General features: G+C 41.9%; 1 pseudogene; it reads right to left on the reverse strand.

Annotated features, from left to right (window-relative positions):
• Window positions 1-14073: 14073 nt before the first annotated feature.
• Window positions 14074-26722, reverse strand: LOC133779389 (actin-related protein 8-like; annotated as a pseudogene).
• Window positions 26723-72089: the final 45367 nt, after the last annotated feature.

Genomic DNA, 72089 nt, shown 5'->3' on the forward strand with positions numbered 1-72089 from the left:
TATTGATATATTGTTAGAGTGTCAAGAATGACACATTTGGATCTTGTGAAATTATTGCACAAGGCTATTTTGTTTCAAGTGACCCAAATTCTTATGCAGCTAAGCAAATCAACCCACAACAAAGACAAGTGCACAATGGATGATGAATTGAAGGATGGAGCAAGGTTTATGGTTTACTTTTTGTGTATCTTGCTATGTTTTTGTTTTTTATTTTTGAAGTAAAAGATGTTCAAGATTATAAAAACTTTATTATGTATGCTTTCAATCTTAAGTTAGAACTAAGATTTCATGAAGTAGCCACATTCATGGTTTGAATTAGTTATTGTTTAAAGTAATACTTATGGTTTATCAATCTATTTAATATTATATTTTGTGATTAATTTTGATATTTTTTTTATCCAAATACTATAATAAAAACCTTTTCGTTTTAAAAAAACTTATAATTATCCTTACACAACACAATTAAAAACCTATTATCTAGACTAAAATAACAAAATTTTATTACTGGACCTTTAATATGGCATTTATGTCTGTTTTGGATACATATTATAAGTGTAACAAAATGTTATGATTTATATAATATAACAAACTAAAAATGTTATCAAAATAATCAATTATAACAGTTTAAAAGTGTTATGCAAAAAATTTAAGATTAAACTTCAAATTTATAACCAATTACTCTAACTAAATGTTATTATTTTAATAAGATAGCAACAAAAAATGTGTTATTGAATGCTTTAAGATAACATTGAACATAACATTCAAAAATTGTTATAGAAAAGACAAAACTTGCTATGTTAGCGTTTTGAGAAGTGTTATGAATACTTCCGGTTAGTAGTTTTTAAGTGTTATGAATACTTTTTTTTCTTGTTGTGACTTGAAGGATATGTTGACCCTTTGGGTTCTCGTTATCCTTTTATATATTTTTGTGACCGCGTATTATTTTGTATGAGAAGCGTCCTTCTCATCATTATGTGTAGTACTATTTTTTCAAGTGTCTTCTTTGAGATCCTTTTTGCAAGCATCTTCTTTGAGACCCTTTTCAGAAGTGTCTTCTTTGAGACCCTTTTTGGGCTAGGTGACTTTGGTCGACCTAAGATTTTTATGAGGACCCTTTTTGGTCCTTGAGGTGATCTCCCCTTAGGTTCAAACCCTTATAGGGAGATGGTACTTGTGAAGCCTCTCAAGCGCCTATTTTCAAGGCCCTTTTATTGATTGCGAGGGAGTTTTTTCTGCAAAGACCTCCTTTAAGAACCTTTTTCCCTTGGTAAGGCGACTTGGTCGATCTATACTTAGGGATCTCTTTGGGATCCCCTTTTTTCTTCTACGACTTGGTACCTTTGTAGGATGGGTGTGTTTGTTAGGAGGTCACTTTTGAGGGACCTTTTAGCTTTCCTAAACTCTATAAGGGTAGCTAGTCCTTATAGATTCAAATGTTTTCTTATAAGGTTCACCGCTCATACATATATATTATAAGTATTTTTTTATATATCTCATGAGGCCAGTCACCTATTTTGCACTTGGCCAAGAACCTATTGAGGCTCGCGAGGCTAGACACCTATTTTACACATGGGTAGGTGCTTGGTAAGGTTGGGTATTATACCTCCCAAGTTATTGATGGGATCTATCTTTCAAAGAATTTTTTTTCGTTCTCTCCAATACGGTTTGACAATTCCAATTGACAATGGCAGTATGTGCATCATATAAGTTTCCTTGGGGATGAGAGATGTAATATATAAGATAATTGCTTGATATTAGTAATAGTAGACAACGGAAAGGGTAAGCTCAATGTCACTGTCATATTACATCGCGAAGTCAGCTTGGCGACCTCTTTGGATACTATCAAGATAAATTACATCTACAGGAAGCCAACTACGGTGAAACTTTTGATTTGTAACTAGGCACAACTCAAACAAAGAGAAACTACTACTAATACTTTATGGGCACCAATTGAGATGACTTCTTTGGTTCCTAAGAGACTCAAAATAAGGGGGTCTTATCGGAGGCTATCCTTGATTAATCTCACTAGCTTCTTCTTGAAGCCTTCTTGTAGACCTCTTCAAATCTTCAACTTGACCAGTCACTTCTCTATCAAAATGATCTCTTCTACACAGAGATTTCAGACATATTGGTAGAAGGGTGATTGGAGGAAGGTTTTTTTTCCCCAACATGTAAGTTTGTAACCTCCCTCTTGAGCATGTTATCCCATTACTTGCTTCCTGGATGAACTCTAACTGTGATAGCCATCTTGAGCTCCGCTTTAGTTGTACTTCCCATCTTAGTTGAATCCATATTAAATATATGGATATAGCTATTTAGGATTTCACTCTGGCCTTGTTTTGTGTTAGCCAGGTTGGTACTTGGCTTAACATAATCACGATTCGTGTGGTGCTGTTGAAGAAATTTGATAGAGAACTGCTACCATGACCTGATTGTTCCTGGCCTTAACCTCTTGAAGCAATTGTATGCAGCTCCTATGAGTGTAATGTCAAAGCAATGGAACCTTGCACTGCTGTTGACCCCTCTTAACTTCATCAAGTAATTTAAGGTGTCTAAGTGATGCTTTTGGTCCGTAGTTCCCTCGTATGGAGTCATGCAACGCTCTTTAATGTTGGTGGGGAGTTGCTCAACCTAGATCTCCTTTGTGAAGGGTGACTCGTGGTCAAATTCATTATCACCTCTATGTCCCATCGGTGCGGTGACTATCTTGCTTCTATGTCTTTCCTATTCAGTATTTAGTTTCCCCCTCTTTTTGTTTAAAAAGTCTTGTGGGTTCTCAAGTTGAACCCTTGCTTTGGTTGTGTCCCTTGAGGGAGTTGCAGGGGGTGTGGTTTTTACCTCGAACCCTCTCTTGTTAAATTTCTCCCTCAATTCAGGTGAAGTTCTTTTGGAAGTAGTCTTGGGTTCGAAACTCCCATAGGTGGGGTTTGTGCCAGGTTTTGTCGTTGGTGTAGAATCTTCCTTGTGCTCTAGGCGAGGAGTATGACTTCTTGAGAGTTGCATTTTGCCACTGTCCATGGGTATGGTGGTTTCTCCTCGTACATTCTCCTACTCTTTATGTGCAACTCACGTATCTCATTCTCGTAAAAGCGAGTCTGGGGCTGGAGCTCACGGAGTGACCCGTGGACTATTTCCAGACCTGCACAAAGAGGGGTTTGATCCCGGTGGGTGGAGCGCGGTGCAGTCAGTGGTCGAGGAGGAGGGTGCGTACTCAGGCCATCCATAGGGGAAACAGATTGTTTAGGATGAATTCGCAAGGTTGGACAGTCGAGGATGATGCCTCCTTCTCCTCTATAGGAGCTAGATGTTCCTTTGGTATACCTCCATCCTCAAGTGGTTGAAGGTCTCTTTTTAAGGCTCTTAGTTGGTCTTTGCCAAGGTGGGTCTCAACATCTTGAGATTTCCGTAGGTGTCTTGAATTCCTTGGCATTTATTCTTGTCAGAATTGATGGACGAACAGCGACTAGATACTAGTCCTTCCCATAGATGGCACCAAAATGTTGACGGTAAGAACTCATCAACCAAGTCAGATCAAAAAAAATTTGAGCTGAAAAGTAAATGAAGAGCTGTGAAGAAACTTAGAAGAACTTAGGATAGCTATTGGAACTTATAATCAAGTGGCAGAGTGAAAATGGAAAGAATATTTGTATTACTCAAGAATTTCAAGTTACAATGCCTCATTTTTTGACCCCTTTCTTAGTTGAAGGAAGGTCCTATTTATTGGGGAGCTCTAATGACTCTTAGTAAAAATTTGGTCCCAAGGGGACAATGAGGTGACAGGGCACCTCTAAGGTTCATGGAACAGGTGTTAGTGGTGTTAGGCTCCAAGCCTGTCTGGCCTGACATTTGTCAGAGGCGTGGGAGGAGGTGTGCCTCCACTTAGTTCTTTGTACGACTACTATTCTTCTAACTTATGTATGACCACTACTCTTCTGATGGTCTTGTCTAGTTCGTACTCTGTACTACTCAGGCTTTTTTCGTCCATCTTCTTTACCCATGCCTTAATATGTCCTTGAGAGCTTGAGTGCAAGACATTTATTACTCAAGGTCAAGGAGGTACTTTGCATCCTGGCTATAGGGACTCTATGAGCTTATTTCCTTTCAAGCTTAGTGATGGCCTTAAGTTGGCATTCCAAGTTTTTTGAGGCCCTCCAAATCATCTCCTTGGCATCTAGGGAGTCTTACACATGTTTCATGATCCAGGGTGGGGTGGATCCTATGCTTTGGCTTTAGGGGGGGCCCTAGCTCGCCCACTAGGTGAGCTCGCTTGTGCGTCCTAGGGGGTGTGAGCTTGGTCTTCGTGTCTCCTCCATCTCTTCAAAGCAACTTTTGGGCATTGGCGTCTTGTTTGGCGTCTCATGTCATTTATCCATGCTCACATTAGTTGCTTAGTAAACCATAAACTCCATGGAGGTTTGAGCTTGCCCCCTAAGCCCTGGGGAGGCTTAAGTTCACATTAGTTATTAACTATTTTATTCGTTGTATATGATCTCAATTCTCTCGTACTAATACAAAATCATATCCTCATAAATGAATATGGAATTATCTTTATATTCATATAAATTATTCAAATAATAATTATAACATTCAAATATAATAAAATTGTACTTTTATTTAAATCAATAAAATGTCTTTACATGATTCTAGGTCATAAATCCTAACAATCTCACACTTTTCCTCAAAGCAAGTGAAGCATCTCCCTTAATCTCATGTTTCGCACATGACCCATAAACGACTTTGCAAGAAGTGTCTTGCTAAACTGGTCTCTGTTCCAAAGCTATCTTCATAATAGTCACATCACCTCGGTGCACAATTTCTCTATCCAGATGGCATTTCCTTTATATATGCTTTCCTCTCTTGTGGTTTCTAGGTTCGTTAGAGTTAGCTACTACCCCACTGTTGTCAATACAGGAATAGTGGCTTCTCCATATGTGGAATTACTTTCCGATCAGTGTAGAACATTCTAAGCCAAACCGTTTCCTTAGCGGCTTCACAAGCCGCTATATACTCGGCTTCCACGGTAGAATATGCAATACTGGATTGTTTAATACTTCTACAGACTACAACTCCTCCATCAAGAGTGAACACTAACCCAGACGTCGACTTACGACTATCTTTTTCTTATTTGAAATCAGAATCAGTGTATCCAATAAGTTATAGATGACCCCTTCAATATACTAGAATATAATCTCTCGTTCTCCTAATAAACTTGAGAATGTGTTTTATAGCAATCCAGTGTCCCAAACTAGGATTTGATTGATAACAATTTACAATTCCTAATGCATAACATATGTCGGGCCTGGTACACAACATAATATACATTAGACTTTCAACTACTGAAGCATAGGGATACATTCTCAAGTCCTAAACTTCTTGAGGTGTCTTTAAATATTGCTCTTTTGAAAGAGTAATTCCATGTCTTGTCGGTAAATGACCTTTCTTGGAATTCTCCATAAAGAACTTTTCAAGCACCTTATTTATATAATTAGCCTGACAAAGTGCCAAGAGCCTGTTCTTCCTATCCCTTATGATTTGGATACCCAGAACATAGCTCACTTCACCCAAATCTTTCATTTGGAACTTTTAAGGTAACCATTTCTTCACGATTGATAGTGTCTCTACATTGCTACCATGAGGAGAATGTCATCCACGTAAAGAACTAAAAAAACAGCACTTTTCCTTTGACATATTTATACACACAAGATTCGTCGACATTATGTTCGAAGTTGTATGTTGTAATTGTCTTATCAAAGGTGATATTCCAAGATCTAGATGCTTGCTTTAATCCATAAATGGATTTCTTCAACTTACACACCCTATGATCTACCCCATCCTTAATGAAACCTTCTAGTTGTATCATATGGATACTTTCATCAAGATAGCCATTCAGAAAAGTTGTTTTGACATCCATTTTCCATATCTCATAGTCATAGGTTGCATCTATGGATAAGTGGATGTGAATGGATTTTAGCATTTCCGTAGGAGAAAATGTTTCTTCATAATCATCACCTTTTCTCTGAGTGTAACCTTTATCAACTAGCCTTGCCTTGTTAGTCTCTACTTTCCCACTACACCTATTTTTTTCTTGAAGATCCATTTGCACCCAATGGGTCTGACATCTTCAGGTGGTTCTACAAGTTCCCCGATATAATTGGAATACATCAATTCTATTTCTTGGTTCATGGATTCTTCTCATTTTGCCTTTTTAGAATCATCCATTGGATCTTTGAAGGTTAATGGATCTTCCTTGTTTGTATCAGAAACAATGACATGTGCCTCATGTTCGTAGCGAACATGTTGTCTCACAATCCTTCCACTACGATGTTGCACTGGGTTTTCCTTTTCAGGAATAGTGTTTTCCTCGGTTTTTTGGTTATCATTTAATGATGATGACGAAGGTGATGAAATCTTATTAGCTGTGAGTTCCTCCAAAACTACCTTGTTCAGAGGTTTATAGTTATTCATGTAGTCGTGTTCAAGGAAGATCGCATTTGTTGAAACAAATACCTTTTGGCACTTAGGACCATAGAATTAACCTCCTCTTATTTATGGAGCATAGCCAACAAAAATTCATACTCCAGACCTTGAATCAAGTTTCCCTTATTTAGGTCTAAGAACATGAGCAGGACAGCCCCAAATGCGGAAATGGTGCAAACTAGGTTTGTTACCATTCGATAGTTCCAATGGCATTTTGCTTATGGTCTTAGATAGGACTACATTCAAAATGCAAGTTTCCATTTCAAGTGCGTATCCCCAGAATGAGAGAGGAAGTGAAGAGTAGCTTCACATAGACTTGACCATGTCAAACAAGGTCATGTTTCTTCTTTCTGAAACACCATTTTGCTGTGGTGTTCCAGGTGCTTTGATTTGGGATAGAATACCATGCTCTAGCATGAAATCTTTGAATTCCAATTCCAAATATTCACCACGTCGATCTGATTAAAGGTTTTTAAGAGACTTTTCTAATTGCTTCTCAGCCTCAGCTTTGAAGTCTTGAAACTTATCAAAAGTTTCAGATAGGGGTGCTCATCCAATTCGATCCAATCTTTTTGCCTCTAACCAATACAATCCAATTGAAGGTTAGATGTTGGAAATGAGAATCCATTCTAATCCAATATGGCTTTAAAATCCAATCCAATCCAATTATAATTTGATTGTAATTGGATTGATTCAGTGTTTTCAATCAATTTTTTTTTATCTTTTGACTTGAATTTTAATATTAAAAAGATTAACCATTAAAAAAGTATACAAAAAAAAATCATAAAAAAACTAAAAATATTACTAATAATACTACAATAAGACCTTAAAATTACCACACTAAGTCCTTAACAAGATGTATTTACATAATAAGATATACAATATGACAACCAACATAAACTATTATATTTTAATATATTTATATTTAATAAAATATATATAATTTTTTTTTAATAAATGTTTGATTGGATCAGTTCCTAATTGCATTTTCGTAATTGGATTGGTTCGGGGTAATTGGATTGGTTTAGATCCTGAGCACCCCTAGTTTCAGACAGTCTAAGCATTAGGTAAGTATGACCATATCTAGAGTAATCGTCAATAAAGGTGATGAAGTTCTCATATCCACCTCTAGCTTGTACGTTGATTGGACCACAAACAACCGTATTGCACAATAGAATAGTCTTGTATTACCCGATTTTTCCAACCCCTTAACTTGAGGGGTGAAGGTCTATTTATAGTTGGGCTCTAATAGCCCTTGATACATAATGGTCCTTGGGGACAAAGTTGAACGCGGGTACACTATCAAGGTATTGGCCCAGGTCTTGGTGGAGCAGAAGGTTATGGTGTTGGTGTTGGTGTTGGTACACGGTCAGATACATGCAGATCATGCCCCCACGCTTTGTACGAATTCGTATCTCCACAACTTGTCGGGTACAGATGTCAGAATCATGCATTTGTTGTCCTCAGGGTCATACACCCTGTACCCTTATGCATGCCCCGTGCCTATTGGTTCTTCTTACACGTCTAAGATACATATTTCCCCCAAGCCTCCATATATTTTACAATGTGTGGGAAATATTTTATTAGAAGAGGCATTACACCTTTCACATACCTTCAGGTTGGCGAGGTGTGCGGGGTCTCAGCAACCCTTGAGCATGAGACAAGGTGCCTCACACAAGGAGGCTTATGTCCCTATGGCGAGGCAGCGCCCTTGGCTGGGTATGCGGCATCACGACACCTGGGCGACGCATGCGAGACGTACTGAGCGAGGCCCTAGAAACGCTTGGCTGGGTACGCGGAATCATGGCACCTGGGCACTTGAGCGAGGCGAGGCGCGCTGAGCGAGGCCCTTAGGGAACCTGGGCACCTGAGCGAGGTGAGGCATGTTGAGAGAGGCCCTCACGGCACATGGGCACATGAGCAAGGCATGGCGTGCGTCGCTACGCGAGGTAATCACAACACTTGGGCACCTGCGCGAGTCATGGTGTGCCTCGCTATGCGAGGCCCTATACTACAAAAAAAACAGTATTTAGAACACTTAAAAACTGTTAACCGGGACTATTGATAGCACTTCTGAAAATGCTAACGTAGCCCATGTTATTAAAAGTCCAGTCTTTTCTATAACAGTTTTTGAATGTTATGTTCGGTGTTATCTTAAACTATTCAATAACACATTTTTAGGTGCTATAATATTCAAATAATAACATTTAGATAGAGTTTTTAGTTATAAATGATTTTTTACGCTTATAATATGTTTTTAAATCATAACATATAATAATAAAATTTTAAATTTTATTTTGATAAGTATACTTATATGGTTTTTTTTTAATTAAAAGATTTTCATTATTGTATTTTGAAAAAAAAAAATTCAAAATTAATCATAAAATGTAATTCTCAATAGATTGATAAACCATAAGTATTACATTAAACAATAACTAATTCAAACCATGAATGTGTCTACTTCATGAGATCTTAGTTCTAACTTAAGTTTGAAAGCATAACATAATAAAGTTTTATAATCTTGAACAATTTTTACTTCAAAAATGAAAAATAAAAAACATTACAAGATACACAAAAGTAAACCATGCGTGAAAATTGCTCCATCCTTCAATTCATCATCCTTTGTGCACTTGTCTTTGTTGTGAGTCCATTTGTTTAGCTACAACAAAATTTAAATAAGTAATGCTTCAACTTAAAGTTATAGTAAACTAAAAGAGTACATAAAAAAAGTTAATTACCTAATTATAACTTTATCAGCTGGCCATGCAATTATACTACCTACAACATCTTCTATAGTAGACATAATTGTTGAAGGCCTCCACAGAAATGCATCATTCTTTCTCACAAGATCTATCCCCACTTTCATAGCACTAGGCCTAAGAGGAACATGGTGAACCTCATCCTTTGGGTCACTTGAGATAAAATAACCTTCTGCAATAATTTCTCCAGATCCAATCCAATCTAATATTTTGCATTTTGAGTCAAATGTGTGGTTCTTGACACTCTAACAATATATCAATATAACAAATTCAGCAGCAGTAAATGATTTTTATATTGAATATTATATGTTTTAGATTTTATCATTTTCATATAATTAGTATCATAATTACCTGAGTGGAATAAACATGAGAATTTGATTGAACATTGACATTTGATTGCTCCTCACTCTGAGTAGATGTATTCTATTTATAAGTAAGATAGAAAGACATGAATTCAACATCAAAATTAAAAAAAATACAAAAGTGAAGACTAATAAAAAAATTAAACATGAATCTTAGTTATTATTGCAATTCAGCCACATGAAAATATAGTTTCAGCATCAAAATACTTACTTGATTTTTCATTAAAGAAACAATGAGTTGCTCCATGTGTTGCATTTTGTCTTTCAAATATAGTACCATAAGTGGGCCAGTAAACAATTAAAAATGATAAATAGTGTTACAACATATATCACTTTTTGAATTATATGATTTTTTTTCCTAACAAGTACTAATACGTATACAATAGTACAATAACACCTACTTTGTTACTCTGTTTTTAACCTTTAAAACAATTTTTTTTTTGTCAACCAATAAATCGTTAAACAAATTTAGAACGAGTAGAATTTGCCTATTTTGATGCTAATTATTACGAGTCAAATTACACTTATTACTCTTTAGAAATATTTTGTTAAGAAAAGTATTTTATGTGTTTTATGATCAACTATTAAAGAAAATGTGGCAATGTAAATAGTGTTGAAAAAAATATAAAAAATAGTGAGAAAAAAAATAATGAAATCTTCTACGGAAGAGGTTTTCTCCAAACTCATTTATTTAGTCATTAAAAATTGGGAAGAAAATTAAAAAAAGAAAAACTGACAAAGAAAAGTCAAGAAACACTCTGTTTTCCTCTTCTCTTTTCTTCTCTTCTACATCAAAGAGAAGACAGAATTTAGTTTTCACTAGGCCGAGGGATTCATTCGATAGTTAAGGTTGTTTGTAATATTTTTTTGTTTGTTTGTTATGATGCTTTTAACATATTTTTCATCAACTACTGAACTATTTTGTTCCTTCACTCATTAAGTTGATCCTCTAATCTTTTATAGGTGTATACAAAAGGGATACTACTGTTTACAGAGGTTTCAAACTCATTAAAGGAAGTTAAATCCCAATTTGAAGGCCTAACTAAAGGGTTCAAATTTATTGAGATGATTTAATACTTGACAAAATATGTGCTCTAACTAATTATATACATGTGTCTTAATATAATTAATTAAAAGTAAATTTAAATTATTTAAAATTAAAAAAAAAACTAAAATTAAATCATAACAATTGCAATAAATTGAAACTGTGTGATGGTTAGTTATAGATATATAGTTAGTGTTGACATGAACTGTGAATATACATTTGTTTTGGATGGATCCACTAGATATTTTGAATCAAATTTTGAGGTTCAAATGCTGTATATTTATTTATTTTTGATTTTGTAGTAATCATAATTTGTAGGTACGTATGAATAGCATTCAATCATTGAGAAAGAAGAATCAAAGGGTCAAAAATGAAAAAATGAAAAAAGATCCAACCAAAATGATTGAAGCTAGACTGTTATCTTATGTTCTTCTGGACCACTTGAAAACATATTATCAAAGAAATAGGGTCTTTTCTTTTTTTACCTATTAAAATTCATTACTTATTGCTCAAATGGTTTTGATTGTTCTAGTGCTGAGATTTTAATTGTATGTTATAGCAGTTACTTGATTTTCTAGTACCATGATTCTTAGTCCCACTAAAGATTTCTTGGTCTAAATCTATTACTAATTTCTAGTACTTTAGTTTCATTACGCTTTCAAGAGATTCTAGTGTTGTTTTTAATTTAAAAATCAGATTCTAAAATGGTAGCCACTAACTAATTGGGTTTGGATCAAAGACAAGATTTTAGCTTAGGTTGTGGCAATTAAATCTAATCTATACATATGGAAATAATGAAAACAATATGACTAAATGAAAATTTTAATCTATACATATAATGAAAAATCTAATCTTTACATATAAAAGCTTACCTAACCATCTATCAATACCCAGTCAAAAAATTCAAACAACACACAATAAGTTTTCTTCCTTATATCACCGCAGCACACAAACAAATTTTCCAGAACCTACTTCTCTAATACACACAAGTTTTCAACCTTCTGTTATTACCGCAGCACACAATTTTAATCTCAGAACCTACTTCTCTATGGATGAATATTTAGGATATTCAAACTCCTCTAACATTTTATTGATATTAATAATAAGAGTTAAAAGAACACATTCTGTACCTCTTGCAAATTACCTTTGCAATGCTCCTTGCCAATTCGATCCCCAACCTAAAGCATATAATCAATACTGAAAAGATTAATACAAAATTAAAATTTGTCAATAGATATTAAACAAGCATGTATGATAAACTAACAAACTAAACAACATGGCAAGCAAGCTCAAACAACCAAAAATAAAAGTTGAATTATCAAATAAATGTAACAACAGTGGTTTTATCTTATATTATTTCTTTATTAATCCATCTTTTAAAAAAGAAACCTTGTGGTTTTCCATGTTTGTTCATATGTAACTTTGATCATTGTTATGAAAATTAACTAGATGAGTAATTTGTCCATGTTGGGATTGTTTTATTAGTATTCAAGTTTTATCATTGTGGTTTTACCTGCGAGAATCCAAGTTTAATGAGGAAATTAGGCTCTGCAACATTTCATGGGAGTGTTAGTACTGCTACCAATAAGCCTTAGAAAAAACTGATGGGCAGATGTATTAATAACTCGCACACTGTTGAGAATCTCATGTTTTGACCCCTGCATTTTCTTATTATTTGAAATCACCCACTTCGTCAAAGTTGATATTGATATCAAAATCTTAAAATAAACTTTAGCAAAGTAGACTCAACATACATATCAGCATATTTAGTCTCACACAAGCTCGTTTTTACAGATGTGATTTCTCTTTTACTTTGCAAAAGATTTATATCCATTTTTAATTGTTTTTGAGACTATTTTTACAATCATTATCAAAATTATGGAACTTTATAATTAACAATGACAGAGAACTTTTAGTAGAACAACCAAACACTGATATCAGCACAGGAAAAAGAAGAGTTGTATTCTCATTTATACATGGAAATGAAATGAAACATCAATGATATGAGCCATTCATGGTTCAGTGACTTCAGTATGAAATAGTATACTAAATGCAGATGCAGAGGTTTCCTACTGTAAGCAAATGCAGAGGCTATAAACTTATGTTTTTTTTTTTGCCTTTCACAATTTCAGTTGCAATTGGTCTGTTATGGGGCATTTTGTACTATTTTGCTGGCACAAGACAGCAATAGTGTTTATTAAAGACAAGAAGAGCAAATAAAAATTAAGGTTACTTAAGTTGTTTCTTCATTCATATATGGTCTAATAGAATAAGTAAATATGTAGAAATTTTCATGAGATTATTATTTGATTCATATTTACTTGTAAGAGCAACATGAAAATCTGCTTTCTTTTTCAGAAAGACTGATCAGTGATTCAGTGAAGTACTGAACTTAAACAAATTATTGACCCAATAATAATAAGTAAAGAAACAAATATAAAACAAAACTCATTTTCTGAAACATTATTAATAATTAAAATTTCTAACCTTTCTTCTGTGGTATATGGTGCTATTGAGACTAGGTACTATCTGTGGTATATTATGACTAACCTTTTTTCTGTTTCTTCTTAGTGCTATTGATTCATCTAGTTAGTGGTTTTATTTGTTACCTCTGACTTAGTTATAAACATCCTAAATTTATTTGGTTTCAGTCTAACTTAGTTATATACCTATATTCTCTTTTGTGCTGCTGCTTAATTATATATTGGTTTCATTGGCTTGATCCAAGTGTGCTGACTCTAACATTTACTGAATTTTTTTATGCCAATTTATATGGACAAAAACAGTAGACAAAAAATTAAAGTGATGAATTCAATGGTTATATGCTCAGAGTGGCCATGTCATTATGATTTGCTTATATATATACACACACACAAACATAATGGCCAACTATTGAGCTAAACTATTCATTTACTCAAAGTGATGTGTATGTGAGATATTTAAGCACCATGGTGTCCATTAATTCTTTTCTTAGTTTTTATGATATTAATTAAAAAAGTTTTGAGAAAGTACTGCATTTTCTACGTTTTTCGATTATATGTGCTCTGTAATTGCATTATCAACCTGTCATGAAATTAATATAATCCTAATACATATTTAGTTTTAAATAATTAGAATACTATCTTTTTAACATAACTAGGAGGAGCTTTTATATTTATTTGGTACCAAATTATTTCAGAGCTTGTCTGTCTGCTTATTTTACAGTGTAATGTCTTCTTTTAACCACCCATTTTTTTTTTTATGGAAAAAATGAATATATTGAACAAACCAGCAAGATTACAAACTAGCAAGATTACAAACCAAGCTCAAAGAGCCAAACAAAAACAGAAACTACTGAGAAATAGCCCCTAAGAACGCCTCCACACAGGACCTAAAAAAGCAATAAACCAGCAAGAAAACAAACCAAGCTCAAATAGCCAAACTAAAACAGTTACAACTGAGTAATAGCCTCTAAGAACGCCACCTCACTGGTCCTCACTTTCAGCTTAGGCAACCTGGCTAGTCTAGATCTAATACTGAACTTAATCAGCTGAATTACAGGACCAATAGCAAAAGATCTCATCTCAAACACGCACAGATTTCTATTTCTCCAAACCATGTACACAGCAGCTGCCAACACCTGATGCTTCAAACTTTTCATTTTCATTTGTAAAAGTTATGATTAAATGCTTTCAATTTCACCATCCATCATGCCAGTTTCAAATAATGTTTGTTTGAATCAATTTGATAGATATAAGTTGGTGTGTTGTGAACCTTTCCATATACATGCATTGACAGTATTGTCATTTTTATTGGGTTATTTAAAAAATTCTATCATTATTTGATCACTTACCTGATTAAAAAAGACTAGAGTTTTTCTTCTCTATCTTTTTTTTAATGACATAAAAGAGTTTCCCTAACAATAGCCTTGGTAGAACATTAGAGTGTAAGCTCTTTCATTCAAGCTGTTGATATTTAATTTTGTTTATTCGTATTTTGCTGAATATTCTTCTTATTTTAAAATATAATACTTAATATTCTTCAATAGTGTGTTACTTTATTTTAGTACCAGTTTTTTGTTGGTTCCTTGATCTGTAATGGAAGTGAAACAAGCACTTTTGGTAGGAAAGGTCATAAAACAACAGACATGCCTCTTGACAGTGATGTTTTCCAAGTTTTTCTTGGCTACAATGATCCTTAACAGGTATATGCATTTGTCTATATGTATATATATTTTTTTAAATGAGTTTCAATTCTTAGTTATAAATTTTTCTTGTATAGATAGCTATTGGTTTATTCTACATGGTTCCTGAGATCTGAAGTAATCATGATGTTGGGTTTTCTATTTGGTGGAATTAAGTTAAAGAATTTGACTTGAAATTTATGAAATTGTTCAAATGGTTTCATTGTTTGATGTCCTAAAATTAAGGTTCATATTGCACTAGGATACCAACTTGGGAAGACATAAACAGTGTTCATGGGTTACAATGGCCTAACTAGGTTCAAGTAAAGTGTTTTACTGCATGTAAGTTAGCAAGAAACAAAAGGTTGTCGAGAGCAAATTAGTAACTTATAAATTCATCAACTGTACTTCTGGTTTATAAGATAAACATGTGTCAAGTAGACTTCTGTAACTTGTTATATTTTAATTGCCTGGTTATTATTTATGTATACATTTTTTGGCATTATGTGGTCATTAATACATGAGATATACAAATACCACTATCCTTATTCTAGACATAATAGTAACTTACAAAAACTACAATATTATAGAGTTCCAATTCTAGTGAAAAACAAGATTAGCTGTACCAAATTTGCAGAAGAATAATGAAACAACTACCTGATTATATGCATATTATTCATATGTTTTTCACAATTTAAACACTATACTTTCATGAAGTCTCAATTATATTCTCTTAGAAGAACTGTATTCTCGTCACATTTTTAACACCTAGAATCAAGACATAAAGCATTTCTAGACATCTTTTTTGATGAATTATATGGTAGAAGTTTTAATATCCTTGCAGCACACACACACACTCACATGCATCCACACAGTTGGAACTTTCCTGACAGTGCTCGTGAAGCAATAAATATTATAAGTTCCAGAACTTACACTCCTGCCATTCGTGGCTGGAATAAGATTTCTCCTGTTTGAAACCGCTCTTTTGAAAGAGTGAACTAACCTTCTCCTGCTGCATCAGATGATGCTCGTGTATCTTTGAGTAGCTCAGCCTCGTAATCATAGGCAACATAACAGAGATTTTATATAGAAATAAGGTCATAAATAGAACTCATCTTCAGCAAGGTCTCCTTACAAAAATGAGAGAGAAGAGCAATAGAAAACAAAATTGAAACATTCACTACTACAAAATAGAGGTTTTATGACTTTAATTGGGAGACATTGGAAGTCTACAATGTCTCCCACTTAGGGAGACGTTGTCGCTAGGGTCATTGTAGGTATATATCCCACGTCTCCCACTGGGAGAGGTGGAAAGTCAAACGTTGACTTTCCACCTCTCCCATTGGGAGACGTGGGAAGTGACTCACCTCTCCCAATGGGAGACGTGGGAAGTCCCTAGGAGACATCCCACGTCTCCCATTGGAAGACATTGAAAGTCTCCCACATTTAAAAAAAATAAATTAAATAAATTTATAATTAATATTATTTTAATTTGATTTAATAATTAATTAAATTGAAATAATATTAATTTAAATTGAAATTATTTTAATTTAAATTGAAATTATTTTAATCTAAATTTAAATTAATTTAATAATCAATTAAATTGAAAGAAAAAAAAAATTTGTTAGATATATACAAGAAATACAATATTTGTTAGAAATATTCAAAATGAACAAAAATTGCATTGTGTATGAAGAAAGAGTTAAAAAATTAAAAAAAAAACCTATCAACGAGGTCGGTAACTTTGGATTATCGGCAACATATATGTCGCCCATTCTTGTCGCAACTCATCAATTTGTGCCTCTGTATATGATGTGCTTGTTAGCTGCAAGAAATATAAAGTAAAATATATTAATTAATTATTTGATTACATTTATAGTTTCAAAAATAATTTGTAAATTTTAATTAATAATACCGTTCTCAAGTAATGCCCGGGACTCGCATGTTCAATCAAATCCTTCAACATCCTCATTAAGTAGTATCCACATGCCACATTGTCCGGTTGGTGTGGACACTAATTATTTAAGAATATGAGTAATTTATTATTAAATTGAAACTTTTTAAAAAATGCATACATATTATTCTACTTAATTATTATAAATGTTCAAAAAAATTTGCTGAAGTTACTTACCTGAGGTTGCTTAATGCGTAGAGTATCAGGGATCTCGACATCAAGAAGATTCATAGAGAAAAAAAGATTGAAAGCGCTGACAATCACTGATACAGTATCCTCACGGTTATTTAGCTCTGAATTCACCAGATCACAACAATAAACATGATATGCATATGGTGCCAAAATAAGCAACATCCAATGTTCACTGTATAAGAAAAACAAAAAAATTATAGCTCAAATGTTAAACAAAGAAATTATTGATATGGGTCGGAAAAATGACAACTTTTTAAACTTACCCATGGTTCCAAGGGACAAGCATAACTTGTTCTTTTGATTTTACGTCATTGCAACGTCTAAACAAATTCTGAACACGATCGTCGAATGAACTCCCTTGAGTGGCGACGATATTGGGATTGACAAATAAAAACTTATTTTGGCGACCTTGTTGTACCACATATCTGTAAATGAACCTAATACAAAAATATGAAAAATTGTTATATGAATGAATAAATCAAATTAGAAAATTAAATGAACAAACTTATTTGTGAGATATATACCTCATGTAGCTGATGAGTACTGCTTGTCCAATCTTCTCCTTTCGAGCAAACTGAAGTATGTCATCCTTAAATATATAACAGTGAGACATATACTGATCAAAAACTTCAGACTCTATGCCTATATTGACACACTCACCATCATCCCAATGAGATACGATATTCTGTAATCGTTCCAATGGAGTGTGGGAAAATTGTGTTGGAGGAGTTTGTTGTCGTCTTCTTTCTCGAGGTTGTTGTGTTGATGGAGCTCTTGGTCGTTGTGATTTGGTCCTACTTGTAGAGGTAGTTTGTATACAATTATATCAACACTTAAAAAAATTGCAAACAAATATAGAATTGTAAAGATAATTATGTAAAAACATGGCATCACCTCATGAGTTACATCTTCAGATATAATGACAAAATCCTTAAGCCACGCTATTGGCGTCCCAATGGCCTGAGCAACTATGTACATGTCCAAATCAGGATATGCAAAAGGGAGAGGACAGGTTGGTTTAAGAACACTCGTAATCATAACTTGGAAGTTGTTGCCTGCCTCTCTTTCAATGAGTGTACCTGATGCAACAATGTTTGAAACCGGACCAATTGCTAATTGGCATGCTCGGCCCTGCGTAAGAAATATATTATATACAAATAATCATGTTGAAGCAGTAAAGAAATTTATTTGGTTTCAGAATATTCAAGAAAGTTTAATTACCTCTTGGAAAAGCGGTTGTAGTGCAATAATGTGGTGTTCTGCTTGAGGCACTACTGGGTCTGGAGTATAGTAGGACGCCTGCGCTGGTGGCGCTGGTGGCACTGGTGGGTCGGGCACATAGTATGATGATGGCGCTGGTGGGACTCCAACGTTAGATCCTGACCCGCTCTTTTGAGCCAATAATTTTCTCAAGAGCTCATCTTGTTGCTGAAGGCGCTCTTCTAGGCGTTGTGCTTGTTGATGATGCTCTTCTTCTTGTTTTTGAAATCTTTCTTCAAATTCCTTTCTAATGTCGTCATTCGAAGAAGAGGCTTTTGATTTATTTTTCGTTGAGGTAGGTGTTGGAGTATTCAAGTATACTGAGCGGGACACACCGTGTCCTCCAGCCCTAACACGTCCTCGAGGCTCAGGAGTGCCCAACGCCCTCGTCAGCACATCATCAGGGCCATCAGGTGCCCATTTACCCTCAGCTTGGAGTTGCCGGTAATGATCCTATGAAACAATATTCACAGAAAGTTATATATATAAGCTAATAATTTGATATATCAACATTATTAAATATGAGCACTTACAATATTTTTTTGAATCTCAGAGGCCTCTCCAATGAGCTCTCCTTTTGCATTCTGACGACCCATGCTCCATAAGTCTGCCCTATCAAGTTCAGTCAGACTTTTCCCACTTTGTTCCATTAACATCTCTTCAATACGCACATAGCCTCCTCTAGAGAGGTTGTGATTGTATTTATTCAGTGCTCGATAATTTTGCATTTCCTCTCTCTTTCTTTGCCACTCGGGAGTTAATCTTGAGTTCACAAACTTTAACCATTCATCCGGAGTTATGACATTCTCAAATCCAAATGGCAAAGCTGGAGGGAACTCATTTGGGTATTTTTTCAAAGAGTCGTAAATGTGTACCCTTGTAAGATTAGTCTTCCAATTTCGGAAGTACTTTCTCGCATCCTTCAACATCTGTTGCTTTTGTTTGGGGTCCAAATCATAAGTTTTCTGCAAGTTTGAAAGTAATAAGAAGCATATTATCAAAACAATATATATTTTAAAAACATTAAATGAAATATAATTAATAAAAATATACCTTCATTGTGTCCCATATTTTATTTTTATCCACCACACTAACATCTTTCCAACTGTTAATGTTGATGGACACAGTTGCTCGAACAACTTATCCAAGCTGTGATGAAACATTACTTCTAGATTCACCCATTAGTTGACCATACTCATTGTATTCAACAGGAGTAAGATGTCCTTCACTCCTTTTTTTGGTGTTTCTAGACATCCATGTGCGTCCTCTCACAGATTTATTTTCTTGTTCCACTGACTGAGAATGAGGGCGTTGCTCCCCCTCATCAGAACTACCACCAAAAGGATCACCCTCCATCTGTGAAACATAAATATCATTATTATAACAATTTTGGACACTCATAATCAAAAGATGAAACAAATTGATGAAACCAAAAGATGAAACTAAGAATTTCACATATCATAAACATATGAAACCTATTAAATGGTACCTCAAGACCCATTTTCATCAACCCATAATCCTTCACCGTTTTCATGGAAACAAATACAATCATCATCAACTTCGTCATTATCTTCTATTGCGGTGAATGTGACAAGTTCTTCTTCGAGAGGTATATCATGTAAATCACCATCTTTAATGTTCCATTCTCTTGTTTGCGTTGGAAGAACAATTGACCATTGGTTATCAGAAGGATCATTCACATAAAATACTTGTTTCGCTTGTGAAGCTAATATAAATCGATCAGATTTGTGCCCAATTCGATTTAGATTAACTAATGTGAAACCAAAATCTTCATATATTATGCCGCTGTCACTTTTCACCCAATCACAAAAGAAAACAGGTACTCGAGTTGTGATATAATCTAACTCCCAAATTTCATTAACTACTCCATAAAAAGTCATATCACATTGAACTAGATTTTTATCTTTTGCACTAGAGACTTGCACAGTTTTAGCAACAAGGCTAACACCACTGTTTTGTGTGTTTCTGTTGTTATCGTGCTCCCTAGTGTTAAATATAGTACCGTTAATCATGTATGATGAAAACTTGATGACATTAACCGAAGGTCCTCGAGAAATCCACTTAACAATGTCTGAAACATTATTTGATGTGTTTTGTAATTCAGACACAACCTATTAAATCAACATACCAAAAACAACCAAAAATGTCATCTTGTAATTAAGTACTAATTAATGACAACTTTCAATAATCAACACAATTTACCTTTTGTTCAATCCAACTACTAAAAGTTCGATAATGTTCGTCTTGTAACCATTTTGAGTTCCTTGACTTGGATGGAAATTTGGTCTTTATCCAATTAAAATGTTCCTTTCAATTATAAATATGCTATTAAACAATTGAATATATGAAATTACACAACTTAAACTTAATGTATTATATGAATATAACTCACTCGATATAAGGTTGAATTTCATTTATATTCTGCAACACAAGACGATGCGCTTCATCTAGAAGATCTCGACTTACTATGCATACAACGCTACCACGACGACTCTGAATCTCAACATTTTCAACATCATTTAACCCAATTTTCTGTACACCAGTCATGTATTCAGAACAAAATTCAACTGCCTCTTCTGTAATATAGCATTCGACGATGCATCCTTCCGGCTGACTTCTATTCCTAGCATACCCCTTAAGAATCTTCATATATCGCTCAAATGGATACATCCATCTTAAATAAACTGGACACAATATCTTAGTTCTCTAACCAAGTGAACTGTCAAATGGATCATCATATCAAAAAATGCCGGTGGGAAATATTTCTCCAACTCACACAATACCTCAACAATTTCATCTCTTAACTTAGGTAACTTTAGCGGATCAATCACCTTACAACACAGTGACTTGAAAAACAAGCATAACCTTGTGATTACATCTCGAACTCTCCTAGGCAACACAGATCAAATGGCCACTGGTAGCAAATGTTGCATTAGAATATGACAATCGTGAGATTTCATGCCAGTCAGAATACAACTTTTCATGTCTACCAATGACCTTATATTTGAGGAATATCCGTCTAGAACTTTTATATTAAACAAACATCTACAAATTTCCATTCTTTCCTCTTTAGTAAGAGTGTAAGCTGCAGGAGGTAAATATGTTGGTCTCTTATCTAGTTTTGGAGTTAATTCATCCCTTATACCCATTGCAACCAAGTCTTGTCTAGCCTTAATTCCATCCTTAGTTTTCCCAGGAATATTCAACAAAGTGCCAATCAAACTATCACATACATTTTTCTCTATGTGCATAACATCTAAATTATGACGTATAAGTAAGAAAGGCCAATATTCAAGTTCGAAGAAAACAGATTTCTTTTTATAACACCCTTTTGGCTCCTCCACAACCTTGGCCTTGCGACTACGTTTCATCTTTGTAGGTGTACGAACTTTGGGCTTCCCTAACTTGAACACAATTTTAGACATCTTCTCAAGTACTTGGATCCCATTCAATGGCTCAGGAGCCTCTTCAAACTCTTGTTTACCATTGAATGCCTTCTTCCAAGTCCGAAGTTTATGTGTATTAGGCAAGAACTTCCTATGTCCCATATAACATATTTTTCGAGAGTGTTTCAAGTATTCAGAACATGTTTTTTCTTGACAAACGGGGCAAGCTTTATATCCTTTCACACTAAACCCAGATAAATTTCCATAAGCAAGAAAGTCATTAATTGTCCACAATAAGATCGCTCTAAGATTAAATTCTTCCTACCTATACGCATCATAAACCTTAACCCCTTCATCCCACAAAGTTTTCAAGTCATCTATAAGAGGAGCTAGATATACGTCAATATCATTACCAGGTTGTTTAGGTCCTGATATCAACAAGGTCAAAATCGTAAACTTTCTCTTCATACACAACCATGGGGGTAGATTGTAAATAACAAGCATAACAGGCCAACAACTATACTTACTGCTAAGGGATGCATGTGGATTAAACCCGTCAGTCGAAAGACCTAGACGAATATTACGAGATTCATTTCCAAAAGAAGGCCACTTCAAATCAACTCTCTTCCAAGCAAGGGTGTCAGCTGGATGTCTTAATTTACCATCCTTTATTCTTTCATTAGCATGCCACGACAAACTTTTAGCATGTTCGGCATTTCTAAACAATCGGATGAAACGAGGAATTGGCGGAAGGTACCACAAAACTTTGGCAGGTAGTCCTTCCATGACATCGTCACCATTTCTTTTCTTTTGCCATCGTGACTCACCACAAGTAGGACACGATTTTGCGTCTGCAAAACTATTTCGATATAATATGCAATCATTAGGACATGCATGAATTTTTTCGTACTGCATGCCTAATGAGCATAACGTCTTCTTTGCCTCATAAAATGAAATTGGAATTTCGTTATCTTCAGGCAATAACTACTTCAAAAAACCAAATAATTCAGTAATGCTTTTATCACTCCAGCCATGTTTAGCTTTTAGATTGTACAACCTAAGAAGCACAGATAATTTTGTAAATCTTGTACAACCAAGGTAAATTGGTTTCTCGGCATCATTAAGGAGTGTCTCAAACGTATTTGGGTCTACTCCTGATCCATAATGTGCGTCGTCAATCATTTCATCTAATGGATCCCAGTTCTCCTCCACTATATTCCTCCTCACTCCTTTTGGTCTACTTGGTAGAGTTGGAGCAATCAGAACTATCTCCCCATGGCAATACCAAATTGTGTAACTCTTGTCGATCCCATTGAAATATAATTGTTCTTTAATCTTTTTAAGATTCATCTTTTTAACATTTCCACACTTAAGACATGGACAATAAGTAAAATTTGGGTCTTTCACATTTTCCGAACAAAACCTTAAGAACAAATCGACCCCGTTCCTATATTCCGCAGATAACCTATTCGCTGACATCCACTGTTTATCCATATATTCTCCTATGTCTATGGAAAAGAAAAGAAACAACACTAAATAAGCACGTGATAAAGTTGTATGTCTATATAAAACTAATTTTTTATTATCCTAGATAAAATCGGGCAGCATTTCCCCTATAATAGTGACCTAACCATCTGCATGTGAATATCAAAACAAACAATTCAAACAACATACAAGAAGTTTCTTCCTTATAGAATGTCTATATAAAACTAATTGTTTATTATCCTAGATAAAATCGGGCAGCATTTCCCCTATAATAGTGACCTAACCATCTGCATGAGAATAGCAAAACAAACAATTCAAACAACATACAATAAGTTTCTTCCTTATAGCTCCGCAGCACACAGTCAAATTTATCAGAACCTACTTCACTAATACACACAAGTTCTCAACCTTCCGTTATCACTGCAGCACACAATTTTAATCTCAGAACCTACTTCACTATGGATGAATATTTAAGATATTCAAACTCCTCTAACATTTGTTTAATAATATTAAAAGTAGAAGTAAGAGAATATATATGTACCTCTTGCAATCTTTAATCCAAAAGCTAGCAAAGTTACTTCACTTAGTAATCAAATTCGCTATTAAATCCACAAACCAATAAAATAAAATTAATAAATAATAAATAAAACATCACTAAATATCTAGCAATATATAACGTATTATTGTAATTTTAGAAACTTAATTACCTCAAATGTGTGATTGATATTGGAATTTTGATGCAAAATACTCTCTAAAATCTCACCACAAAAATCACAACCTATGAAATTAGATTAATTAATATGTTAAACATTACTAAACAAATATCACTAAATATCTAATAATAGTAAATGATATTGGTAAACAAATAAAAAAAATCCCAATGTGCCACTAATTATAACCTCAACAAAGAATCAATATAAAATTTCATAACCTAAAAACTTAATAATAAACAAAAACATAAAAATTTTCATATATTTATATTTTATAAATTATTTAATAAATTTATTTTAACATAACTATATATATAACAAAATAGTTACAATTTAAAAAAAAATTCAAATATACAAAAATATATCTAAATTTCGAAATAAAAAATTATAAAAATTTTAAAAAATCATGAACATATATACTCTAATGAAATCTATACAATGTGATAGGTTAAATTAAAAAAAAAACTAAAAAATCATAAATCCCTAAAAACATCCATGGAAAAACCACAAAATCCTACAATGTATATAAAACAATGCATAAAAATGTAAAACTAACACAAAATCATGTATATTACTCATCCTAATGCAAAACCTATGATTTATTTGCAAAATAATTAACTAAAAATCAATAAAATAAAATAAAAAAACATACCTTAGAACCCTCAAAAAACGCAGCCCCAATTTCTCTCCTATGGTTTGCATGCTCTCGGGTTGGTGATATGTGAGGAAGACAAAGCTTATTTGGTGATATATGAAGGGAGCACATCCAACGTCTCCCACTGGGAGACGTGCCACGTGTCCCACGTCTCCCAGTTGGAGACGTTGGATGTACCCATAAACACTACCCCAGCCTATTTCCAACATCTTCCACCATTTTTAATGTCTTCCAATTATAGCCATTAATATACACTTTCAATGTCTTACACCATTAGACATTTAAAATCCCTGATAAGTTTTAATGTCTTACACCAATGGTGTAAGACATTGTAGGGAGTCATTGTATATCAAATTTGTTGTAGTGATTCCACTAAAACACAGGATACTAATGGTATTAGTAGTTTAATGTACCATGAGCAAAATATTTTCTTTGAGGGTGCAAAGCTGATAGTATTAAAACAGAATAACTACAGTCAGGAAAAACGAGGATAAATATTCAACAACAATATTCTGCACTCAAGAAACAAGCAAGACTTGTACCTCTTTCAAAGTACGAACGGTGTACAGTGATTCAAAACTAATATTGTTCTGCTGCATCAACTCCTTAAGAAACCCGGTAAGTTTTAGTGCTCCCAGTCCCACAACCTCCACACCCACTTTGCGCATTACTTTACCATGTAAAACTAGAAGCCGAAAAAGAAAAGAAAAGAGTATATTTTAGATCCCCAAACATTGAATGCAACCAAGATATGATATAAAAGAAAGCACTGGAAAATCCATAGAATGAAAATGAAAAAAGAAGAATAAAAGCAGCAAGGCTGCATGGAAAGTTAAAAGATAATCAGTATATATCATAGGTAAATGAAACCTTGTTGATAGTTTAAGGAAGCATAAAGCATATAAAAGATAAAAGAGAAACTATCACTCCTTACTTGGAACAACTGATGTGACTTGAAACCCAATATTTACAACAATTCCTGAAGTTCTTCTAGCAGCATACAAAGCTAAAGTTGCCTACATTTTCAAAAACAGAAAATGGATAAGATCTTACAAATAAAAAACATCTATCAAAGAATCAATCGAACATTTTAAGCCAAAAGCAAAAGGTCCAAATTACTCATTAACAAGCACAAGTACATAAAGCATCTCAGCTTATAGTGTTAATAAGTAGATTTGGTGCCTGTTCAGGATTGTCAACCACTCAAGTCACAGAAGCTTGCTTTACAAAAGGAAAATGAAGAATGAAAATTGGATCAAGGCCTCGAAATCTATATCCGATGGTAAATGTCATTTTTGCATGAAACAAACTAATCTTAATTCTTTACCAAAGAGGGGTAGCTCAAATGATAAGGCATATGGCTTGCTATATCACAAGGTATGAGGTTTAAGTTTCTCTTGGATACCTACATAGCAATTGTTAGCGGAATCCTAGTTTTAAAAAAATAAAAAATTACTCTTATTTCTTTTAGTATTAAATATTTTATAATATTAAACAGCAGCGGCAAGTTAAGGCTTAGCGAAATTTACCTGATTAATTGCACAAACAGCAGGAACATTCATGTTAAATAGTGCTGCATATATAGCTTCCTTGAGTTTCCGTCTTGATGCTTTTGCAGATTCAGTATCTGCAATAAAAAGATAGAAACCACATCATAAGGACAGAAAGTGTCTCAAACAAGAAAAACACACAATTCTCAAGTGTCTCACTAAGGAATTACACGACCAAACTTCAAAAAAATTGAACTATCTAAATTACAGAAAAGGCAATGAATATATAGAAGCTGACCATCATAATGCAATATTGGTATAGACACAACCACTGGCTGTGATGGTGCTCTTACCTGCATCTTGTAAAAGACATATCAAATATACATATGTGAGTAAAGAAGCTCATTTCATGAAAGCCAAAGCAAAGAAAAAGAGAGGAGCTACCTGCTATAAATAGTGGAAAAAAACTGTCTAAGTCTGGTATACATTGGAGACTCAATGTCACCAAATTCCTGCATATGAGAAAGTGACAATTGGGATTACACACAGTTGTGGTTAATGAATGAATGAATGATGAAACTTTGAAGCTGGTAGTTATAAGGTGACCAAGAAAGTAGCAGAGCGCACAGATGGAAAAAATAATAAATCCTATCTCTGGTATTGATTCATGAGCCAAACAGAAACCAATTTCCACATATCTACAAATTTTAACCGGAGTAAATAATAGGACTTTCCAAAATAAAAGTCACACAATTAAATATCATACACAAGTTTTACATCCACTTACTCAAGAATTATGTGGAGGTGACTCTTAGTCTTTAAGGATCCAAGATATTTCACAATATTTTTGTGGTTCAAATTCTGCAAAAGAGAATAAGGTTTATCAGTCTCTGACCATTCACCTTCTTCCAAGGATGCTAGTTGTAGGATTCAACTCAAGTGAAAGAACATAACAATGAAGTGATAGCTATCCATGGTGTTTAACTAAAATGGAAGTCCTCAGTTTATATCTCAAAAGTTTCATTGCTAAGCTGCAGGTTTTGGCATGCATCAACCAATCTTTCTTATTTGTGAGTTCAAAACTACATAATTAATACACGCTACTTGAGTCATACAAGCAAGATAACAGGACTAGTGTATATATGAATATCAATAAGATGATTGAATGTAAAAATTATTGAGAGAGAGAGAGTTGTGGGAGGTTAGTTGGAATGATTTTTCCTTGTGAAAAATGTTCAAGTGATTAGCTAGTATTGATCATCATTATTAATAAGCTTTCTAACTATTTGGAAAAGTAAATAATATATAGTTGTGGATATGGGCCATCGTTGCTGCAACAAGCAGAAAGTCAAGAGAGGCCTTTGGTCACCTGAAGAAGATGACAAGCTCCTTACACATATCACCACTCATGGCCATGGCAGTTGGAGCTCTGTCCCAAAGCTTGCAGGTTCTGTTTCTTTTGCTCTATCTGTAAAAATTAGTGATTTTAAAGTTTACATCATCTTTTCTTATATTCTGAGATGTATAATATTTTAAATATGTATATATATATTTCAATAATTTGTAAATATAAATGAATAGAATGAGTACTAGAGTGCAGGATTACAAAGGTGTGGGAAGAGCTGTAGATTAAGATGGATAAACTATTTGAGACCAAACCTAAAGAAAGGCTCCTTCACACAAGAAGAAGAACAAATCATTATCGATACTAAGGATCCATGGGAAATCAGTACCTTCAGTAAATCTATCTCTTGCTGTAAAGTTATGTGGGCGTGAGGCAGAGAACTCGTGAGATAGAGAAGCTCCACTCTGGAGCGTGACTTCGTGAGGCGGAGAAAGAGTTCGACTCTGGAGCGAGTCTTCGTGAGGCAGAGATGAGTTGAGGGCGGAGAGACTTCGTGAGGGCGGTGAGGCAGAGATGAGTTGAGGGCGGAGAGACTTCGTGAGGGCGGTGAGGCAGAGATGAGTTAAGGGCGGTGAGTCTTCGTGAGGGCGGAGAGGGCGGAGAGGGATTCGTGAGTGAGAGATGGAGGCTGAGAGAAAGGGTAACTTAGAGAAAGGCTGAGAGAAAGGGAATTTGGCAGAAATTCATTTTGCCGCCTGAGATTTTAGTCATATGGCGCCAAAATCAGACCGTGTGTTTTTAATCCCCACTATTCAGTTCCGTGTTTTTTAATCCCCCCACTTAATAATAGCACTTCTAAATATATGCTATTCTTTAATGTAATATATACTCAATATTGTCTGGGGGTCTTCAACATGGGTGAGGTGTGCCTCCCTATGCGAGGCCTTAGTGTCTTGGAGGATGGACTGGGCGACCAATGCATGCCTCGCTATGCGAGGCCCTTGTGACCAGAAAATTGGCAAGTGATTCCTCCTTTTCGAAGAATCTTGACGAGTTGGGAAGCCATTCTTTGGGCGTTGCATAGGAGACCTTCATATATTGAGGTCCATCCATGCGACTTGGTGTGGGGTGTTCATAGGGACAATTTCCTGTATTCACATTTAGTTAGATATTTTCATGGATATTTGAATTTGTTTAACTGTTTTAAGATATTTTAGGGTTGTTATAACTATTAATCTTTTTTTAATGGTTAAAATATTAGCTTATGATTGTAACAACACAAGATATTTTTTGAAAAATAGTTAAGATATTGATTTTAAAGTTTAAAATTGGTTAAATTTTGAAAAATATCATTTTTTTCAACTAATTAATAAAATATTTTTTTAATATATGGGATTTAAATTAACTTTGGTTAATTGTTGATAAATCCTATTTAAATTAAATTGATATTCTTTTTTTTTTTCAAATTATCCTTAACCAAGTTGATTGTTGATAAATGAAATTTAAATTAACTATTGTTAATTGTTTATGAATTTCATTTAAATTGACTTATTTTTGTAAAAAATTTAATTAATTCGAATTTTTGATAAATTCTAGAAAATTAATTGTGATATTTTTGCAAATGAAATAAATTGTTGTATTTTTTTCATAAATTCATAGACTTGCTCTTACAGTAACATGATTAGGCACATCCAATTATAACACGTCTCTTTGCACTATATGTGGTATTATTGCAATTAGGCTTAGATGCATATAGTAGCCCATATGTTTGTTAGATATATGGATTTTTTGACAAATAAAGTATTCATATAATGATAGGCTTTATTTGGGTCCATTAGAAAATGTAAAGTTTAAATTTCTCTCTTGTGGGTGACTCCACTTGTGAAGGCCCATTTGCTTTGCATGACAATTAATAAAATGAAGGTTTAAATTTTTGTCTTTTGGACCTTCTATGGAAGTATGAGGGCCTTAGTAGTGAGAACGACATACTGGACCTAGCCCTCCTCCATAGGTTCATTATTCTAGTTAAACCTAAATATTGATTAGTAACAAATTAATTTGAAATTAATTGAATTTATTTTAATGTGCACTTTAGAATTAATAGGAAATTATAGAACTTTGGTTGTAAAAATTTATTTTTTTCAATATTTTGGAGAACCATATATTATCCAAAAAATATACACAGATGACAGGGCATGAAGGTTGGACACGTGGCATCATAGTGTGGTCACGTGTCATCATATTCTCGACATGTGGCATAGGCATCCAACGGTCAAACAAGCTGGAGAGAGCACACTTGCCAAATGAATAACAATTATTGTGCGGTATGCTCACTAGGAAAGTAGCTGCGCGGTATACACACCAGAAAAGAGGATGCTTGGTATGCTCTTCAGGAAACCCGGTATACCTGGTCGGATGAAGTCAGTTACATCCTCCTCATGCCTAACAACTCACTTGAAAACTCAGTCAAACTCCTAAAGAATAGGATTACAACTACCCACGAAAGGGAAGGGATATTTTGCAACAATGGCGGTGCAGGCACAACTGCCTGGGCGTTGGGAACAGAATAAATACAAGTCTTCCACAAGGGTTAGATTTGTAGCCTACCGACCAGCAACAGAAATATACCAACCAGCCTGTTAGGAACACTTAGCAACGACGTCTGCCATTTTGTATTGTTTTTACAGTTAGAATCATACCTGTTTTCATAGGTCATTTTGTGTAAACCTTAAAGATCAATACAAATTAAAGAGGAAGTAGGTCATTACCGTTTCTTGGGGCCGAACCTCTATAATTTCTGGTGTCTTTTATCATTCATTGCTCATAGTTATTTGGTTCTTGGCTTATGTGTGGTTCATTGATTGTCTAATTGAAAGCTCTCTAATTAATTTTTTGACCACGCGCTAGTTGGCTAAAAAACTAGTCAACATTTTGGTGCTGTCATTGGGAGCCTAAGACAATCACATTAAGATTTTATTGCTACAAGGATGGTAGTCTCAACCAGAAGATTAAGCCAAGAGCCTCTATTATCCAAGGCTGAAGTCTCTCACCAAGTCCAGTCAATAAGCAATTTCAATGGGTAGCGAAGTGATTTTCCGCCTAGGAATCTATCTGGTGTTAGGGGGCAAACCGTTGGGCCCACTGCAGCAGGGCAAGGGGCTACTGCTTCCACTGGATTCACTCAGGCAGGAACATCAGGTGGAACTACTGTGTGGGGTGCCAATCAACAAGGACCCAGAGCTGGAGGTCCAGAACGATATGAGCCCCACGTAGATATTGAAGGACTCGACCCTGAGATTGATCAGATAAGGGACGTCATTGGGCAGATGCAAGATCAACTGGCCTCCATGAATCAAGGGCGGGCCACTGCGCAGGAGGCCCTTAATGAAGACTTCGAAAAACAAAGGAGGGATTTTCAAGAGTGGATGGATCGGCATGCATGGGAGATACAGGCCCGACAAGAGAATATGGAACACCGAACAAGGGAGGTTGCTAAGTTCATTTGCAATTACATGCAACAACAGCAAACCCAAGGTATGGGAACCGTAGCTGGAACTACTGCCCAAAACCTACAACGCCCTCCTGTGTTTGGTTTTGGTGAAGGTGTCATGCATGGGCCAGGGGCTTAGCATCAGAATGGAAACCAAGGTCCAACGAGGAGTCACAGATCTGGTCAGGGCACTCTAGCCAACAACAATAGGCAACATTTACCGGCGGATGAGTAAGTCTTGCCAAGGCGTGGCATGGGACAAGACCAAGCCGGAGATTTTCGGCCAAGACCTTAGGGTAACAACCATGATAGGAATCTTGGTGCTGCAGGATGAGATGGAAACCCCTGAGCTCCAGCACCGAATAGGAGTGGTCAGCCCTAAAACTACCACCAGCAACCTAGTCGGTACAGGCAGCATTAAGAATACCGACCAAGGTTCCGAAGAGATGAGTCGGAGGTTTGTAACGCATACAGACCCCATTATGCTGATGGGTATGACCATGATGAGGCAGCAACCCAAGTTCGCCAGCAGAAAAACTCACCATTTTCACCACGAAAACCAATCCAATTAACCCCAAAATCAACCCAACAACCCAAGCTAACCATCACAGAAGTTATACCATGGACTCAGCAACAAAACCTAGCAAAATTTCCAGCTCAAAACTTCATCAAACTCAAATATGATTCTTCACCCAACACACATGCAACACTCTAAAATTTCAACTGAAAACCAATATAATTCACTTGGTTTAGAGCTTACCTTGAGCTGAGTTAAGTCCCTGGATTAGGTCCCTAAGCTCCAATCCTCTAGCTCCCGAAATCCCAGCTCAAACTTCTTAGTCTTTGATTAGTTTTCACCGAAAATTCTCCAAGCTTCCAAGGGAGAAACTCCAAGAGAGAGAGAGGAAGAAAGAGGGTTGGTTCCTGATTTTCTAAAAGCTTCTTTGATTTTGTTTTATTTAACTTAAGTTTCTAAGGTTACCTCAAGGCTCGGGGTACCAAAAACATCCCCGAGGGAAAAATGGTAAATTTCCCCAATATTCCCTCCTGAACATTCTATCTTCAAATATATCTCAAAATATTTATTTCCATAACCCGATAACCCCGTAAAATGTCTAATACCTGAAATACCCCTCAACTCACCTCGAGTGCGGTTTTTGACCCCGTTGTAACTTTCTAGCTAACCGCTTCCTAAGACCGTCTTGGATCGTGCAACACAGATATATCGCAAGCATATCACAATTATTACAATTATCACATTTATGCCGTCAACGGGCTAAACTTACAAACATGCCCCTAATAACCAAGCGGGGCCCACATGCATATTTAATTCACGTAAACATGCATTTCTAATCACATATTCACACAAATTCACATATTATAACTATAAACCACTTATTGCCCTCCAGGCACGCTAATCAAGGCCCTAAGCCTTATTAGCAAATTTGGGTCATTACAACTATCCCTTCCTTACAGAAATTTCATCCTCGAAATTACTTGAACAACTCGGGATACCGCTCCCACATTTCTGACTCAAGTTCCCACGTCGCCTCCTCAACCTCACTGTTCCTCCACAGCACTTTCACCAAGGCGATGGTCTTGCTCCGCAAGACTTTTCCGGTCATGAATCTGAACCGGCCTCTCCTCATAAGACAAATCCTGGTCCATCTCCAAATTCTCATAACTCAGTATATGCGTCGAATCAGACACATACTTCCGGAGCATGGATACGTGAAAAACATTATGAACCCCTGATAAGGCTGGAGGCATTGCCAACCTATAAGCTACCTCCCTAACCCGTTCCAGAATCTCGAAGGGGCCAACAAACCTAGGGCTTAGCTTGGCCCGAACACCATGTCGTTTCACTCCCATCGAAGGTGAAACTGTAAGGAACACATGGTCACCACCACAAAATTCTACGCTTCTGGGTTTCAGGTGTGAGTGACTCTTCTGGCGACTCTGGGAGGCGAGTATTCGAGCTCTAATCTTCTAAATTGCCTCATTGGTCCTCTGATCCATCACAGAGCCCAAATAACTCCTCTCACCCGTCACATGCCAATGGATAGGTGATCTGCGCTTCCTCCCATATAGCATCTCATACGGAGCCACTCTGATAGTTGCCTGATAACTGTTGTTGTACGAGAAATCAATAAAAGGGAGATACTTACTCCAAGATCCCCCAAAATCTAGCACACAGGCTCGTAACATGTCCTCCAATATCTGAATCATCCTCTCAGTCTGACCATCTGTCTAAGGATGATAAGCGGTACTAAACCGTAACTGTGTGCCTATAGCCTTCTGCAGACTCTCCCAAAACTTGGAGGTGAAGGTGGGGTCCCTCTCGGATACTATCGACCTTGGAGCCCCATGAAGTCAAAAAACTTCCTTCACATATTACTCAGCATACTACTACACAGTATAAGTCATCCTGACTGGTAAAAAGTTGGCGGACTTGGTGTACCTATCCATAATCACCCATATCGAGTCATGCTGTCCCATGATCTTTGGCAAACCAAACACGAAGTCCATGGCGATATCTTCCCACTTCCACTCTGGAATACCTAGAGGTTGCAGCAACCCTGCTGGCCTATGATGTTCAACCTTGACCTGCTGGCAAGTTAAGCACTTGGCCACGTAATCCACCACATCCCTCTTCATGCCCGACCACCAATACAAAGCTCTAAGATCCTGATACATATTTGTCGTACCTGGATGTAGGGAATAGGGAGTGTTATGCATTTCATCTAAGATCTCTCGTCGGATATCAGAATCCATCAGAACACAGATTTGACCCTTGTACTTCAGTAACCCCATCTCCGAGATAAAGAAGTCCTTAGCCACTCCGACTAAGACATTCTCCCTGTGACCCTTCAACTGGGAATCATTCCCTTGTGCCTCCTTGATCCTCTCAAGGATCGTAGACTGAAGAGTGATGTTGACTAGTCAACCAACCACCGACTCTATACAAGTTCTAGTCATCTCCTCCACTAGCTTATCGAATATCTATCTCGAACTGAACAACTTTCCTGGGCCTTCCTGACTCAATGTATCAGCAACCACATTAGCCTTCCCAAGATGGTATAGGATATCACAATTGTAAATGTGGAATTTTTTCCTTGTGAATTCTATTCACAAGTGGAGCTCTATACTACGAGACATCCTGAAAGGGCATTGCATGATGGTGAGGGAGTTGGGGTAAGAGAGTCACCCTCACTAGGCGAGGGACTTCGGCCACTTGCCAAGCTTCACCCTCGGTATGCGAGGGTCCCTAGCTGGCCATCCGCGTGCGCCCCATTCCAGCAGGCATCAAGCCTCGTCTACACTCGGGAGAAGAAGGTCAGCCTCGCTACACGAGGCACCCTCGTTATGCGAGGGTGAAGCTTCGTGGTGGCATCCATGCCCCTAGCCTCGCGACGCTGCACCCGGGGGAAGGAAAGGCAGCCTCGCTATGCGAGGGTGCTGCCTTGTTATGATGCCCGTGTCCTGAGCCATGCCTAGGCCTGGGGAAAAGGGCCAGCCTCGCTACGCGAGGTACCCTCGCTATGCGAATGTGTGGCCTTGCCACGGCGTCCATACTGCGAGTCTCGTGTCCATGTGACCCGCATAAGGCGGCCCTGACCCCTGGCGCCTTGACTTCTCAGGACATGCATAGGTTGAAGCCTCCTTGGCATAGGCACGAGATCACTTGGGAGAACCTTGCTTATATGCCAAACGAACATGGAGCATTGAACGGGAATTGATGAGGACAACCGAGTACGAAACACGTGCGCTGACACGGGGTGTACGGTTGTGGAGAGAACAGAGGCACGACCCTATGATCTGCGTCTGAGAAGTAGTGGCAGTACGGACCTGTACGAAGAGTAGTGGTACCACTTGGACACCCCCGACCATACGCCAGAGCCGACAGTACTTTGCCCTGGGCCACGACTCTGACACCATCAGGGTAGACACCACTACGCCCTGGGCCACTACACTATCAGAATACCTGTGTACGTCCCAGTGGTCTGGGACTTGTTTGTATCCTGGGCCAATAGAGCCCCCCCTATAAATAGGCTCCAACCCCTCAGGCTAAGGGGTTGGAAAACTGAATGTAAAAACGAGACTTATGAAATATATGCTTCTGGTTCTCATGCTTGCCTGAGTTTTCTCCTGTTGTTTAGAGTTCTTTCTATCTAATTCATAGCTTCTTATAGTATTGAGATTGAAGTTTTCTAACCATCAATCGTTGACGAGTTCTTACCGTCAACAGTTTGGCGCCGTCTGTGGGAACGTAAGCACCAAGCTACTGTTCTTCCATTACTTCCAGCAAGGAGAAATGTCAAGACGTTCGTAGCGACTCAGGGAGCCTCGAGAGGTGGAGGTCCACCTTACCAGAGTCCAACTGAAGGCCTCCATGATGGATCCACCTCCACCCCGAGACGCAGAGCCCCTAAGAGACCCTGAGGTTCACGATAATGACAGGGAGGCCTCGTCACCGGCCTCCCCGCCTGGTGGGAATCCTCCTAAACCACTACAGGTACCGAACTCCGGCCGGCAAGACCCGGGTCCCTCAACGGGTAGACATGATAAGCAACCCCGGGTCCATTCCGTGAGCTCGAGTTCTAAATCTCGTTTCTATGAAGAGGAGATTCATGAACTGCACCGTAAAAACCAAAGAATGGAGACTACCCTGGAGAACATGCAGGAGGTGCTAAATGGCCTGGTGCAAGGAAAGTCGAATGTGACCCTGCCTAAGAGGGAAGAGAAGGGTCGGGAAACCACTGTCCCAGTAGGCGACGGGAGGACCAGGCACTCCACCAGTAATACCCCTGGGAGAGAAAGGCCGAAGTCGGAGGATGAGCCAGTGATATCTAAGACGCAAAGAGATGCTCCAGAGACCCGGGGAGAAGTGGGAACTATTTTCGGAGGTCCGGGGTTTGGAGGGGACTCCCGCAGAGGACGAGATCGGTATGCTAGAGAAGCCAGGCGAAGTCCGCCACCCTGTGTCATGAGTTTGGAACAACGACCCCCGAAAAGCTTCAAGGGAGAAAACGATTCGATCACCTTCACTGAGGAGGATGCGCGGGGGGTACACTTTCCCCACAATGATCCGCTGGTGTTGACAGTTCAATTGGCGAACATGCGTGTGCATCGAGTCCTAGTGGACAACGGGAGCTCAGTGGACATCCTATATCGCCCTGCTTTGGAAAAGATGGGACTGGGCATTCGTCATCTGAATCCCTGCCAGTCGTCCCTATACGGATTCACAGGGGACTCAGTACAACCCCTTGGAATGATCGAACTGACACTTACCATGGGGGAGCAACCCCGACAGACTACAGTCATGTCTAACTTTATTGTAGTAGATTGTGCATCAGCTTTCAACGCGGTATTGGGGAGACCCTCCCTGAAAGAGTTGAAAGCCATAACTTCAATATATCACTAGGTTGTCAAGTTCCCAACTCCAGGAGGGGTCGCAAGTATGAAGGGAGAACAGAAGGAGGCGAGGGAGTGTTACAACACCTCACTCCGCACGCCTGTAAAGCCGCGTGAGCCAATGGCCATGGTCGTACATGAGGCGCTATGTATTCCCACAGGGGGTCTACAGCAGCTGGACCCTCGGGTCGTGGATGAGTCAAGAGCAGCACCAGTGGAAGAAGTAGAGGAGGTTACAGTGACGGAAGAACCCTTAAGGAAATTGAAGATAGGGAGGAGCCTGCAAGGTGACGTGAAGGAGGAATTGATGAAATTTTTGAAAGATAATTAAGACGTGTTTGCATGGAGTCATGAGGACATGGTGGGCATAGACCCCAGTGTTATGTGCCACCACCTGAACATATCCCCAGAAGCAAGGCCCGTCAGGAAAAAGAGGCGGGCGCTAGACCCAACGAGATACGCAGCATTAAAGGAAGAGGTCGACAAGTTGAAGGCCAACGGGTTCATCCGTGAGTCTTTCTACCCTGTGTGGGTATCAAACCCAGTACTCGTGCCGAAGCCAAATGGGAAGTGGAGAACTTGCGTCGATTTCACGAACTTGAATAAAGCTTGTCCTAAGGACAGCTTCCCACTTCCCAGGATAGATCAGCTAGTAGACGCGACAACAGGACATGAGTTACTAAGTTTCATGGACGCCTACTCAGGATACAACCAAATCCCAATGAACCCGGCAGATGAAGAGCACACGTCATTCATTACAGACAAAGGGCTCTACTGTTACAAGGTGATGCCCTTCGGGCTCAAAAACGCAGGGGCCACCTATCAGAGGCTGGTGAATAAAATGTTCGCCAATCAGATAGGAAGGAATATGGAGGTGTATGTGGATGACATGTTAGTGAAGACCAAAGAAGAAACGGAGCTCAACAAAGACCTTGGTGAGATGTTTGACACGCTAAGGAAATACCGGATGAAGTTGAACCCAGTGAAGTGCACCTTCGGGGTATCCTCAGGAAAATTCTTAGGCTTCATGGTCAATTCCAGGGGCATCGAAGCCAATCCTGACAAGATAAAGGCCCTAATAGAGATGAGCTCGCCGAAGAATAAAAAGGAGGTGCAGTGCCTAACGGGAAGGGTAGCGGCCCTTAACAGGTTTATCTCCAGGTCCACTGACAAGTGCCTCCCATTCTTTGACATCCTCAAAGGGAGCAAAAAGTTTGCTTGGGATGAAAGATGCGAGGAAGCATTCGTCAAGCTGAAAGAGCACCTGGGGAAGCCACCCCTGTTGGCAAAGCCAGAGAAGGGCGAGAAGCTATACCTGTACTTAGCAGTGTCTGAGCATGCCATCAGCGCAGCTTTGGTTAAGGGAGAGAAGAAGCAACAACAACCTGTATATTATATCAGCAAGCGTTTGGTGGACTCAGAGAGCCGATATCCAGAGATCGAAAAATTGGCCTATGCGCTAGTGGTGGCTTCGAGAAAGTTGAGGCCTTACTTCCATGCACATACAATTGAAGCCCTAACAGATAGTCCGTTGAGACAGGTCTTACATAAGCCTGAGACTTCGGGGAGACTAATGAAATGGTCGATCGAACTAAGTCAATTTGATATTGTATACACTCCAAGGGCCTCCATCAATGGACAGGTGCTGGCAGATTTTATAGTAGAGCTCACCCATCAGCCGAATGAAAGAAGGAGTGAAGGAGGGGAGCTGTCTGTTATGGAGGAAGAACTAGGAGGTGTAGAGGAGTGGAGTTTGCACGTTGATGGGGCGTCAAATGAAGGAGGATCAGGAGCGGGCATCATGATGACTGGGCCCGAGGGACATAGAATGTATTGCGCAATCCGATTTGGGTTTAAGGCCTCCAATAATGAGGCAGAGTACGAGGCACTCTTAGCTGGCCTGCGTTTGGCCCAGGAACTGAGAGTGACGCGCCTTCAAATCTTCAGCGACTCTCAGTTGGTGGTATGCATGGTAAAGGGAGAATACCAGGCAAGGGGACCCAAGATGGCAGCATACTTGGAGAGGGTGAAGGGCTATCTGGGGCGGTTGGTGGCATATACTATAGAGGAAATCCCCAGAGAAAAGAACACCCATGCCGATGCACTCGTAAAGCTGGCATCCACCAAGGATAGTGATGTCTTGGAATCAATACCCGTGGAGTACTTACCAAAACCCAGCATCGAGGGCGCAGACGTGCACATGATTAGCGTCCCAAGGGAATCATGGACCGAGCCAATCAAGAGGTACCTGGAAGAAGGAACCTTGCCTGCGGATAAAAACGAATCCCGGAGATTGGTGTACAAAGCCGCAAGATACACCCTGGTAAATGGGGTCCTTTACAAAAGAGGATTCTCAATGCCACTCCTGCGGTGTGTAGAAGAAGAGGAGGCGTTGAAGGTGTTACAGGAGATACATGAGGGAGAGTGCGGCAACCACGAGAGCGGACCCTCCACGGCTAGGAAGGCCATGAGACAAGGATACTACTGGCCTTCCATGGAGAAAGATGCGCATGACTTTGCCACGAAATGCGACAAATGCCAGAGGCACGCCAATTACCCTCGGAAAACCCCAAGCGAACTGACCAGCATGACCAGCCCCTGGCCCTTCGCTATCTGGGGAATAGACTTAATCGGCGCTCTTCCTACAGGCAGGGGTGGAGCGAAGTACGCAGTGGTGGCAGTGGATTATTTCACTAAGTGGGTAGAAGCGGAACCCCTTGTGAAGATAACCGCCAAGCACATCACCTCTTTCGTCAACAAATTCATTGTGTGTCGATATGGAGTACCCTACAAGATTATTTCCGACAATGGTACCCAGTTCGAGGGAGGAGCTTTCGATGAATATTGTAAGGAAAGAGGCATAAGGAGGAGCTTCTCCGCGGTTGTGCACCCCCAGGCCAATGGGCAAGTGGAGGCCATCAACAGGGTCCTTAAGAAGAACCTAAAGACAAAGCTGGAAAAGATGAAGGGAGCCTGGGCAGATGAGCTACCAAATGTGTTGTGGGACTACAGAACCACCCCACGCACGCTACTGGGGAGTCCCCTTTCTACCTGGCCTATGGGTGCGAGGCCGTGCTCCCAGTCGAGATGCGAGTCGAGTCCCACAGGGTGCAGGCGTATGGAGGAGAAGCCAACCATGTAGCCCTGGCCGAAAGCTTAGACATGCTGGAGGAGAAGAGAGAAAAAGCCCAAATGAGGGTGGCGGTATACCAGCAGCGCGCCGCAAGGTACTACAATTCGAGGGTGCGAGAGAGAACTTTCAGAGTGGGCGACCTGGTGCTAAGGAAAGTACTCCCAAACACACGAGACCCAGGCGCGGGAGTGCTGGGGGCGAATTGGGAGGGGCCCTATCAGGTGGCTCAGTGCATACCCCCGAACACTTACAAGTTGGCGCGCATGGACGACACCATCATACCCCGAGCATGGAACGCGGAATACCTGAGGAAATACTACCAGTAAGACTTCCACTCCCAACACAGGCAGTAGCTGTGTTTAGTTTGTCGCAGGATAGGCTATCTCAGTAGACGAGAATCAAAGAGGTTACCTACATAACCCCCAAGTAAATGTAAGCCCTCTATATGCATGTCGTTGTAATCTGATTACTATAAATGAAAATGTTCACAACTTCACATGTGATTTTTTTTCTTTTTCATGCGAGTATCAACCGAACTGCCTGCTGAATTAAATCTCACCAAGCACTTGGGGGGTAGGACAGGAGGCATGAGCAAAAAAAAAAATCTCTCTTATATTCAAAAGGATTAGCTACCCTTATGAATATCAAAGGAACAGTCTAAAAAGATGACCTCTAACTAAAGGCCGACACCCCAAGAGGTGAGGTCGTAAGGAGGGAATTGCCCAATAAGTCTAGATCGGCCATTAAGCCGGCTAGCCAAAAAGGGTCTTACAAGTGACCCTTGGAAAAAATAGTACTATGTATAAGGACGAGAAGGACGCTTCTCGCAAAAAAATAACAAGCGCGCGCAATGAATATAAAAGGACCCCAACAACCCAACGGGTTAATGTGTCCTTACAAGTATAATCAAGGTGCACCGGAAAGATTATCGCCTTCAGATCAAAGAAAAATATGTGATCCACGAACAACGACGATAAGAGGGACCTACTAGAGCACCATAAGTTTAAAAAAAAAAAAAAAAAAAAAAGAAGAAGATGAAAAAAAAGGGAAAGAGCACCTCAAGAGCTTTGGAGGAGGATAGAACCCTTGAACTCGTGAAAATAAGTTGGAGAGCATGCCACTAGGCTACGCAGATCTTGGTGTGGACAAGTGGCTTCGAAACTTGGGATCTGCGATTGAGGATGATTAGTCCTTGCGCAACCTTAGGAACTTACGTGGATCCCCCAAGTATTAGGTGGCTATTGTGTTTCTTCAAACACTAAGAAGAAACACAACTCCAAGCCACACTTCGGGCTTCTTCGAGCGACGTTGGAAAAATTTCCAAGGCTAAGTCCCCCAAGGCTGGTCGTGCGTGTCAAGCAAGAAAAATAGAGAGAGTCTACAAACACACTTAAAAGTGTACTTATAGACTCGGGGGGAAGTGTAAATGTGGAATTTTTTCCTTGTGAATTCTATTCACAAGTGGAGCTCTATACTACGAGACATCCTGAAAGGGCATCGCATGATGGTGAGGGAGTTGAGGTAAGAGAGTCACCCTCACTAGGCGAGGGACTTCGGCCACTTGCCAAGCTTCACCCTCGCTATGCGAGGGTCCCTAGCTGGCCATCCGTGTGCGCCCCATTCCAGCAGGCATCAAGCCTCGTCTACACTCGGGAGAAGAAGGTCAACCTCGCTACACGAGGCACCCTCGTTATGCGAGGGTGAGGCTTCGTGGTGGCATCCATGCCCCTAGCCTCGCGACGCTGCACCCGGGGGAAGGAAAGGCAGCCTCGCTATGCGAGGGACCCTCGCTATGCGAGGGTGCTGCCTTGTTATGACGCCCGTGTCCTGAGCCATGCCTACGCCTGAGGGAAAAGGGCCAGCCTCGCTACGCGAGGTACCCTAGCTATGCGAAGGTGTGGCCTTGCCACGGCGTCCATACTGCGAGTCTTGTGTCCATGTGACCCACATAAGGCGGCCCTGACCCCTGGCGCCTTGACTTCTCAAGACATGCATAGGTTGAAGCCTCCTTGGCATAGGCACGAGATCACTTGGGAGAACCTTGCTTATATGCCAAACGAACATGGAGCATTGAACGGGAATTGATGAGGACAACCGAGTACGGAACACGTGCGCTGACACGGGGTGTATGGTTGTGGAGAGAACAGAGGCACGACCCTATGATCTGCGTCTGAGAAGTAGTGGCAGTACGGACCTGTACGAAGAGTAGTGGTACCACTTGGACACCCCCGACCATACGCCAGAGCTGACAGTACTTTGTCCTGGGCCACGACTTTGACACCATCAGGGTAGACACCACTACGCCCTGGGCCACTACACTATCAGAATACCTGTGTACGTCCCAGTGGTCTGGGACTTGTTTGTATCCTGGGCCAATAGAGCCCCCCCTATAAATAGGCTCCAACCCCTCAGGCTAAGGGGTTGGAAAACTGAATGTAAAAACGAGACTTATGAAATATATGCTTCTGGTTCTCATGCTTGCCTGAGTTTTCTCCTGTTGTTTAGAGTTCTTTCTATCTAATTCATAGCTTCTTATAGTATTGAGATTGAAGTTTTCTAACCATCAATCGTTGACGAGTTCTTACCGTCAACAACAATCATAATCCTTAACCAACTCCAGCCACCGTCTCTGGTGCATATTCAGATCCTTCTGGGTAAAGAAGTACTTCAAACTCTTATGGTCGGTGTATATCTCGCACTTCTCACTATACAGATAATGTCTCCAAATCTTAAGTGCGAATACCACCACTGCCAACTCCAGATCATGCGTGGGGTATCTTTGCTCATACTCCTTTAACTATCTCGATGCATAGGCTATCAACTTCCCAGCTTGCATTAGCACACACCCTAAACCTTGTCTGGAAGCATCACAATAAACCACGAACTTCTCATTGTCTGTTGGCAAACTCAACACTGGCGCGGTGATCAGTCACCACTTCAACTCTTTGAAACTATTCTCACATCTGTCTGTCCAAATATACTTTGTCTTCTTCTTTGTCAATTCTGTCAATGGCGTAGCTATCCTAGAGAACCCCTCAACAAATTGCCTATAATACCCTGCCAACTTCAGAAAACTCCTCACTTCAGGAACACTCCTCAGTCTAGGCCAGTCTCTCACTGCCTCAATCTTACTTGGGTCAACCAGAATCCCCTTCTCACTAACGATATGGCCCAAAAATGTAACTTGCGGTAACCAGAACTCACACTTGCTGAACTTAACATATAACCTATGCTCCCTTAACCGCTGATATACCAAACGTAGATGCTGCTCATGCTCTGTCTCTGACTGAGAGTACACTAGGATGTCGTCGATGAACATAATCACAAACTTATTCAAATAATCCTGCAAACCCTATTCATCATATCCATAAAAGCTGCTGGGGCATTGGTTAATCCAAAGGACATGACCAGGAATTCATAGTGTCCATACCTCGTTCGGAAAGCGATCTTTGGTATGTCCTCTTCTTTAATCCTTAACTGGTGGTTGTTAGGAAAATATGTATTTGTCTCAATAGAAAGGGTAAGATAATACAACTCTATGCAATAATATTATAAATAAATATATATTGATTAAAAAGAGTGTTACAACTCTATAAATGAAAATACAAATAAAAGGAGAAGGAGATGTAAGATGATAGAAATAGAAAGTACAACTCTATTACAAAAAGATATAAGTAAACTAGAAGTGTTTGAACAAAGGAAATAAAAGGATTACAACTCTTAAACAAAAGTACAAGTAAATAGAATAAGAAGAAAAAACAATAGAAGAAAATAAGAACAAGAACAAAAACAAAACCAATAAACTGTCACTCACACAACCAAAGTGAAGAGTGTTGGGGATCACCAACTTGAACAAGGTTTGAAACCTTTGTCCAAAAGCTTATTTCCCCCTAACTCAAGCACTAAAGGATCTCTCACAGATTTTGGAAATGCTTTCTGGAATAATCAAGCCTCAAGGTGTTTCTAGCCATGTGCTCTAATTGATAGAAATGTTGTGTCTTTCAAGTGAGCTATAGGGTCCAATTTATAGAGTTTAGAGACACCCTTTGAATTTCAAATTTCACCAACTCCCATGGCTGTTACCAATGTTTAATTGGACAAATATGGAATTGAAATTGATATTTTGGAGTTATTTGGGTTTTTGGAACCGTTCAACACATTTGGAAAAAACTGAAAATTTTTGCCTGAAATGCACCTTTGGCCATGGCCAGGGACATCAGTGACCGCGGGCACTGCTCTCTGTCCCCCAGGCCGCGGCCACCATCATTCAGTGGTCGCGGCCACAACCCAGTTTTAGCACTTGAAAATGTGTTGTTTTTCCAAACAGTTCCAAACCCTCCCAAATGATTTTGTAACTCCCAAAACACATTATTGGGGTTAAAATCATATCTCTAACAGCCATTTCACATATGACTTTATGAAATTCATCTCAATATTGTGTAACACCAAATTTACACAATAAAGGGTAATATTTGGAAGTTACAAATTTGTAACACCAAATATGTTACATTATTTGGATATATCTCATATATCTAAATATTGTAACTCTCTATTATATGTTACAATATGTGACACTCTTTGTCACATTTATTTAATCTAAAACATTATATTATAATATAATATAATATTACATTATATTATAAAATAATATAATATTCCCCCACTATATTAAATAGTTATCTATTGTAACACTTATTTAATCAATCATCATATTTTGAAATATAATATTTCCCCCACTTGATTAAATAACTTTCCCTTATAGGAGTCATTGCATTAGTGCATAAAGCAAAGTGTTTTCAACTTGAACTATACTATAGTGTAATTAGCACAAATTTTTTTGAAAATTTGGTTGCACTAGGCATTGAACCATCTTTTCATGATAACAAATCGGTGATAACACACACACCTTTGCAATGTTCACTTGAGACCTCTATGTCTCGCTTTGCACCGTTAATGGCCATGTGAACTTTCCATTCATGGACGTTCTTGAGAATACTCCCAATTCTCATGAGAGGCGGCACCACCCGTAGGTCCATATAGGTAGAATTCTTAAAGTATTTTGTTACCAAAAATACTTGACTTCACAAGATTGAATTCTATTAAAAAACCTTTCGGTTTTAACCCTCAACTTGGTAACACACAAGTACTCAATATCTCAGATGGGACTTGTTTTGAGTACAACTAGTATTCACTTGATTGACTTGTTGTTACCTATTGAACCTAGTTGAATAACTAGTATTAAGTTAGGTTACCATCAATCATGAATCTCTTTAGGGAGTTTAAGTCACATCCCTAGAGATGTTGCAGCCACTAAATCCCTCGTTAGTGGCTTAGTGAAAGGATCCGCCAGATTTTCACTTGTTCTCACATAGGATATTGAGATGACTCCTCTTTGAATCAATTCTCTTACATATCCATGTCTTAGACTAATATGTCTAGACTTCCCATTATACACTCCGCTGTATGCTCTAGCCAATGTCGCTTGGCTATCATAATGTATCGATATATTAGGTACATTATCTTTGATTAGGGGAATCTCTATCAACAGATCCCTTAACCATTCGGCCTCTTTGCCGATTGCAGCTAGAGCTATGAACCCTGCTTCCATAGTGGAATGAGATATACAAGTTTGTTTCTTGGAACCCCAAGAAATTGCACCTCCACCAAGTGTAAATACCCAACCATTTGTGGACAAGTTGTCCCCAAGATTGAATATCCAACTTGCATCTGTATATCCTTCTAAAATTGAAGGAAATTTGGAGTAGTCAAGGCTTAGTCCTTTGGTTTTCTTGAGATAACCTATGACTCTTCCAACTGCCTTCCAGTGATCCACACTTGGATTACTTGTAAACCTACTAAGTTTACTTATCGCAAATGCTATATCAAGTCTAGTACATTGGGCAGCGTACATTAGACTCCCTATAGCAGTAGCGTACTCCAATTGAGCCACCGCTCTTCCTTCATTCTTCTCTAGTTTTACACTATGATCAAATGGAGTATTGACATCTTTAACCTTGACATGGTTAAATTTGTTCAATACTTTCTCAACATAGTGGGCTTGCCCTAACGCAAAACCCCCACTATGTTTCTTTACTTTGATACCAAGTATGGTGTTAACTTCTCCAAGATCTTTCATCTTGAAGGTTGATGATAGAAACCTCTTCATTTCTTCTATCCCTTTCATGCTATTACTTAGAATAAGCATGTCATCCACATATAAGCAAACAATGATCATATATCCCTTACAAGTTTTGGAATACAAACACTTGTCTCCATTGTTATGTCTAAACCCATTAGACATGATGGCTTGATCAAATTTCTCATGCCATTGCTTAGGAGCTTGTTTCAATCCATATAAGGATTTTACAAGTCTACATACTTTATGTTCATATTTTTGTAGGACAAACCCTTTGGGTTGTTCCATATAGAACTCCTCATTGAGGTCACCATTAAGGAATGTCGTTTTGACATCCATTTGATGAACATACAAGTTGTGTATAGAAGCTAAAGCGAACAAAATTCTTATAGAATTTATTCTTACAATAGGCGCATAGGTATCAAAATAAATGATACCCTCTTTTTGCCTAAACCCTTTAGCTACTAATCTAGCTTTAGAGGTTTGAATAGTGCCATCAGTGTGGTATTTTCTCCTAAATACCCACTTACACCCAATTGGCTTAGACCCCAGTGGGATGTCTACCTATTCCCAAGTGTTATTGGAAAGAATGGAATCCATCTCATCATTGATGGCTTCTTTCCAAAATGCACTATCTCTCAATTGCATAGCTTCTCTATAAGTCTTAGGATCATCCTCAACGAGAAGTACAATAGGAATTTTCCTAATAACTTCCTCTCTATTTCGTTCTACCATGTCAAACGAAATTCGTTGAGAATCTATCTCATCCACTACTAGACTTTTATGATTTTTAAGCCTTTGACTTCTTCTAGGTTCAAAGGGTTGCTTTACATCATTTTGAGAATTCTCCTCTTGAGAATCAACTTTGGATGTAAAAGCTTGAGAATTGTTCTCATATAACAAATTCTCCTTTAGAGATGTTGAAGCTTGAGAATTGTTGTCACATAACATATTCTCAAAGAATTCAACTTCCCTAGATTCAATCACAATATTAGACTCTAAGTCTAATAGCCTATATGCTTTACTATTGTTGGCATAACCAAAAAAAGCACACTTTATGGCTCTTGAACCTAACTTTGTTCTATTAGGTTCGTTTTTCTTGAAATATGCAAGACACCCCCACACTTTGAAGTACCCTATGTTGGGTTTTCTTCCTTTCCATAACTCATATGGAGATATCTCATTTTTCTTCATCAGTATTTGATTAAGAATGCGGCAAGCGGTTAAAAGCGCTTCACCCCATAAGTTGAAGTTCAACTTAGAAAACGCCAACATAGAATTTATCATCTCTAGATAAGTCATATTTTTCCTTTCGGCAACACCATTGTGTTGTGGTGTATAAGGTGCAGTGCACTCGTGAATTATACCATTTTCTTCACAAAAATATATTGAATTCATTAGAGAAGTACTCTCCTCTATCACTTCTTAACACCTTAATATTTTTATTTAGTTGACTTTCAACTTCTAATTTATACAATTTAAAAGCATCAAAAGTTTCATCTTCATGCTTTAAAAGAAACACATAGGTATATCTACTAAAATCATCTATAAAAGTAAGAAAATACCTTTTACCACCTCTAGTTAGAACACCATTTAATTCACAAAGATCACTATGGATTAAATCTAGTAAATTAGATGATCTTTCTACACTAGGAAATGGTTTCTTAATCATTTTTGCCTTAACACATGTTTCACATTTACCATAGCTTTTAATATTGCATGCAATCATACCACATTTTACTACTCTTTTCATGGTTGAAAAACCTATATGCTATAGTCTAAAGATGCCACAAAAATAAATAATCATACTTAACAATATAGGCAGAATTAGCATTTTTATTGATAACATTGAAAGTTACATCATTGGTGCATACCCTCACAAGAGTACCCCTTTCCCAAAAATATATTTGATTTGGTAAGTATAAGTTTACTGGACTCAAAAACGGCTTTAATGTCGGGCTTGCTAAGCAAATCACCACTTACAAGTTTCTACTCATTTCGGGAACATAAAGTACATTCACTAATGTAACTTTCTTGCTGGAGGTGAAAAAGACTTCAATAGTACCTTTGTTAAGTACCTTGGATTTTCCTTCATTGCCCATTTGAATCTCATGGTCGCCCTTTGACTCTTCAAAGGTCTTGAACAATGATTTGTCATAGGTGACATGGACGGTGGCACATGTATCATACCACCACCCTTTCACCTTTCCTTGGACCGCATTCACCTCACTAAGGGTAGCAACTATGTTTTCCTCTTGAGTTGCGTTCACCTGAGGTCCTTGTTGGTCTTTTCTATGCCTACACTCTCTAAAATAGTGACCATTTTTTCCACACACAAAGCAAGGACCTTTCTCACCCTTAAACTTGTTTGGGTTGGTTTTTGGACCCAAAGGTTTCTCGTTACCCTTTTTCCCTTTGTTTTTGGGATGTTTTGGTTGTGACACTACATTTGCTTTGGAAGTCTCTCCATTAGTCCCCTCCACAAGTTTATCTCTACTTATCGATTCCTCTTCGATTCGAATGTACTTTTGGATTTCCTCCATTGAATAATTGTCATTTTTATGAAAGATTCTTTTCCTAAAGCTCTTCCAAGTTGGTGGTAATTTAGCCACTATAGCACCAACTTGAAAGGCCTCGGGAAGCTCAATCTTTAAAACTTTCAGTTTGTTAACAATTATTTGCAATTCATGAATTTGAGGAAGAATAGGTTTATCTCCAAAAAATTTGAAATCGAAGTATTGAGATATCAAAAATTTTTTGGTACCTTCCTCTTCCGCCTTGAACTTTTTCTCAAGTGCATCCCATATCTCCTTGGCTGATTTGGTCTCGGTGTAGAGGTCATAGAGCCTATCGGATAGGGCATTGAGGATATGACCCATACAAAGGAGATTATCCTCCTCCCTCTTCCTTCTTTTCTCCACCTCCTCCGGAGTGTCCTTGTCGGATGGTGTTGGGAGAGGTTGTAGAGTGGATTCTAGAATGTAGGTGATTTCGAGAGTGGTCAAAAGGAATCTCACCTTGTCTTGCCACCTCGTGTAATTGGATCCATCAAACCTATCCAACCTCACTAGGACTTGATTCATTATCTTGATGGTCTCACCTTCCATTGAAACAAACAAGGGTATAAGCTTTTGAATGTTAGGAAAATATGTATTTGCCTCAATCGAAATGGTAAGATAATACGTCTCTATGCAATAATATTACAAATAAATATAGATTGATAAAAAAGAGGGTTACAACTCTATAACTAAAAATACAAATAAAAGGAGCAGGAGATGTAAGATGACAGAAATAAAAAGTACAACTCTATTACAAAAAGATACAAGTAAACTAGAAGTGTTTGAACAAAGGAAATAAAAGGATTACAACTCTTAAACAAAAGTACAAGTAAATAGAACAAGAAGAAAAAGGAAGAAAAAGCAATAGAAGAAAATAAGAACAAGAACAAAAACAAAAACAATAAGCTCTCACTCACACAACCAAAGTGAAGAGTGTTGGGGATCACCAACTTGAACAAGGTTTGAAAACCTTTGTCCAAAAGCTTATTTCTCCCTAACTCAAGCACTAAGGGATCTCTCACAGATTTTGGAAATGCTTTCTGGAATAATCATGCCTCAAGGTGTCTCTAGTCAAGTGCTCTAATGGATAGAAATGTTGTCTTTCAAGTGAGCTATAGGCTCCTATTTATAGAGTTTAGAGACAACCTTTGAATTTCAAATTCCACCAACTCCCATGGCTGTTACCAATGTTTAATTGGATTAATATGGAATTAAAATTGAGATTTGGGAGTTATTTGGGTTTTTGGAACCATTCAACACATTTGGAAAAAACTAAAAAATTGTTCTGAAATGTACCTGTGGCCGCGGCCAAGGACATCACTGGCCACGGCCACTGCTCTCTGTCCCCCAGGCCACAGCCACCATCATTCAGTGGCCGCAGCCACAGCCCTGTTTCAGCACTTGAAAATGTGCTATTTTTCCAAACGGTTCCAAACCCTCCCAAATGATTTTGTAACTCCCAAAACACATTATTGGGGTTAAAATCATATCTCTAACAACCATTTCACATATGGCTTTATGAAATTCATCTCAATATTGTGTAACATCAAATTTACACAATAAAGGGTAATATTTGGAAGTTACAAATTTGTAACACCAAATATGTTACATTATTTGGATATATCTCATATATCTAAATATTGCAACTCTCTATTATATGTTACAATATGTGACACTCTTTGTCACATTTATTTAATCTAAAACATTATATTATATTATAATATAATATAATATTACATTATATCATAACATAATATGATAGTGGTAACCTAATCGGAGATCAATCTTGGAAAACATTGTCCTTCCCTGTAGCTGATCAAACAAATCGTCAATCCTAGGCAGTGGATACTTGTTCTTAATAGTCCACTTGTTCAACTCTCTATAGTCAATACACATCCTAAGAGATCCATCCTTCTTCTTGAAAAACAACACTGAAGCACCCCATGGCGAGAAACTCGGTCTGATAAACCCCAAATCCAGTAACTCCTGCAACTGAATCTTCAACTCCTTCAACTCTTCTGGCGCCATTCTATAAAGTGTCCTAGATATTGGCTCCACCCCTGGTACCAACTCTATAACAAAGTCAATCTCCCGCTGCAGCGGCAGCCCTAGCAGATCTATTGGAAATAAATATGGAAACTCACACGCCAACCTAGTCTCCCCTGGTCCAACCGACACAAACATAAAGGTATCCACAACATTCGCTAGAAATCCTATGCAACCTTCCTGCATCAGGTTTCAAGCCTTCAGTGCTTAAATCATAGGTACTTGCGATCCTCTAACCGTCCCCACAAATACAAAGGGTACCTCCCCTTCTGGTTCAAATGTCACCATCCTGCACTTGCAGTCAATAGTCGCCCCATACTTCGATAACCAATCCATTCCTAGGATCATATCGAAGTCATCCATCGCAAGCTCAATCAGATCAACAGACAACTCCCTACCATCTACCTCTACTGGTAAAGCTCTAATCCATCTCCTAGAGACTACCAGTTCCCCAGTTGGCAACAAAGTCTGAAACCCCTAGCATACAAAACACTAGGTCTACACATCTGATCTATCACTCTAGCAGATACAAACAAATGCGTAGCTCCCGAATCATTCAATGCAGTATAAGAAAACCCAGCACTAGGGGCTAGCCTTCACCTCAATCTGAGTCAAGGTAAACACTTTGGCAGGAGCGAGACAGTCACCCTACTTCGACTCCTCTTTCCTGGCTTGTGGGCAGTCCTTCTTCAAATGATTGGCACTCCCACAGACAAAGTAGGCCCTAATCCTGCACTCACCCTGATGTCGTTGTCTGGACCAGGGACACACTAGAAAACTCCTTCAGTTGTCAATTCCGCGCTGACGACCACTAGAAGCACCCCATCCCCTCCTATCCAAACTGGGAGGAACAAAGGAATCTGGGGCCTTCCTCTTCTTCTCAGTGGAGCCACTACCTCGATTGGATCCAATAAAAAGAGGCACCATCCTCCTGGCATCACGCCTAACAACGCTCTCTCTCCAAATCTGATCCTCGACCCCGTCAGCTGTAAGGGCCTTGTCCACAAGCTGAGGGTAGGGAGTAGTCTATGGATCTAAAGTGATCTTTACATCGTGGTCGATCATAACATTCAACTCCCGTACAAATCTGTCTCTTCTTGCCGCATCAATCGGCACCAAATCCGGCGCGAATTTCGCCAACCGGTCAAATTTCAAAGCATTCTCAGTAACTGTCAACTGGTTCTGAGTCAGGTTGATGACCTCGTCAACCTTTGCAGCTCGAACTGCAACACTGTAATATTTCTCGTTGAAGATGTTCTTGAATTCTTCCAAGGTCATAACTGCAACATTCCTCCTCTGAACTACCATATCCCACCAGATGCAGGCATCCTCTCTGAACATGTAGCTGGCACAATCTACCCTCTCTTTACCTTCCACCCTCATAAGATCCAGGATGCAGGAAACCATATTCATCCACTGCTCTGCCCGCAGTGGGTCTGGTCCACCCTCAAAGGGGGAGGATGTTGTTTTCTGAATCTCTCATATAATGGTTCCCACCTATTATCCGCAACCTGCTGAACTGGCAACCCAGTGACCTGTGGAGGGGCCGGCTGCCTCAACTGTCGAAGTTCTTCCACTGTTCGCTGCAATCTTGCTTCCATTTTGGCAAAGATCTGTTGCCAATTCTGTGGGGCAGGTGGAGGGTCCTGACCCTGGATGTCATCCTCGGCCCGACTGCCGCGGAGTCTAGATGATTGACGAGGCATCTCAACAAATATGCCTACAATCAATGACGCCACTCATCAGGCATGATAATAACATCCAAAACCACCTCCCAAATTATACCAGTCAACCATTAACAACAGTCCACAAAACATACAGGCGGCATATAACACACAACCAGCCATGAACTGGCATCATGTATATGTTAAATCATTCATCATGTTCTATATGAAATAAGTAGGCAAACAGGGCATTTAAGCACATATTCAAACATATAATTCAATTATTACCAACCAACCCTGAGTCGAGCTTGTCACTGACAACAAGCGTACATGTTCAGTCATTCTCCAGAAAGCATTAACCTTGGCTCAATCTGATACCAAGTTGTAAATGAAACAAATGTAAGACAAAAGTGTAACACCCTACTTCCTTAGAGCCGTTACTAAGTGAGTTTAAAAAGTGCATTTAACTCGCTAATCGAGGTTTTAAGACAAAAGTGTAATAAAACCATAAATAGAGTCACAAACTTAGAAAATAATTCCATTTACTGTAAAACATAAAGCGTTTAACATTTACAATCCCAAAATACTGTTTAGAAATATTTACAACTAAAAAATATAACTAAAGTCAGCTAAACGACAAAATTCAGGTTTAGTATAGTCATCTCCCAAAATTCCCTTGACCGTGGCAACTAGGCAAGCCAAACATGTATGCGCCGCTCATCACGCTCTCCATACTCAAGGTTGGTCGACTTTCCCCTTGCCCTTACTTGCACCATAGAGCACCTGTGAGCTGAAGCCCAGCAAGAAAGCTCTCACAAGCAGATAACATATGTATATTACACACCTAACATATAAACAAGCCATCACCAGGCTAACCACATACGGCCATGCCGTCCCAGGCGCTTTACCAGGCCCTAGGTTCCCAGTTCACACCGTGAGGATATCCCAGGTATCCTTTAGGGTCTCACCCTGGCAACTCGCACTCCGCGTGCTAAACACTGCACCCGGCCCCTTGCCGTTCTCGGCCCTTTCCGTTCCCGGCCCTCGCCTTTCCCGGCCTTTGCCGTTTATTAACATATAAGCACACATAGCATAATTAAACATATTCTCAAACATAAATAAACTCATTCAAAGGGCTACACCCTGCAACACAATCATATAGTGTCGTGCCCTACAACACAAGCTCTATGGGTACAGCAGTTTTCTTACCTGTGTCCCGAGCTTCCAAGCACCGATGTCCCGAGCATAGTCCCCTAGTCCGAGCCTCGTTGAAACTCTAGTCACAACGCACCAACCATATTCATCCATAAAGTTCTAATCTGTTAAATAGCTTTGGGTCATAATTCTAGTCTCTAGAGCATTGTATTCTATCAAACTGGGTGATAAAATCCATCTCGAGCCTAAAACCTCCTTAAAGCCCCAAAATTCACTAAGCGCTGCGGCCCTAAGAACCCATGCTGCGGCCCCCAGCTCAACCAGAGGCTCTGCCTCATTTTTCCCACACGCGCTGCGGGCCTACCTGTAGGGCGCCGCGACGCTCCTCCACTTTCAGGTGCCTAGGTGTTCTAAGGGGTCGCGGCCCAACCCCTCGAACCCAGAAAAACTCACAATTTTCACCACGAAAACCAATCCAATTAACCCCAAAATCAACTCAACAACCCAAGCTAACCATCACAGAAGTTATACCTTGGACTCAGCAACAAAACCTAACAAAATTTCCAGCTCAAAACCTCGTCAAACTCACATATGATTCTTCACCCAACACACATGCAACACTCTAAAATTTCAATAGAAAACCAATATAATTCACTAGGTTTAGAGCTTACCTTGAGCTGAGTTTAGCCCCTGGATTAGTTCCCTGAGCTCCAATCCTCTAGCTCCCAAAATACCAGCTCAAACTTCTTAGTCTTTGAATAGCTTTCATTGAAAATTCTCCAAGCATCCAAGGGAGAAACTCCAAGAGAGAGAAAGGAAGAAAGAGGGTCGGTTCCTAAGTTTCTAAAAGCTTCTTTGATTTGGTTTTATTTAACTTAAGTTTCTAAGGTTACCTCAAGGCTCGGGGTACCAAAAATGTTCAGAAGGAAAAATGGTAAATTTCCTCAATATTCCCTCATGAATATTCTATCTTCAAATATATCTCCAAATATTTATTTCCATAACCCGATAACCCCGTAAAACGTCTAATACCTGAAATACCCCTTGACTCGCCCCGAGTTGGGTTTTCGACCCTGTTGTGACTTTCTAGCTAACCGCTCCCTAAGACTGTCTCGAATCGTGCAACACAGATATATTGCAAGTATATCACAATTTTTACAATTATCACATTTATGCCCTCAACGGGCAAAATTACAAGCATGCCCCTAATAACCAAGCGGGACCCATATGCATATTTAATTCACCTAAACATGCATTTCTAATCATATATTCACACAAATTCTCATATTATAACAATTAACCACTTATTGTCCTTCAGACACGTTAATCAAGGCTCTAAGCCCTATTAGCAAATTTGGGTCATTATAATAAACTTGAAAAAAGTTTGGTTATGAAAGTTCTTACAGTTCAAGTTACGGAGTCTTACTGAACAATGTGTAGTAAATTTTTGTATTTGTGAAAATCTTACAAAACAAGTTTATTTCAAGGCATGTCGTCGTGGACTAGAAAAATTGAACCACGTAAAAATATAATTGTGTCATTTACATTTTCTTATTTCACTATTTAAAGTTTGGACAGCAAGGTTAAAACATTGTTTAAACAACTGACCAACTTGCTTCCACAACTTTTTATATCTCCACTTTAAGTAAAATGTTGTATATTTAATTACTTGGTAATATTGAAAACAAGAATCCCAGCTGTCAATAACTATGAAGGAACGAAGGAACTAAGGCCCAGGGTACTATTTTGTTTAATTGCTAACATTTGAGGAGATTTTGTATGAATCAACCATTTCTTTTTGCATTCAATGTGATGTGGACCGAGCCCAAGGCCGGTCCCACCCCGGACGAACGATGTCCGGGGTTATATTAAAAAAGGGACCGAGCCCAAGGCCGGTCTCGCCCAGACGAAACGACGTCCGGGGATATTGAAAAAGGGACCAAGCCCAAGGTTGGTCCCGCCCCGGACGAAACGACGTCCGGGGGTTATATTAAAGAAAAAAGGAGGGGGGGGGGGACCAAGCCCAAGGATCATCCCACCCCGGATGAAACGACGTCCGGGGATATTAAAAAAGAGGACCGAGCCCAAGGCCGGTCCCACCCCGGACGAACGATGTCCGTGGGTATATTAAAAAAAGGGGCCAAGCCCAAGGCTCCTCGCGCCCCGGACGAAACGACGTCCGGGGATATTAAAAAGGACCGAGCCCATGGCCGGTCCCGCCCGGACGAACGATGTCCGGGGGTATATAATTAAAGGGACCAAGCCCAAGGCTAGTCCCGCCCCGGACGAAAGGACGCCCGGGGAAATTAAAAAAGGACCGAGCCCAAGGCCGGTCCTGCCCGGACAAACGATGTCCGGGGGTATATTAAAAGAGGGACCAAGCCCAAGGCTCATCCCGCCTAGGACGAAACGACGTCCAGGGATATTGCAAAAAGGGACCAAGCCCAACGCTCGTCCCGCCCCGGACGAAACGACGTCCGGGTTTATTAAAAAAGAGGACCGAGCCCAAGGCCGATACCACCCAGGACGAACAATGTCCGGGGGTATATTAAAAAAAAAAAAAAGGGACCAAGCCCAAGGCTCGTCCCGCCCCGGACGAAACGACGTCTTGGGATAATAAAAAAGGGACCAAGCCTAGGGCTCGTCCCGCCCCGGACGAAATGACGTCCGAGGATTTTAAAACAGAGGACCGAGCCCTAGGCCGTTCCCACCCCAGACGAACGATGTCCGGGGGTATATTAAAAAAGGGACCAAGGCCAAGGCTCGTCCCGCCCCGCACGAAACGACATCTGGGGATATTGAAAAAGGGACCAAGCCCAAGGCTCGTCCCGCCCCGGACGAAACAACATTCGAGGATATTGAAAAAGAGGAACGAGCCCAAGGCCGGTCCCACCTCGGACGAACGATGTCCGGGGGTATATTAAAAAAAGAAAAGGGAAGTGGGGGGGGGGGGGGGGGACCAAGCCCAATGCTCGCCCAGCCCCGGACGAAACGACGTCCGGGGATATTAAAAAAGGGACCAAGCCTAGGGCTCGTCTCGCCCTCGACGAAACGACTTCCGGGGATATTAAGAAAAGGACCAAGCCCAAGGCTCGTCCCACCCCGGACGAACGATGCCCGGGGGAAAATAATAAAAGGGACCAAGCCCAAGGCTAGTCCCGCCCCAGACGAAACGACTCCCGGGGATATTAAAAATGGACCGAGCCCAAAGCCGGTCCTGTCCGGACAAACGATGTCCGGGGGTATATTTAATAAGGGACCAAGCCCAAGGGTCATCCCGCCCAGGACAAAACGACGTCCGGGGATATTGAAAAAAAGGACCAAGCCAACGACTCATTCTGCCCCGGACTAAACGATGTCTGGTTAAATTAAAAAAGAGGACCGAGCCCAAGGTGGTCCCGCCCGGACAAACGATATCCGAAGGTATATTAAAAAAGGGACCAAGCCCGAGGCTCATCCCGCCCCGGACGAAACGACGTAAGGGGATATTGAAAAAAGGGACCAAGCCGAAGGCTCGTCCCGCCCATGACGAAACGACGTCCGGGGATATTAAAAAAGGGGACCGAGCCCAAGGCCGGTCCCCCCCGGACGAACGATGTCCGTGGGTATATTAAAAAAAGGGACCAAGCCCAAGGCTCGTCGCGCCCCGGACGAAACGACGTCCGGGGATATTGAAAAAAGGGACCAAGCCCAACGCTCGTCCCGCCCCAGACGAAACGATGTCCGGGTATATTAAAAAAGATGACCGAGCCCAAGGCCGATACCACCCCGGACGAACGATGTCCGGGGGTATATTAAAAAAAAAAAAAAAAAGGGACCAAGCCCAAGGCTCGTCCCGCCCCGGACGAAACGACGTCTTGGGATATTAAAAAAGGAACAAAGCCTAGGGCTCGTCCCGCCCCAGACGAAACGACGTCCGGGGATTTTAAAAAAGAGGACCGAGCCCAAGGCCGGTCCCACCCCGGACGAACGATGTCCGGGGTTATATTATAAAAAAAAAAAAAAAAAGGGACCAAGCCCAAGGCTTGTCCCGCCTCGGACGAAACGACGTCCGGGGATATTAAAAAAGGACCGAGCCCAAGGCCGGTCCCGCCCAGACAAACAATGTCCGGTGGAATGTTAGAAAAGGGACCTAGCCCAAGGCTCGTCCCGACCCGGATGAAACGACGTCCGGGAATATTAAAAAAGAGGACCGAGCCCAAGGCCGGTCCCACCCCGGACGAACGATGTCCGTGGGTATATTAAAAATAGGGGCCAAGCCCAAGGCTCGTCGCGCCCCGACCGAAACGACGTCCGGGGATATTCAGAAAGGACCGAGCCCACGGCCAGTCCCGCCCAGACGAACGATGTCCGGGGGTATATAATAAAAGGGACCAAGACCAAGGCTAGTCCCGCCCCGGACGAAAGGACACCCGGGGAAATTAAAAAAGGATCAAACCCAAGGCCGGTCCTGCCCGGACAAACGATGTCCGGGGGTATATTAAAATAGGGACCTAGCCCCAGGCTCATCCCGCCCAGGACGAAACGACGTCCGAGGATATTGAAAAAAGGGACCAAGCCAAACGCTCGTCCCGCCCCGGACGAAATGACGTCCGGGTATATTAAAAAAGACGACCGAGCCCAAGGCCGATCCCACCCCGGACGAACGATGTCCGGGGGTAAATTAAAAAAAAAAAAAAAAGGGACCAAGACCAAGGCTCGTCTCGCCCCGGACGAAACGACGTCTTGGGACATTAAAAAAGGGACAAAGCGTAGGGCTCGTCCCGCCCCAGACGAAACGACGTCCGGGGATTTTAAAAAAGAGGACCGAGCCCAAGGCCGGTCCCGCCCCGGATGAACGATGTCCGGGGTTATATTAAAAAAAAAAAAAAAAAAGGGACCAAGCCCAAGGCTCGTCCCGCCTCGGACGAAACGACGTCCGGGGATATTAAAAAAGGACCGAGCCCAAGGCCGGTCCCGCCCAGACAAACAATGTCCGGGGGAATGTTAGAAAAGGGAGCTAGCCCAAGGCTCGTCCCGCCCCGGACGAAACGACGTCCGGGGATATTGAAAAAGGGACCAAGCCCAAGGTTGGTCCCGCCCCGGACGAAACGACGTCCGGGGGGTATATTAAAAAAAAAAAAGGAGGGGGGGGGGGGACCAAGCCCAAGGCTCGTCCCGCCACGGATGAAACGACGTCCGGGGATATTAAAAAAGAGGACCGAGCCCAAGGCCGGTCCCACCCCGGACGAACGATGTCCGTGGGTATATTAAAAAAAGGGGCCAAGCCCAAGGCTCGTCGCGCCCCGGACGAAACGACGTCCGGGGATATTAAAAAAGGACCGAGCCCAAGGCCGGTCTCGCCCGGACGAACGATGTCCGGGGGTATATAATTAAAGGGACCAAGCCCAAGGCTAGTCCCGCCCCGGACGAAAGGACGCCCGGGGAAATTAAAAAAGGACCGAGCCCAAGGCCGGTCCTGCCCGGACAAACGATGTCCGGGGGTATATTAAAAGAGGGACCAAGCCCAAGGCTCATCCCGCCTAGGACGAAACGACGTTCGGGGATATTTCAAAAAGGGACCAAGCCAACGCTCGTCCCGCCACGGACGAAACGACGTCCGGGTATATTAAAAAAGAGGACCGAGCCCAAGGCCGGTACCACCCAGGACGAACATTGTCCGGGGGTATATTAAAAAAAAAAAAAAAAGGGACCAAGCCCAAGGCTCGTCCCGCCCCGGACGAAACGACGTCTTGGGATAATAAAAAAGGGACCAAGCCTAGGGCTCGTCCCGCCCCGGACGAAATGACGTCCGAGGATTTTAAAACAGAGGACCGAGCCCTAGGCCGTTCCCACCCCAGACGAACGATGTCCGGGGGTATATTAAAAAAGGGACCATGGCCTAGGCTCGTCCCGCCCCGGACTAAACGACATCCGGGGATATTGAAAAAGGGACCAAGCCCAAGGCTCGTCCCGCCCCGGACGAAACGACATCCGAGGATATTGAAAGAGAGGAACGAGCCCAAGGTCGGTCCCACCCCGGACGAACGATGTCCGGGGGTATAGTAAAAAAACAAAAGGGAAGGGGGGGGGGGGGACCAAGCCCAAGGCTCGTCCTGCCCCGGACGAAACGACGTCCGGGGATATTAAAAAAGGGACCAAGCCTAGGGCTCGTCTCGCCCTCGAAGAAACGACTTCCGGGGATATTAAGAAAAGGACCAAGCCCAAGGCTCGTCTCACCCCGGACGAACGATGTCCGGGGGTATAAAATAAAAGGGACCAAGCCAAAGGCTAGTCCCGCCCCGGACGAAACGACGCCCGGGGATATTAAAAAAGGACCGACCCCAAGACCTGTCCTGCCCGGACAAACGATGTCCGGGGGTATATTAAATAAGGGACCAAGCCCAAGGTTTGTCCCGCCCAGGACAGAACAACGTCCGGGGATATTGAAAAAAGGGACCAAGACAACGGCTCGTCCTGCCCCGGACGAAACGACGTCCGGGTATATTAAAATAGAGGACCGAGCCCAAGGCCGGTCCCGTCCGGACAAACGATGTCCGGAGGTATATTAAAAAAGGGACCAAGCCCAAGGCTCGTCCCGCCCCGGACGAAACGACGTCCGGGGATATTGAAAAATGGGACCAAGCCCAAGGCTCGTCCCGCCCCTGACGAAATGACGTCCGAGGATATTAAAAAAGAGGACCGAGCCCAAGGCCGGTCCCACCCAGGACGAACGATGTCCGTTGGTATATTAAAAAAAGGGACCAAGCCCAAGGTTCGTCGCGCCCCGGACGAAACGACGTCCGGGGATATTAAAAAAGGACCGAGCCCAAGGCCGGTCGCGCCCGGAGGAACGATTTCGGGAGGTATATAATAAAAGGGACAAAGCCCAAGGCTAGTCCCGCCCCGGACGAAAGGATGCCCGGGGAAATTAAAAAAGGACTGAGCCCAAGGCCGATCCTGCCCGGACAAACGATGTCCGGGGGTATATTAAAAAAGGGACCAAGCCCCAGGCTCGTCCCGCCCAGGACGAAACGACGACCGAGGATATTGAAAAAAGGGACCAAGCCCAATGCTCGTCTCGCCCCGGACGAAACGACGTCTGGGTATATTAAAAAAGACGACCGAGCCCAAGGCCGATCCCACCCCGGACGAACGACGTCCGGGGGTATATTAAAAAAAAAAAAAAAAAAGGGACCAAGCCCAAGGCTCATCCCGCCCCGGACGAAACGACGTCTTGGGATATTAAAAAAGGCACCAAGCCTAGGGCTCGTCCCGCCCCGGACGAAACGTCGTCCGGGGATTTTAAAACAGAGGACCGAGCCCAAGGCCGGTCCCACCCCGGACGAACGATGTCCGGGGGTATATTTAAAAAGGGACCAAGGCCAAGGCTCGTCCCGCCCCGGACGAAACGACGTCCGGGGATATTGAAAAAGGGACCAAGCTCAAGGCTCGTCCCGCGTCGGACGAAACGACATCCGAGGATATTAAAAAAGAGGAACGAGCCCAAGGCCGGTCCCACCCCGGAAGAACGATGTCCGGTGGTATATTAAAAAAAAAAAAAAAAAAGGGGGGGACCAAGCCCAAGGCTCGTCCCGCCCCGGACGAAACGACGTCCGGGGATTTTAAAACAGAGGACCGTGCCCAAGGCCGGTCCCACCCCGGACGAACGATGTCAGGGGGTATATTAAAAAAACAAAAGGGAGGGGGGGGGGGACCAAGCCCAAGGCTCGTCCCGCCCTGGACGAAACGACGTCCAGGGATATTAAAAAAGGGACCAAGCCTAGGGCTCGTCTCGCCCCGGACGAAACGACGTCCGGGGATATTATGAAAAGGTCCAAGCCCAACGCTCGTCCCACCCCGGGCGAACGATGTCTGGGGGTATATAATAAAAGGGACCAAGCCCAAGGCTAGTCCCGCCCCGGACGAAACGACGCCCGGGGATATTAAAAAAGGACCGAGCCCAAGGCCAGTCCTACCCGGACAAACGATGTCCGGGGGTATATTAAAAAAAAAAAAAAAAGGGACCAAACCCAGTCTCGTCACGCCCCGGACGAAACGACGTCTTGGGATATTGAAAAAGGGACCAAGCCCAAGGCTCGTCCCGCTTCGGACGAAACGACGTCCGGGGATATTAAAAAAGGACCGAGCCCAAGGCCGGTTCCGCCCGGACAAACGATGTCCGGGGGTATATTAAAAAAGGCACCAAGGCCAAGGCTCGTTCCGCCCCGGACGAAACGACGTCTGGGGATATTGAAAAAGGGACCAAGCCCAAGGCTCGTCCCGCCCCGGACGAAACGACATCCGGGGATATTAAAAAAGAGGACCGAGCCCAAGGCCGGTCCCACCCCGGACGAACGATGTCCGGTGGTATATTAAAAAAAAAAAAAAAAAAAAGGGGGACCAAGCCCAAGGCTCGTCCTGCCCCGGACGAAACGACGTCCGGGGATTTTAATACAGAGGACTGAGCCCAAGGCCGGTCCCACCCCGGATGAACGATGTCCGGGTGTATATTAAAAAAACAAAAGGGGGGGGGGGCGACAAGGCCCAAGACTCGTCCCGCCTCGGACGAAACGACGTCCGGGGATATTAAAAAAGGGACCAAGCCCAAGGCTAGTCCCGCCCCGGACGAAATGATGCCCGGAAATATTAAAAAAGGACCTAGCCCAAGGCCGGTCCTGCCCGGACAAACGATGTCCGGGGGTATATTAAAAAAGGGACCAAGCCCAAGACTCGTCCCTCCCCGGAGGAAACGACGTCCGGGGATATTGAAAAAAGGGAGCAAGCCCAAGGCTCGTCCCGCCCCGGACGAAACGACGTCCGGGGATATTAAAAAAGAGGACCTGGCCCAAGGCCGGTCCCACCCCAGACGAACGATGTTCGGGTGTATATTAAAAGAAAAAAAAGGGACCAAGCCCAAGGCTCGTCCCGCCCCAGACAAAACGACGTCCGGGGATATTAAAAAAGGGACCAAGCCCAAGGCTCGTCCCGCCCAAGACGAAACGACGTCTGGGGATATTAGAAAAGGACCTAGCCCAAGGCCGGTCCCGCTAGGACAAACGATGACCGGGGGTATATTAAAAAAGGGACCAAGCCCAAGGCTCGTCCCGCCCCGGACCAAACGACGTCCGGGGATATTGAAAAAGGGACCAAGCCCAAGGCTCGTCCCGCCCCGGACGAAACGACTTCCGGGGATATTAAAAAAGAGGACCGAACCCAAGGCCGGTCCCACCCCGGACGAACGATGTCCGGTGGTATATTAAAAAAACAAAAAAAAAAATAGGGGGGGACCAAGCCTAAGGCTCGTCCCGTCCCGGACAAAACAACGGTCGGGGATATTAAAACAGAGGACCGAGCCCAAGGCCGGTCCCACCCCGGACGAACGATGTCCGGGGGTATATTAAAAAAAAAAAGGGTGGGGGGGGGGGGGGGACCAAGCCCAAGGCTCGTCCCGCCCCGGACGAAATGACGTCTAGGGATATTAAAAAAGGGACCAAGCCTAGGGCTCGTCTTGCCCCGGACGAAACGACGTCCGGGGATATTAAGAAATGGACCAAGCCCAAGGCTAGTCCCACCCCGGACGAAACGACGTCCGGGGCTATTAAAAAAGAATGCCGAGCCCAAGGCCGGTCCCACCTGGATGTGGTCCGGGGAGATAAAGATATCCAGTTTGCCCTGGGGTAAGGCCGGGGCCTAAAACTGAAAAGGACAAAATGCCCAGTTGAGCCAAGCCCCGGGAACCCTGGACCGAGCGCCAAGGCTAGAGACTTGGAAAATTTAGTTGGGTCTAGTCCCGGCCGTTGGAACCAGGACTAAACCCTTGCAATCAGTTAGGCGCGGCAACAAATCGAAATCTCTACTGAACAATGGAAGGAAGCTTTCTTAAAAAACCAAAGATAGTAGCAAGGTTTTAAGTTTAATTACAAGCCAAAAACAGTAAGAAAAGTACAAGGCCAGGACACGGGCCTACAACGCATACGCCCGGAGGTCCGCATCCTCCCTCTCCTTGGCCTCGTATTCGGCACGCTTCGATTGTGGATCAGGGAAGACGAGGAGGTTCATGTTCTTATCCTTGCACCAGGCCATATAGATGGCCTCTTCGAATGTAACATCCACTAATTTATCGGCATCCTCCTTCTCCTGACGGGTCGTCTCATGCGCCGCCTTCTCCTGAAGCAGGGAGTCGCCCAGTTCGCAGACTCGGGCTTTCAGGGCCAGGATCTCCTCCTTGTCCAGGGCGGACTGTGCCGCGGCCGTCTCCAAGAGCGTTGCCCTTTCATCGGCGACTTTTGTCTTCCGGGACAGCTCCTCTTCCAGCCCAACCTTGGCGCGGCCAATCTCCTCGCGCTCCGCCTTCAGGCGGGCCACTTCTTCCTGGAGATGGGCCGTTTCCCGGCTGAGGGTCTCCTTGACGGCCTCCATCTGGTTCACAACCGCCTACAGCTCCAGCTTGGCCGTCTCCATCTTTATGGCAAGCTCGGCTACTAGATCAGCACTCCTCTGGGACAGTAAATCAACCTGGAGCAAAGAAAAGTTAGAAAATAAAACCACCCCCAACAAATGACAGAAGGAATGAGTGACGCAAACATTACCGCGGTGGCCTGATGGCGGAGAGCCTGAGAGATGAACAGCACGTCCGGGTTGGCTATCGTGGCGTACCTCTTTAGCTGAAGGTTGGACATAGTGCTCCCAACCTGATCCGGCAAATCAGCAGCCATGGGAGCGATGTCCTGGCCCAGCTTGGGGCGGAAGCTCGCCTCGGCAGCTAGCCTGTCCACGATCGACTGGGGAGCGCTGAACTCGGCAGGACGGTTCGAGAACTCGACCTGACGACGGATTGTCAGGGCCTTGTAGGCATCAACCCTCCAGCACCGGCCATTTTCCCAAGTCCGATTGATCAGCCAGGACTGTTCGTCCCTCAGGGCGGACTCCCCCTCCTCGACAAGATTTGGGCGGAGGGGAAGGACAGGTGGAGCAGGGATCTCTTTCGCGGTTAGCCGACTCTCCCCATGAGACTCCTCAGCTGTTTCCGACCGCGTCGTCCGGGGCCTCTTCCCGAGGTTGCCTTCCCCGGCGTCGACTTCCGGGCCCCTCTTTCCTGAGCTCCGGCTTACAGCTCCGCCCGCTTCCAAATCAATCACCGGGGGTTGGTCCGAAGGGACGTCTGCAGCTGGCTCCACGGCCTGGAAGGGAACCATGGCCAGAGCCTCGCCAGGACAGGGCACTACCCCGGGTGTTTCACTGGTGGGGAGGGGCTCCGCGCCAGCTGCGACGTTTGACCTCCTGGCCGACCTTTCCTTGATGAGTCTCCTCATCTCACTGGCCGGGTTAGACATCTCGGAATCCTCTGCAAAAGTACAGGAGAAAGGAGTTAGGACGATAAGCCAGACAGGAAAACACAGCAGTAAAAAAGAACAGCCCGGGACGAACCCTCATCTAAGCCCCGGGCGAGACTCTATTCCCTTAAAGCGAATGAGTGTATCCAGTCTCCTACGTCGTCCGGGGTTAGAAACTCCCCATACTAGAGGAACCCGGACAGGAACATTAGTATCCCTTATTCTACAGGGACGGGAGATGAAGGCCTCATCTCCCCATCAGCCCCAAACGCAGGGCCCGGCGGCTCTAGCCTATCCCTACCTGAGTCCCCAACTTGGGGAGCATAAGTTAAGATTAAAGGGGAGTTACCTCACCCCGATACACTAGCCATGGGAGTCCCATCGTTTGGTAGGCCATCTTCAAAAAGCTCCTCCAGCTCTTCCGAGGTGGCCTCTTCTGCCGGAAGCTGGTTCTTCTTACACTGGGTTGCGATGGCCCGCGCCGCTCTCACCACCTCAGCGATGTGGTCGAGGGCCAGCTGATCCCGGACCTCGGCATTCTTATCACACGGGATGCCCCGGAGGCTCGGGACGACAATGGTCTGGGTGGCCGCAAGAAACCCTATTAGCCGGAGGTTGTCATCATGGACATAGCCCCCAACGTCCAGCTCCTCCGCGGTCAGCTTGGCATAGAACCTCCTCCTTTCCAGGAGGAACTCGGTAAGGGGGGTTTGAATGAAGGGACCTATGACCTGGAAGATACGATAAGAGGTGGAAGAAAAAGATGAATAAAAGAGAGGGTCCGGAGGAATACTTACCCACTCGCTGGAAGTCCAGCAGCAGTGTGGGGTTCTTGTCAATAAGGAACCCGGATGTCATGAACTAGTAATGCCTGACATCTGGGGGGTGCTTCCAGGTGCTGGTAGGAGCATGGTAGCCACTCCGCGGCTGCAGCCTGTAAAAGCCATCCAGGCTCTTATTTTTGACATTGGCTTGCGGCACCAACTTGTAGAAGTACAAGACTTCTGCCGGGGTAGGCTCTGCGATCTCCTTCGCGACACAGAACACCTTCCACCCAGCAAGCAGGCGGTATGCTTGCGGCAACAGTTGGAATGGTGCGATCCCCACATATGTCAGGAACCGCACGAAATAGTCATGAAGCGGGAGCGTAGCTCCCACGCTAATATGACCGGCGCTCCAGGCCCTGAATCCATCCACGGACGTATGCGCCCGTTCCTCTAGCCTGGCCATGCGATTGTGGAAGAGGCCCAGAGTTGATTTGATGCCCAGCCGCGTCTCCACGAGCAGCATCATTCGGTAGTTCCGGTACGAGTTGGCCGTTACGTCCATTTCCCACCTGTTGCCTGTGGGCGTCTTGGATCCGGGAACGACTACAGGGGCTCTATTGACCTCTTCTTCGGAATGGAGTGTAACGCCCGTGGCCATAACTGACGATCTGGGAACAAAGAAAGAAAAACCAAGCAGTCAGTACCTAAACCCAAAAAAGTCGGTCAAGGTATAGGGAGTCTCCTAAGGACTGCTTGGAGTCCCGTTGGATCAGGCCCGGGACCCCGAAAAGCCCCGGGACCATGATCGGAAGAGAAGGCTACTAAGGTCTGCCCCTTGTCCGGGAAGCATCCAGGCACGGTGCAACCCAAACCAGGCAGCCTTCCTAGTGAATTCTAACGCACAGAGCCTAGACGCATGCATCTAGTGAGCATAAGTTCACAAAGTTGGTAATAGAGTTAAAAAGACCTACTGTGTGGTGTAGACCGTTGAGGCTGGTGGTTGTCCAACCGTAAGGATGGCAGAACCTTGTTCTTGAAGTGGCGCAGCCAGTGCAGTAGTTCGTCGACGGGACAAACCCGAGAAGCGCCGTCAGGTTGAAGAACGAACGTTGAGGCTCTGGGAAACAGGTGGTGGCGCAGAACTAGCAAGCGGCAGAGTATTTCGTCGGCGAGGTCGGACATGCAAAGCTCTAACAAGCGTTCGGGTTTTTTCTTAAGCTGGTTCGAAAATGGGAAAGTGCCGAATGTTGTTCTCTGGGAGTATTTATACCAGCCCCCAAAGTCTGGCCCACGATCCAACGGTCAGGTGCCTCTTCATCCGATGATCAAGAATCGCGCAGGGGCATTTATGAGTCCTTCTGGTCTGGATCCTCGACATCTCAAATCCGACGGCCCAGGAGTGGCAGATGCCAAAGGACGCCCCATCCTACGGTCCACCTCGTTCCAGGAACATTAATGATGAGCCCCCCCGTGCAGATGTGATGCCTCATGATGTGCGCTGACACCCTAGTCTAGGCCTAGCGGCCTTTGGGAGGCCTAGGCGACTCTTCAAGGCCCTTGCAGCAATCACATGGCGACACGTGTGTCGTTTTTCTTAAAGCGGGCCAAGGGTAAACGTCCCCGAATCACGGTAAACAATCTGGGCTAAGCAACCTGCCACTGCCACGGCCTTTCGGCCAAGTCTCCTAGCTTGGACAGGAACTGGGGAGACAACTTGGCGAGCGCCGCGAGGGTGATGCAACCCTCCTCCCGGCAAGCCTGGGTGAAGGCTTGGGGGTAAATGTTATCCCTATTTCCTAGAAGGGCTATGGGCCTTCGCCCTGGCCCATGGTCAGAGGACCGGCTCGGCATATGGGCCTGGCCCAAGGTCCCTTGGTTTGAATATCACCCAAGGGGACTGGTACGGACCAGGGACTCTAGACTGGGCCCGGTTAGAGGGGTCCAGGACGTCCCTTCGGGTTCATCTTCAGCAAGAACACTCCCGGCGATGTCCAGAGCGCCCAGACCGTCGCGGCCTACGCGTCCCTATCCCGGAGCCTGGTATGGTCCGGGCCTGAGGTAAATGGAGCGGGCCAAAGGTAAACGGACCTGGTTCACCTCCTCCCCAGTTGAAGGGCCGGGCGTCCAGGATCCTGAAACCGCCTCATTTCGCATGGGCATTGTCCCCCACTTTTCGCCTGCAGAAAAGGTCGCCTCGGGATTGCCCACTGGTGTGTCAGGACTGCGCAGCCAAGTACCCTGACCGGTCTTGTCTCCTGAATCAGCCTCGTGACTCGAAGTGGTCAGAGCCAAAGCGCCGTTTTGTCGGGCGAGGCTTGTGTCTCAGGTCAACCAATTGGGCCTTAGCTGGTTTGAATTTCGTGTATTGTATACCTTTTTGTATTGGGCCTCCACTAGAAAGGCCCCTTGTACCCATTTCTCTGATGGGCCCGGGTCGGATCCGACCTAGACCCGGTGTTCCCCTCAGCTTATAAATATAAGCTGTAGAACAACGTAGAGAAAAAAAAAGAAGGAAAAAAGGCAGAAACTCTGTTCAGATATAGTTAGAAAACTCCATTGTAAAAGCTTCTTATAGCTCTAATATATAGACTCGTGGACTAAGGTTAGTTAACGTCCCAACCACGTAAAAACCTCGTGTCGATCTTCTACTTTCATTATTATTATCAGTAAATATTGTTCATTAATATAGTTACCGAAAATCTCGGTTAACAGTGGTATATTTGAATTATGTGGTAATGTGACTAGACATGCATGATTGTGTGTATTAAATATGCATGTGGGCCCATTTCTGTGAATATGGGCGAGTTTGTAATTTTGGCTTGTTGGGGGCATAAATGTAAATATGCATGTGTTGTGAGTGAAATCCCAGTGTTATGGGGATATATTCGAGATGTGTGATCCGAGATGATTCAGGGGAGCAGATTAGCGGAATAGTCACAACAGGGTCAAATACCCAGCTCGGGAGGTGCTTAGGGGTATTTTGGGAATATTATAATGTGTTCGGGAATGATTGAGTAGCGGATAGTAATTTATCAATGATTTAGTATGTTGGGATTAAATGGGGATTTGTAGGAAAACTCGAGGACTTAACGGGATTTGGTAAATGACCAAATTGCCCTTGGGATCACTTAAGGGTTAAGGATAGGTTTAAGGGGCAAAAAGGGAATTTGGCTTTAAGGATAAGTTAGAACTGGCAGGGGTAAAGTTCTTCACGTTATCTTCACCTAGGCATATACATGAATCCTTTTGAAAACTCTAGAGGAAAACAGAAGCTAGGAGAAGAAGGGAGAAGAAAGGTGATTTTCCTTTGGGATCAAGGGAAGAATTCAAAGCTGGACTTTGGGGGCTAGCAACAGGAACTTAGGGGATTAATTTAGAGAGTTGATCATGCTCAAAGGTAAGTTTTCAAACATGATGAACAAGCTGAAATTCTGCTGGTTTTGGTTGTTAGAACTTAGGCATGCATGGATTAGTTTCTAGGATTGGTTTTGAATGTTTGATGGGTGAAAGAATTGGCTCATGAGTTTGCTAGAATGTTTAGGCTGTATGGGTATGAATTTTGGGCTTAATTATGAGATTGGGTGAAGTTTGGGGTGTGATATATGGGGTTAAGCTCGGGAAAAACTTGAAGGAAAGGCTGGTTTTTTTGGGTTGCAGGTCGAGCCGCGGCTCTAGGAGGGGCATGCCACGGCTCGTGTGCACGCGAGGCCTGGGGAAGCCTCTGATTTTGGGGCGCGCCGCGGTGCTTGGCTAAGCATGTCGTGGCCCATGTCTCTTTCCAAGGAGGTGTTTCTCCTCTATTTTGAGGCAAGTCGCAGCCCTTAAGGGGTTGGGTTGCGGCCCTAATTCAATGTTGGGTGTTTTGTGGGTTTCGGCTTGGGGAACCCAATTATTAAGGCTCGAGGTGAATTTTATCACCTGGATTAATAGAATTCAAGGTTCCGGGGATTAGAATGGTGACTCGAAGTTATCTACTAAAATAGAACTTGGTGGGTGGCTATTGTTGATGCGTTGTGGCTAGGTCTTACTGCTCAGGTTCCGGATTAGGATTGTGCTTGCGATAGATTTGGATTGTCAGCTCGGGAAACCAGGTAAGAGAATTATTTGTACCCGTAGAGCTATTTGGTGTAATGTACTGTATGCATTGTTTGTATTTGTTGTGTCATATATGTGAATATGACTATTCGACAAGAGCCGGGAAAGGCAGAAGTCGGGATCGGCAAGAGCCGGAAGCGGCAGAAGCCTGGAGATGCAAGAGCCGGGATCGGCAAGAGTCAGAAGCGGCAAGAGCCAGGAGCGGTAGAAGAAGCTGGGAGAGGCAAGGGCCGAGTACGGCAAGGGGCCGGGAGCAGCGTTAGCACATGGAGTTCGAGTTGCCAGGGCGAGACCCTAAAGGATAGTTGGGATATCCTTACGGTGTGGACCGCGAACCCTGGGCTTGGTAAAGCGCTTGGGACGACATGGCTGCTATGTGTTTAGCCTGTTGGCTGCTTTAGTAAATGTTGTCTTTGTATTGAGCTACTGTGTGAATATACAGTTGTATTACTACATCGTCTGGTTATTATACACAGCGGTATTACTAGGCAGTTATGCTATTGTGATTTTGAGCTGGTCTAGATGTTGTGTCTTTGAGCATGCTAGTATGGTCTGGTATTTTTTTGTTGCTTTGATTGAATATGGATCGCTGAGATGTACTTTTAGTGCCTGATATGTTTGGAGTTCTCTTGCTGGGCCTTGGCTCACGGGTGCTCTGTGGTGCAGGTAAGAACAAAGAAGCTGGCTCTTACAACCATGAGATGGAGGGCTTGGAGTGGTGTGTACATGTTTTGCCTGCCTGGCCACCACGGCTGGGGTATTTAAAGGAACACGTGATAAATGTTATGTTTTGTCTCCTAGGTCAACTGTACTGTATTATGGGTTGTGACTGCTTTTTAAAACATTGTTTTGGGATCCCAATGTAATATCTTTATGAATTTTTAATAAAAGGCCAACCCATATACTTACCGTTTATTAAATGAGTCTTTATTTTTTTATCCAAACACATTTTTTAATCTTAAACCTCGATTAGTGAGCTAATGACATATTTATAAATAACTTAGTAACGACTCTAAGGAAGTAAGGCGTTACAAACTTAGCCACACAGGCATCGGTTGCGAACCAGACTTCTTACATATCGCGATGGCCAATCGACTTAGCCACACAAGCATCGGTGGCAAACCAGACTTCTCACATAGTTCCCCGATGGCTATCTAGAGTTCATAGTTGTCTTGGTAGCTAGCCTGACTTCTTACCTTCGTCATGAGTATGCGAATTCTCTAGCACCACGGTCTTGAGTAAACCTTCTAGGACTAGTTCAAATTATTAACTAATAACTCAGTTATCTAAACTAGTCATTAACGTGTTGTAGCCAAACATATCATAAGTTGTCTTACCCGGATTCCTTAGCGCTTGCTTGTGGAAATCTTCTATCCAGAAGCGAACCTTCACGCTTAGATAACACTGTAGTGAAACCACACAGTGACTCGGATTAAACTATGGAAAATTATTATAGTTAATATTCTAAAATCACTACATGAAATAAATTCTTAGGGACTGTATATGTGGCGACCCAAATTAGCTAATAAGGCTTGGAGCCTTGATTTCGCTTAAAGTCACAACGGGATTAAATACCCGGATCGGGAGGAGCTTAGGGGTATTTCGGGAATACTATAAATTTAGTTGGGGACTTTTAATTAAAGGTTAATGGTATTTTAGTAACTTGGGTAACTATAGGTAACCATTGAGGATACTTACTTTAAGTGAGAAAGTGGTATTTATGTAAAAGAATAGGAAAGGTCTAGGCTGCCCTTGAGGTTTAGTTAGAAGGAGAGTTAGATGGAAGGGCAAATGGGTCTTTTGGCATGGTAATAGATAACCTTGGCTGAGGGGAAAGGCTGGAACGTACTCATCTTTGTGTTTTATGCAACAGCTTGGCTTTGGGAGCTCTAGAGGAAACTAGGGAAAAATAGAAGGGAAGGAGAGGAATCTTTGAATTTTTGTGGGATCAAGAAGGGAATTGAGGCCAGAAAACTTAGAGGATTGCTCTACATATTGAGGTATGGGAATTCTGTGAAATTATGTGTAGATTTCAGCTAAGAATATCTTGGTTTGAGAATTGAATTGTGTGTTTTGTTTGGTGAATTCTTGGGATGAATTATGGTTAGGTTCAACTTGAATTTTGTTGAATTAAGTTTGGAATTTGATTGGGAAAGCAGCCAAGGGTCGAATCTCCACTTTAGGTAAGGGTTTCATGCATCTCTGTTCGGTCGATTGCTGGTGTGGTTTAAGAATTCTGAGGGATGGTGTAAGTTTTACAAGTTCTAGTTTAAGTTTTGAAAGGTTTGGTTTAAGTTTATGAAGTTTTAAACCAAATTGTGAATTGTAGGTTTGATTGTGTGATTGAGCTTATTGTTGATGTTTTTGAGTTGTTAGATGGTCTATGTGGGGTTTTGAATTGAATTTGGGACTTAGTTAAGTCTTGGTAGTGATTTGGGAGTGTTTTGACTTGGGGAAAACATTTGGAGAAACCCAGATTTCTGGGTTTGCGAAGGGGCCCCGCGGCCTTGTTCTTCTGCGTCGCGGTGCTAGGCTGCATCAGTGGACGGGGGCCTTTCTGGGCGCCGCGGCCCTCATAGGGTGGCGTCACGGCACTAGGCCATTTCTGGGCAGGGGAAAATTGTGGTTTTTAGGCTTTTGCCCAGGGGGCTCGGGGGACGCTTCCGCCACTTTGTGTGGGGTTCCGGGAGGTCCCGAAGGCTCGGGTTTGGTTCCGGGAGATGCTTTTGAATTGGTTAGTAATGGGGATGCTATTTGTGTGTTGTGACTAGGTTCTCAGAGAGGCTCGGATTAGAGGACCGTGCTTGAGGGTTCAATTCTCAAGAAGCTCGAGACACAGGTAAGAAAACGGTTGTACCCATAGAGCAGGGCGAGGCCCCATAGTTATGTTGCAGGACATGGCCCTATATGATTATGTGTTGGTTGTAGCCCATTGAATATGTTAGTATATGTTTAAGTTATGTTTAAATTATGCTGTGTAGGCATATATGTGAATGATCGGCTAGGGCCAGG

The sequence above is a fragment of the Humulus lupulus genome, chromosome 5, assembly GCF_963169125.1.
Source record: "Humulus lupulus chromosome 5, drHumLupu1.1, whole genome shotgun sequence".
NCBI classification, from domain to species: domain Eukaryota; kingdom Viridiplantae; phylum Streptophyta; class Magnoliopsida; order Rosales; family Cannabaceae; genus Humulus; species Humulus lupulus.